The following is a 72089-nucleotide window of genomic DNA, read 5'->3' on the forward strand; positions in this document are numbered from 1 at the left end:
CTGGACAAAACACCCTGGACAAAACGCACCGGACCAAACACCCTGGACAAAACACGGCGGACAAAATTTCCTGGACAAAACGCCCGGACAAAACACCCTGGACCAAATACTCTGAAAAACCCTAACCCTAACCCTAACCCTAACCCTAACCCTAACCCTAGCCCTAGCCCTAGCCCTAACCCTAACCCTAACCCTAACCCTAACCCTAACCCTAACCCTAACCCTAACCCTAACCCTAACCCTAACCCTAACCCTAACCCTAACCCTAACCCTAACCCTAACCCTAACCCTAACCCTAACCCTAACCCTAACCCTAACCCTAACCCTAACCCTAACCCTAACCCTAACCCTAACCCTAACCCTAACCCTAACCCTAACCCTAACCCTAACCCTAACCCTAACCCTAACCCTAACCCTAACCCTAACCCTAACCCTAACCCTAACCCTAACCCTAACCCTAACCCTAACCCTAACCCTAACCCTAACCCTAACCCTAACCCTAACCCTAACCCTAACCCTAACCCTAACCCTAACCCTAACCCTAACCCTAACCCTAACCCTAACCCTAACCCTAACCCTAACCCTAACCCTAACCCTAACCCTAACCCTAACCCTAACCCTAACCCTAACCCTAACCCTAACCCTAACCCTAACCCTAACCCTAACCCTAACCCTAACCCTAACCCTAACCCTAACCCTAACCCTAACCCTAACCCTAACCCTAACCCTAACCCTAACCCTAACCCTAACCCTAACCCTAACCCTAACCCTAACCCTAACCCTAACCCTAACCCTAACCCTAACCCTAACCCTAACCCTAACCCTAACCCTAACCCTAACCCTAACCCTAACCCTAACCCTAACCCTAACCCTAACCCTAACCCTAACCCTAACCCTAACCCTAACCCTAACCCTAACCCTAACCCTAACCCTAACCCTAACCCTAACCCTAACCCTAACCCTAACCCTAACCCTAACCCTAACCCTAACCCTAACCCTAACCCTAACCCTAACCCTAACCCTAACCCAACCCTAACCCTAACCCTAACCCTCTGCTCCACACTAGCATCAGAAGTTATCGCGCCGAAAAAGTTGCCGGACATGACAAGAGCTTGCTGCAGCTCCGATCATAGCCTTTTGTCAAGGCCCTCTACAAGCCGGCGTAGGACCTGTGCAGTCAGACCGCAGCACGTATGCTAATGAGCCGATCCGGTAAGATTTAGTATTCAGCACTCTCGTTGACGATGTTTGCGTTCGAAAGGTGTCTCGTCGTGCGAGATTTTGCGAGAGTTTGACAGGGCTATGGTTTTTACAGTGTAGTGACTTATACATACATTCGTCATTGTTACAAGTCACGGTAAATTGTTCTGCAGACTTTGATCTTTATTTTGATACTAGATTTGCGTATAATATCGGATCTTATCATGACGATATAATCAGTTGAATTTACGTAAATTTTACCTGCTTTTCAGGGAAGATTGTCGTCTCAAGTTCGTTTTTGGTTCCTGACCGGTTTAAGAAACTGTTGTGTCTGAATTTGGCTTTTTCGTAGAGAGGAAACTTAGATACTCATCATATATTGGAGTCAAGGTGATGCAAACATGATTTTTACGAGTTTTTCTGTTTTGAATTGTCTGTAAAATTCACTCCTAAGCCGGAAGTATGCTCCACACAAAGTGTACAGTGACGCGAAAGAGCTCTCTCATTGGACAGTGCTTGCATCCAGCACTTGAACTTGGCTTGAACTACACGCGTGCCAAGAAACCGCAAATGACATCAAACCGTTATGTAGCAGCGTAATGACGTAATGCAAGCGCTGAATGCAAGCGCTGTCCAATGAGAGAGCTTACTCTTGAGATTGCACGGTTTCAAGCTGATCAGCACTGACATCGATTTATATTTTACTGGTTCCTGACCGGTTTAAGCAACAAATTGTCAAGATATTTACATGGATAGAACGATTAAGAGATATACTACCAAATAATGCATTCTCATTGAGATGCAAAGTGAATTTGGTATTCTTTTGACGTCTTGAACGTGTACTGCACGAATTACTTTTTTCATCATTTTTCAAGCTCAAATTACGCTATGATATTTTTATTTACAATAATTTGAGTAACATATTTTCCTTGAATTTGATACCAAATTTGTGAATATAAGGTGTATTTTTGTTGCCGAAAGACAAAGGACAAAATCCCCTTACTCAGCTCATTAGTATGCAAGCCTCGAGCGGGCTTGCATACGAGGTGAATAAATACGAGCGAATTATCGGGTGCTGCGGTCTCACTGTGTGACAGCTCCGTTAGTTTGCAGGCACAACCCCTTTTTTGGTCGAAAAAGGTCTGCGTCAAGACTACCACACGCGCCACTCAGCACCGTGCGTCCCATAGAGCTTCCCTGAACTTGAACTTGAACTTTATTCTTACGACCCCTTTCGGAGTATGAGAACATACATTCTATATCCTACATGTCTATTATACATACATACAAGCATAACTACATAAAGAAAGAATATGAGTAAAATGTAATATAGCAAGCTAACATTTATAACAAGATGGCAAAAAGTATCGGAAAGGTAAAACTATATTAAATACTGTAACTATCAATTTGCTTTTTCATCACACTTGCAAATCAGAACAGATATAACTTGAATAATATCAAGTATGTTAAACGACTTAGAAAAAAGATATAAAATATACATAAGAACTTATCTACATGAACATTTCGTCCACGAAATGATAATTTCGTTAACGAAACGGTCATTTTGTCGACTAAATTAATGACCAATTTCATAACGAAATATTCCGTGCGACAATTGGCGTTCCATGGTTTTTGTCAATGGTTTAAACCAAAGAATAATTATAGAAGCTACGCTAAGAGGGCATACTCCCACGATTTCGCGTAGTACGCTCATGGGCAATATAGGGCTCACACCCGTAAATACAATGGAATATCCCAGACCCCTTCACAAATTCGTACCAAAGATACCAAAATAAATGAAGAAAAAAATTAATTAAAAATCAATGATGTAGTTTGGCAAAAAACTGAATAGCTGTAGATATTGTTTATAAATTCCTCTACAAACTGCATTTTGATTGGAAGATGAAAGCTTTTCTGATGGAATTTGAGGGGACTATATTTCATTGGGTACGTGTACGGAAAATAGGTGATTTTTTGAGTGACAAGAACTCGTAGTCTGGCTTTGCGGACCCCTGGACAGAATTTGGGCTGAAGAATCCACCCTGAAAATTTGATGGGTGAAAGGGTATATCTCAACTATCCAGGTTAGTGAAGCTGAAACACCTCATTTCTCCCAGATATTTTACAGAATTTTTTGAAATTTGATTTTTAACACACATCCCTATGGGGAAATATTTATGGGTGTGAGCCCTATACGGACGTCATTAGCTAACAGACCGATAGAGGGCGTATATTAAGTGATCTTAACAGTGCCGATATAGCAGTTATTTCTGTCTCCCTTTCATTTTCCCCCTTTTTAGGGGGCATACAGGGGAAGAGATGTAATTAGGACTTCGTTTTGTCATACAGAAGTATCATTCCTGTCTAACCATGAAATGCAATTGAAGAAATGTCATTTGTTTTCCAATATGCAGTCCCACAAAGTTTGAGCTAAAGTAGCCCAAGAGAAAGAGATGGACGGCGTTTGTCAGCTCAAATACTATCTTTGACAGACTACAGATTGAAAAGTAAGGAAATTTAATTTGTTTTGTTTCGCAAAAAGGAAGCGAATGATAATTAGTCATCCATACCTTACTTATCATAAGTGGGACATGGCAATTATTTTTATTCGTCATCTTCTTCTCTTTATTATTATTTATTTTTAGATTTTTATTATTATTATTATTATTATTATTATTACTACTACTACTACTATAATCATCATCACCATCATCATCATCATCATCACCATCATTATCATAGATTTCATTCGGTCATTGTAATTTCTAGTTATATTATTGATATACTGAATTCGCGTCCGACTTTGAACCAAATTTTTCTTTAGGGTGTCACTGTGTGGCTCTGATGTCTGACAAGTATACGCTTTGCTCAGTTATTGCAGAAAAGACGTTGTTGTTACAATGCATTTCCTTTTTTTTAAATAAATTTTCCAAAGAGATATTACTACGCAAAAATTTGTCCCGAGTGTGACGCGTTTTGATTGTTGTTTAAACTCTATAACCTGTCAATACAGGGCTCAACAATAGCGGTGGCCTTTCGCCCTGGGCTACCAAAATTGATGTCGGGCCACCAAATTAAAAAAAAGGTCATCTTTTGGTGAACCGATCGGACACTTTAGATGGATTGTTGTTTCCGTTTCGTCAGGCCACTACATTTCTTTGTCGGGCCACCGTAATGTGAAAATTAGAGGTTTGTTTGAAATTTACAGGGTTCTTGTTTCCGTTTTTTTTTTCCAGGTCACTACATTTTATTCATTTTTTTTTTTTGTCGGGCCACTGTAATTTTGAAATTTAGAGGTTTTAGTGACCCGACCACCAGAGGGGGGAAAAATCTGTCAAACCCTGGATTGCTTTATTCTTTCATCAAAATTTCGCCAATTTTATTTCTTTGAAGGACATATGTCCAATTTCGAGAAATTCGATATCGTACAAAGTTCACTTCGCTGAATTCCATCAAATCACAGTCAATTCTTTTTGCATATAGAAAAGGTTTTCTAAAAACTATTAATTCTCTCTATCCATAACGAATCCATCCTATCTATAAATCTACTTATCTATATGTGTGTATAATACACACACACATACACACACACACACACACACACACACACACACACACACACACACACACACACACATATATATAAGTAAGTATACGATATGTTAAGCATGCACATGAATAGACAAATGTGAATCCATTGAGTAAAATTTACGAAGGTTTTATTGCAGAAAATTGCGTCGGCATATGGAGTGAATAATATTGCACATAAAATAGGAATACATAATATATTCATTGAACAACATTGCACAAAACCACGTAAAAGAATAAGATATAAAAGCATTCGATATGCTATGTTCATACCGACAACATACTGTCTGATTACTGATTACAGTTTTGTCCTATATACCATGGACAGAAAGTCGATCGGAACTTCGCGTAAAAATAATGACATCTTGACACTAAGACAAGATGACGAAGAGATAATTGTTTATTTCAAGATTCCGAGATCTACTCACCTCAATGATTACGCTAAAAAGAAACTTGGCTGAACATGTCGTTCTTTTTTTCCCTCACAGAATTAATTCATTAGCTACCACGTGCGTTGAATGTGCTTATCACTTGCAGACAGGGGTGCAGCGAAACGAAAATTATACAAAAACAGGAAGAAGCAATTTTTTTTTTCTCTCTCTCTTTTGGCTAAGGTTAATGTGAGCGTATGTGCTATAAGAGTATCTATATAACAATAGCTCAGTGCAGACAAGAACACCATAGCACATACAATAATTGTATAAAAGTCTATTCATTACAATATTTTGATTGGTCGAATTGCTACCATATGACATTTATTGACTTTGTTGACGTAGTTGACTTAGTTTACGATAGTGAAAGATTTTTTTTTTCAATTCCTGCGCGAGGAATCCCGAATTTAACAAAAATGTAGTGCTGCCAGCCAATGTTCTTTAACGCACTTTAATTACTATGACAAATGATACATGCTCTTATCTTCCACGCACTATTCTGGGCAATATACTCTCCAAATGCATAATTAGCCCTCGTGCAATTCTATTTCACCTCAAACATCGGCCTCGGTAAACAAAAAATGAAAAATGAAACCGCACCAGCCCTGTGGGCCATACGTTATGCACAATATTGGTCGTGTACTATACATCATCATAGAGCACTTAAGATCATAACAGCATGACTTATAAAGATTGTGTGTATACACTAAGGGCTTCACTGTACGTATGGAAAACCACTCTGATGCATCATACAAATGCCTGTTATGCAGATTAGTACAAGAAACATAAATTTACTGAATGAAATTTTACTACATCAGTAGAAATACCTAGGTAGGAAGCAAATGCATGTTCTAAATTCACTCTACTTTGGAATTTCATTGATAAAATGACAAAATAATATTTAGGAATGTGCTTTGAATTCTCCGTGCTTTGAATTCTTAAAAAGTATTAACAGATTAAACATACAAGTGATCACTCATGAGCTTTGATACATACTGTTGATTATGGGGTTTGATGTGTGCGTGTTGTTATTTTTGTGTTGCTTGTCTATTTGTGTTGTGTTGTGTTGTTTGTTTGTTTATAATAATAATAATAATAATAATAACACAGTGCTTATAGCGCATATCACTACCGTAGTGTCTCTGCGCTTTAAGGGAGAGGGATGAAAATAGAAAGAGGAAATGTACTGTACAATGTATGTAACATAGATGTTTGTTTGTTTGTTTTTTGCAGAAAGTAGTTTAATATGATTTTCGACAAAGGCCATACAATGCAAAGTCTCCTAAAACTGAATTTTATATCTTAATCCTGGAAAGTATATTAGTGCTTGTCATATAGGCTTTAGACTGATCAGTGTCTGCATACAGTTCATAGAAAAAATATGTACAAAAGGACTTTTTATTGTCATTATTGATTTAGATTCAAGATGATTACGATTTGTGCCTGCATGGTGGTATGGATAGCTTATACAATTTATACACGAGCAATACAGGATCGGATATGTGCATGCTGTAAAGATGGCCAGGTGATCGAACATGCAAAAGTTATTCTGCCTCACATCCGCCAAACAACTCTGAATGATAGAGTGAAATTTCATTTGTTTTTTTTAATATCATAACGCATCATAGGTTCAACGTTGATCAACGATAACATGCACGAACGTCACGTTGAGTATAAATGCACAAAGTTCGATAAACAAGGCCAGCAGTGTATTATGACATATCATGACGTAACGTAACCATTATACAGGTCTTACATATCCATGGTAACAGGGCTGTGTCATCGTAGCAGAGGCTTTAAGTTCTCTTCATGCCTACAAACTGCACGTTAGAGACTTGGACCGCAGAAAGGAATCATGGTGATAATTGACGCGCCATTTTGTCCTCTGAAAAATGTTTTTAAGGTCGATTATGACGTAAGAGGTTGTAATAATAGAATCAGGCTTTTCCCGCCTTGATTATAGGCCTATTTCATTATCGAAGGCATCTATGATACAAAACATGAATATTGCACAGTGCTAAGTGTATAAAACATGAAAAGAGAATTTGACTAAAAGCTTGACTTTATAATAGCAGTCCACGTCCCCTACACCCGTAACACCTCTCTCCAAAAATTGACACGTTTGGACAAAACGTATGAAGAAAATCATATTAACACAGCATTACTTAGCTCCTCACATTCCTATTACGATAGCACTAAAAAAAGAAGAGGGCCCGTCGAAACTACAGCAGCTGTCGTGCAATTTTTGTGGTCCGGTGATGAATTGTGTGGAATTAATTTTGATATGCTCTCGACCCCGGGTGACAACAGGAAGCGCTGCCACTAGCTAGGGCAGAGAGAGGTTCTTGCTATTCCGGGTCAGCCGTGGGTGGCGCTCTCGTGGCTGTTGCCTTGCTCCGTCAAGCGTGAAGTTCTCCTCCTCCTCCAGGCGCCACCCGCTCGTGTGCTTCAGGATGTCCGCCGTTACCAGCTTGGGATCTCCGCCCTCCACCGAACTGGCGTAGGAATGGGGTCGTCTGCTACGAGAGTCTATAGTAAAATAAAAGATAAAGTTGATCATAAACGTGATTCAGTTTGAAAATTTTACCTCTATTCTCAATATTATAGGAATGAACTTGAGGTTCTTAGCAATCTACATATTGATAAGACATGATATCGTATGCTTCAACATTAGAAATGGGAAGGATGATAAGATTTTCTACCGGAGACCCGAATAGAAATAAAAAAGATTGGTAAACTATTGTTTCTTTAAAAATGCACTGATGTACAGGGGAGGGTGTCGTTTGGTATTATCTGGTTTTGTTTTACTGTCGATGCCAATGCTAAAAAAAAATAGCCGAAATGGTTTCTTTACTTAAGTTACAGTTACCAAAGTGTGAACCTATAAAAAATATGGAAAATGTGAAAGATGCAACCAAACATAAGTCAGAAAATCAGAAAATCAAACATTAGTCGGACATAAGCCAAACATAATTGAGTATTGAGAGACTTATGTCTGAACTCAACGTTCATGCAACACAGATTGTTTTCTGATTTTTTTTTGTTCGTTGCTATAGGGTCTTTGTTTTTGTTTTTGTTTTTGTTGTTCACTCTTAAGTGAGGACACTTTATGCATTTTTTTCTTTTCGTTACTCTATATAATCCAGAACTCTGGTCGAACAGCAACATTAACTTCATTATGTCGACAATAAAACAACAACAACAACAACAACAACAACAACAACAACAACAACAACAACAACAACAAGAAAGAGAATATCAACGCAGCATGATCCATGTCCGGGAATCCTGACCCACATGCACAAGAACCCACTTGGAATACACACATATTTGAGATTCTGAGCTATAAAGGGGGCAAGCCTAACGCATATTATCAAAGTCACACACAAATTGTGTTCATATGCCAAATTTCCGCTGTCAACTAACGTGAGCCGCGGTGACTCACACCCTCGGCCCAGGGAGCATCTCCCACCCCCATCCCCTATACCACCCGTCCCCACTCCTTGTATCAAGCGGGATCAGCGAACTACGAAACAAGAGGAAATTGAGCGCGAAGGGAAAATTCGTTCGTGAGTGAGAGGCTATACAGGAAAGGGATTAAAGGGGTAGTATAGTTTTGGTTGAGATGGGGATTCAGGATTAGAAACCACTTATATTGAATATCAAAGAACATATAATTCTGTGAGGAATTCAAAGTCCACTACTTCATGGTGAAATCTGGTTTTGAAATGACTGAGATATTCAAAAACAAAGTAAAACAAAGTGGTCTTTAAGGTGGGACCTACCTTTTGTTAGGACCTCTTTGTTTTGGGATATCTCAACCATTTCAAAACCAATTTTCATCAAATAAACTTTGTCTTATACGCGGTTTCTAGTTATCTTGCAAGCCCCACTCACAAGCTCTGCTTCTTGGGGACTTATATCCATTTGCTTCATGTTCATTCATTACTGTGACTATGTCTGGTTTTCAATAAATTGAAATGAATTGAATTGAATTGAAATGAATTGAATTGAATTGAATTGAATTGAATTGAATTGAATTGAATTGAATTGAATTGAATTGAATTGAATTGGAATGAATTGAAATGAACCAGAACTATACCATCTCTTCAAGGAGATCGGGTTCATTGTATGGTGGGTGCGTACCGGTTGTATACCCTGGACATCGACTGGGTAAGCTGTAATCTCTCTTTCCCAACTTAGTTCTCTTTAAAGCAGAATGTATATAGCCAAGATATGATCGTAAAATCATTCATGATAGGGTCAGGGAAACACTATTAACAGGCGATAAAACATGCATAAGTCTAGTTAACGGGAAAAAAAAACTAAAGAGAGAAAAAAAATGATCACGTGGATTCAAAGAGAGCAGGCCTTTTTCCTGGTCACGTGACAGTGACGTCACTCTCCAAATACACCACATTTTCTTCTTGCGTGTTGTGCCATAAGTTTCACACTTTACAAGAAAAAAAAATAATGTTTTTAACAACTGTTACATTTTTGTCCGAAATATGAGAAATAGTCCGCTTGAAGACATTCTTGAATATCATTTCAACTTACGCCATGAAATCAAGTTTTGTAATTCTAGAGTAAAATTGATATTGAAAAATAAAATCGATTTGAACGCATACAGTCATGTACGCCAAGATTAACCAGATCAGGCATTTTAGAAACAATGGTTATTTTTGTAGTATTTTATAGAACGCAATGCCGGATAACCTCATGTTGACACTGAGACTCCCAGTTTTTATTCACAATCGGTATAAACGTGCTACACGTTTCGTTTTGCAGATTTCCCCAAAACCCAGACTCAAACAGGATATCTGGATTTTAGGAGTACTCAGTACATTAACTTCAAAATCATTCTTACAATTATCATCTAAATAATACTTGCTAGATTTGACACTAGATGTTGTTCACGATTCCTCTCTCCATATGGGCTATCCAGCCATCTTCTCAGATGGAAATGAACAAACAACAAACAAACAACGTTTACACCGGTTTTTGTAGCGAGTGACGACATTTGTGAGTCACGCATACTCTAACCACAAAATATCATCTGGATATCACGTTTTCTGTCTTACAAGAAGTGCACGCAAGCATCATGGATGGTGAGGATGCTGCCGCGGCTACTCCAGTACTACTACTACTACTACTGCTACTTCTACTACTGCTACTTCTACTACTGCTACTACTACTACTACTATACTACTATGATATACTTACTACTATTACTACTACTACTACTACTACTGCCGTTGCTGCTACTACTAATACACATGTACTAAGACTAATATGATTATTACACTTTGTACTACATTGTACTAACACCACTATATATACTATACTACATAATTACATTTTACTGCTGCCACAACTATTACTTCTACTACTTCTGATAATAATAATGATAATAACAATGATAATAATAATCATCATCATTATCATCATCACCATCATCATCATCATCATCATAACATCAATAACACTAATTATATTATTATATAATAACAATAATAATATTACTTTAACTTCTATTACTACTACTCTTACTACTACTTGATGATGATGATGATGATGATGATGATGATGATGACAATGATGATGATGATGATGATGTACTGTCGATGGTGGTGATGACTATGAAAATTAAGTATTGTAAATGGACTTGCGAATATTGCGGAATTGGCATCCTGAGGTGTAATATATCGCTGTTGCACACGAGGTGAAAAGGTATAATAACTATACGCATTCGACACATGTTACTCTCGTCAATTGAAACAATGTGATGCATGTGCATGTATGCAGGGTGTATGGATGTGTGGGTGTGAGGGTTGGGTGCCGATCAAAGTCACACATAGCAGTAAGGGGAAAGTCATTGAAGTTAGTTACTTGTTTCCTTTTCTTTCTCTTTTTGTTTTCCTTTTCGACTCGGAGCATTGCCCAAGAAGATCTTGACAAAGATAAAGGTCTCGAGAGCCTCTAAGGTGCCTTGGAAGATTTAAAGTTCAACCTCGCTCCAGTGCATGGAGAATATAAGCAAATGCAATGCTTTCAGAGCTTCCTTGGAATCGGACGTAGAATAACAAATTCATGATAGTTTTACATTTCTTATATTTGCGTTAAAAAATGATATTGGTCGCAACCTCATGTGCATTTATTCAGATCTTCTATCTATAAATAATACTTAGTTTTCATTTATTTATTTACTTATTTATTTATTTATTTATTTATTTATTTATTCATTCATTTATTTATTCATTCATTCATACATTCATTCATTCATTCATTCATTAATATATCTATCTATCTATCTATCTATCTATCTATCTATCTATCTATCTATTTTTATTCAGTATTCTTTACCCAGGGTAGCCCCATCAGTGGTTTACATAACAACGGTTATGAAAGGGGGGGGGATGCAACAATTTGAACTTTATTTGAAATTGCAATTTTAATCATAATTTTCTGAATTATTTTTCAAGACAAGAGAGAAGTATTACACAAAAGACAATATCATAATCATGATAATGTCAACATGAGAACTTTTTGAACAACCAAATACGACTACTCGAATTCAGCATATCGACAGTGAAATAATCGTAACCATGATCCAATTCAAGAACTTCAACCAATAAAGTCAGATTCTGCGCTGATTTGCTTACGTTTCTTGCAGGGATCAATTATATGCTGATTTTACAGTAAGTTGTTGTGTGATATCATGGAAATATAACATGCACTGTCTGCGATCCAAGCCACACCTCACTTAATTAGAATTATAATGCACGTACATATTATGATGGAAAGTATTTTATGACTATAATGAGAGAAATAAAGCAGCTCATGTGTACGTTTCTTCAGTTTCTTGTCCTCTCACACCCCTTCCTCCACCTCCTTCTCATTCAGCTCCTTCTTTTCCTATAGGTTCTGTCTCTTGGTTGTTGTTGTTTTTTGTTCAGTCTTTCTTTTCTCCACTTTCTTCTTGCCATTGTTTATAGCTCATTCTGTATATTCAACTTCCTTACGCCATATCGGAGAGTCATGTTGGAGTCATTAATATTCTTATCACAAATATTATTCTCGGCTCATTCAAATTCCTTACCCGATTTGTGCTAATTTGTATATATACACTACTTCATCTTGCTAAAGAAAAGTAACTTGACAAGATGTTGTAGGTGTCCTTTAAGCCTTTAAGGGTTAGGGATGGTATAGTATAAGTGGAGATGAGGATTGGGCTTTTGACTTTTTGTGTAATACCAAGAAACCACTAGGAGGAATTCAACTTTTATTAGATGAAAATCGGTTTCGGAATGGCTGAAACATCAAAAAACCAAAGTGAAACAAAGCGATCGTAATAAAATGTGCATGGTCCCACCTTTTATTAGGATCGATCTGTTTCGGATATATCAGCCATTTCAAAACCAATTTTCATCAAATAAACGTTGAAATCCTCATGGAATTACATGCTCTTTCATATTTCATAAGAGGCTTCTCATTATCTCACCCAAACATGTCAGAAACCTTTGAAAGTTAGGTCTCAACCAAAACTATACGATCCCTTTAAGGGTTGATGCCGACTGCGACTTGTGACGGAATCGTGATCATCGGACCAGCCCCGCCGGGCCAGCCCCGCCGGTGACTCAAGTGATAGCTAACAAACCACAGACAAAAATAAGCTCCGGGTGCTTGAATCCAAGAAAGGATACTGTACCTCGCTCTAACGTACATAGCTCCTTTTTGACCGAGTCCTTGTCAAAAGTTATCAGTCACACACAGAGTTTCGCTCCGCTCAGCGAACGTGACAAGTTTCGAGGCAAGTTTTTTTTTCCCTTGTCCCCCCCCCCCCCTCCTTCTTTTCGTTAATGTTTCATGAGTGTTCGACGCTGTCATATTTTTTTTTTAATGAGGTAGTATTTATCGGTCAAAATAAACGGAATTCAGAGCAAAGAATACAAATCAAGTGAATTGCAGAATCACAGAATAAAGGAAAAAAGTGCACTATTGCAAAATGAATACATAAAATATTACATATCAAATGTGACAGGATTATACCGTGTAAGTTAATTGTACAGTTTCTATTTATATTTCAAACATCCATTTTTGAAAATGAGTGGCAATTTTACCTTTCTTTTGGAAACTAAGCCTTAAAAAGATTCCAAAATAGGGGTCTCATTTTGGAATTTACAGACACATATAAAATACTTTAGGGATAGAAAAATACATGAAATATAGGAATATACATGTACACTATACGTTTTCTCAACTAGAGAAGAGGTCATTTTTTTCATATTTTGGTTTGTGTAATGTAGTAGTGTTCAAGGGAGGAATATGTATAACGGATGCTGATCATGATCGTTATCAGGAGGGGAAACAAGGCGGCATATCGACAGGCAAGAAGGAGAGGGTGGGATCAACATGTAAGAAGTGATGGTTTGACTTCGAGGATGTAATGATTACAGGCTCCTTTCTTGTCGTGTCGGTAGCGGCCAACGAACTGTTTACAGGATTTGGTCAACCTCGTTGCAAGTCTGACAAAACAGGGACATGACACAAACAGACAGAATAATAGACAAACAGACGTACGACAGACAGACGACAGACACACACACACACAACAGCGACATTTATCAGAACTACGTAGATGTGAGGTAAATGATGTAATCATCTCACACTTCTACAATTTTTACCTGCAAACCATTCAATTCCACGATTTTTTTTTTTACCTTCAAACAACTCTTAACTAAAGTTTTCTTTTTTGAATTAAAGAAAAAAAAAGAATATCCTGCATCTTTTGTAGCATGTTGTCACGATGCTATGACTAGTACTTACTTCAGGGGGAAAGGGACTATATGGTTGAATTATTGTTGAATTATCTACCAATTTGCTTATATTATCATTATCATTATTACATAACGTTAACATACACTGTAGATAAGTTACGTCATGATCTAATCCCCTACCGTAATTTGAATCGATTCCAATATCCTTGTTTGGTGAAAACATGCATGTATTACGTTTATATATGTTTATGTTATGTAAAATTCCCGCATTGAATTTCCCGTAACTTTTTTTTTGAACGAGTAAACATGAATTGAATTGAATTGATTTGAATTGAAAGAAAAATCGAAACTGTGAAACTCCACAATGAATTAGTCGAACCTTAAGCAAACGTGTTCCATTTTGATTTTTTGAATAAATGTTATCTATATGCCTGTATATATCAATGTACAGTAAGTATGGTTATGTGCTTTCAGACCACAATGCCGACTTAAACTGTATGTTTTATTTTGTTCTGCTATTTTTCTTCTTTTTTTTTCTGTTGCCAAGCCCATATGGGTGACTAACTTGCAGCCTGTACCAGTCACACACGTACGGGTGTCGTGTGATGTAATTAGGGAATGCACGTATATTCCCACCCGTCCATAACCCCCCATCCCTCTCCCATCCCCCCTCCCCCGTCATCCCCGTATACAAACCCATAATCATTGATTTCAGGGATGAAGTGGGTCTGTGTGTGTGTGTGTGTGTGTGTGTGTGTGTGTGTGCGTGCGTGTGCGCGCATTTGATTCAGATGATGCTGTCATCGCCTCACATTAGTGTGCCAAATCTCCAAATAATAATCTTTAAAAATATAGCTTTACAAAGGATTAACCTTATAGTAGTAATATAAATGAATGATTACAAGGTATATCTTTATCTATCTGTCTGTCTAACTATCTACCTACCTATCTACCTATCTATCTATCTACCTATCTATCTATTTATCTATGTCTCTATCTATCTATTTACCTATCTATCTATTTATCTGTCTATCCTCTATCTATCTATATCTACAATGATCTATCTATCTATCTATCTATCTATCTATCTATCTATCTATCTATCTGTCTATCTATCTGTCTGTCTATCTTTCTAATCTATCTGTCTATCTATCTATCTGTCTATCTATCTATCTATCTATCTGTCTGTCTGTCTGTCTGTCTGTCTATCTATCTACCTATCTGTCTATCTATCTTTCTAATCTATCTATCTGTCTATCTATCTATCATCTATCTAAGGGGTATCACACCTCCTTGGACTGTCACATAAGATATGCATATCATACGTACTGGACGTGGCTGATCCCGAGACGATGCTGAGTGGGCGTGGTCTTCTGGAGGCGTCCCCGCATATCGTGTGTCGGTTTTCGCTCTGTGTGCCTACAGATATCTTTGAGCTGCAAGTAAAAGGAGTAAGAGGACAAAATCATCATCTGGAATGAGGTAAAGAGAGTATAACGTCAAACCTGTCTTAGTACTCACCTGTCTATAGCAGCCACCTGCCGTATACCACCACTAAAAACAACACTTTCCGAGAGAAAAAGCATGTTAAAGAACATGTCTATAGCGGTCACCTGTATATAACGGCCACTTTTTATCGTCTCCATTGGTTGACCACTATAGACAGGTTGAACTGTAGTAATAACTTATATTTTATAGGCTTACTGTAATAATCATCACATAATTATAAGGTGTTATTTACCCAGGGTAGCCTCTCCAATGTTCCAATTACCCCCATGTATTATCAGGTGGCCATTTATACACCTGGGTCAAGATGGACATAGTGGGTTAAGTATTCTTTGGTGGCCCCCAGCACAAATATTAAATAAGATATTGCGTCGCTCTATTTCGATCAGCCACTTCGCAGTTCCACTTTGCGCATGAGCAGAAAAACAGTCATTCCTATCCCAACAGGCATGAAAGATAAGCATCTGTGATGTAATGATTATTCACGTAATCCTTACAAATACTGCTTGCCAGCACATCCACCTGACAGTGGTATTTGGAAATATCAATAGAAAGAGTTTGATGAGACATTCAAATGTAAATTGACGGATCATTCTGGTCATCTGGTCAACGCAAGTTCATTCTTTGTTTGGACAGGATTGATGAATCCATAAATTGCTAGGTAAAGATTATGCATTTTTATGCCGCTCTGAAAGCGAGTGAAGTGCCCCTAAACCGACTGAGAAAAAAAAAAAGAAAGGTCATTTGTACCAATGTGCCCATTAACATCAGCTAACTCCGAACTGGCTTAATGCATCCACTGATTAAATCAGATGAGCGGTAAATATGATTACAATAGTGACTGTGACAACCTTGACAGTGATTTATTTTGATGTGCTTAAACAATATTCACAATCAGACTGTTTTCAGTAGGTCTCTATACGATTCCTTGATTTAAAGAATGTTCAGAGATTGTTCAGAGAAGAAGACAATACAATAAGGATGACAACGTGTTGGCATATACAGTCTGTAATCGGAATCATTCTATCGCAAGTATATAGGAAATTATTCCTTCCTGCCAAATTCCATGATGTTGTTTTACATTGTGCGGTAGAATCGTTTCCAGACAATCCGGAAGCAAACGGTGTGTGCTGGTGATTCACATCAATGAAAGACAGCACGATTGTTCGGCTTTCTCTCTTGATCTGACTGATGACTTTCTATATTTCCCCACACCTGCAGGAAGTCAATCGAAATCAAGGGAAACCTCTGAATGTCTTTGTGAGGACATCGTTCAAACTCTGCACAGACGTCTTTGCAGGAAAACTATTATTTCATCACTCAAAAAATGCACATGTTTGCTGAATTTAAATCAAATCAAAGCGTGTGTCTATAGATGGGAAGCAATTTGTGGAAGTATCTACACCGCACTAGCATCTGCAGATTGGTCCTTATCAAACTGAAATTGTTTTTCTTCTTCCAGGAATTTTCTCTTGATTTATTTCAGAATCTTGGAACGTTAGAGTGATGAGGTGTTGGATATAATCCATCCTGTATACAGAAGGAAGACAGGTAGAAGCGCGCGAGGGAATGGCGTCAGCCCTTACAGCATTTAAGTCTCGTTAAAACCCTCGTCAAAGTGTGCGGTGAAAATCTCAACCAGTAAGAGGCCTTGTCAAAAGGCTACGAACAGGTGTGCGTAGGTGGTCACATCTCAACAGTCTGTTAGTCATGACTCGCCTTTCTTGCGATCCAAATCAACCTCTAAGGACCACATTCTCCAATTCCTATTGACATAATCATGAAAACAGATCACCGGTGATGAATGTCACTTCAGATGTCTGCTGAAATTTGTCTCTGCAAAACTATTAAGTGACCCCTACAAAAAAACAACCACTAATAGCTCAAAACGACGACACCCATTGAGACAGATACCACATCAACCATGTCAACATCTTAACTTTATCTACATAGTCACAAGTTCATCTGATGAATAAACCATCTACAGACCCCCCGGAAGACCCTTGAACGAACCAAAAGAAGTACAAAGAAATTCTAGGAATACTTGAAATTCTATTTTATTTAGTCATTGGAATTCTAAATCAAGTGACTTTACAAAGGGCACTTCAACGACGTCTTGAATTGTGTTGACTACTTAATCGCAGAATACTGACTAATATAGTCACCGATATAGATAAGAAGACAATGCGTCGTTGCGTAACAATGACAAGACGAGTCTAAAAATATCGTCACCTGCGACGGCTATATAATATACTTAAAGGAAATTCAAGAGCTAAAACTCTACGCGCTCATCTCCGATTAGCAAACCAGGAGAAAATGTTATCTAAAGTTGCAAAAATGGTATCCTGTTGACTACGTGGTAGCTGTGACTGACATGAAAGATATCAGAATTAAGGGCCTAAAGGAAGAAGGTCTCTCAACTTTGGTTGAAAGAAAGGGGGAAATTTCTTCCGTTTATAGAACTGAGCATTATTGACTTTAAAAAATTAATGAAACGATGAAAAATTATAAGCTGCTTTGATTTATTGTGATTTGTTTTTAAGTGGATGAAACGTCACAAGGGGTATCACTGCATTTTTGTATGTCAACAAACTACAGTCTGATGTAAAATTGAAAAGAAATACACCACACTTTTGCCTTTACTATATAGCTCATTGATAGGGTTATCATAGAATGATATCGAGGGTCTTTTTTTATTTTAAAAAAATATTAGATTTTAAAACATGAAAAGTTATATCGAGAAAATGCTGATAATGCTTATGACGAAAAGGCGTTAGTTACACTAAAATCACTACATTACAAACATAAAACTATAGATGAACTTTTTTTTTCATTCAGCATCGTTTGGTCAGGGTTCACTACTTTGAAACATTTTTTCCAACATTTTTGGGTGGCGTTTTTTGAGGGCACTGTAACTTCTTTTCAAACTTTATTAAACGACTAGACAAGACAAGATATGTGTAATGCATGCTCCTTTTTAATTTTGTCTGAATTTCATTATCGTTGCTGTTTGTTTTTGAAGTCAATCCAGACGGTCTTAACATGGATTACAATGGATTCTATTTGAGGATGCGTAGCTTCTCCTCAAGAAAGTTTTTAAAAAAAGTGTGTAGACGTTTCTTTGAAATAGATATTCTCGCCTAATTCAGTCATGTATCGTTTGACATCGATCGTGATTAGTGCTGATACGCTGTCAGCCTGTTGTCTGAGGAATATCTATCACGACATGAAAACATAAAATGTCTTCCACTACTACAAAAGACATAATTCTTCGAAATTAGTGTCGGCTTACTGACGGCCCCAGGGATCACTTAACGTATAATATCCTGAGTAAGGAGAAGAACGGAATTCAATCAAGAAAAAAAATTAAAGACCAAAAATAAAAACCAAACATTGGTCCACTTTAAGAGCAACCCGGAAATTAACCAAGGATTCAAGGGGATATGGGTGAGGAAGTACATTATTCTCCAGTGAGTGAAGGCAATTGATTACTACATAGGTGCAGTCAGTCAACCCTCCTCCGTGGGCAGGGGGTTAAAACCTAGACGAAGTATGATAGAAAAGAAGTTACGCTTAAAGAAATAATAGACACGATAGAACACGCCCTTCAATAAATTGTCCAAAGTGGCATCTATAAGTCGTCTGTATATCAGGTAGAAGTGAGGTTTGGGTTTGTTGTTGGTTTTTTTTTTCTTTGGGGTGGGGGTGGGGGGTCAGATGAATCGGGTATCAAAACATCTTTCCTTGATTCTGTATATGACATTAAAAAGGAGGGAAAGGATGGTGCCGGAATTTGAGGGAATAAATTTACTTCTCCTTTACGCCTATGCTAGAATGGACTCGTCCCATCATGCGCTATTATACAGACGAACCGGAGGGAGAGACACAAGGGAAGCATTTCATTGGCCTAAAATACCTGATATTTGTCTAGAAAAATATATCGAAGGACATGTTTAATGATTATTTGACATGCCAAATCCACTGTGAGATAGATGATAATGTTATTATGCTTACTACCTTCATCAAAGTTTAAACTTACATTTCTTTATATTTTCATCAGAATGTTTCATTACTATAAGTCTTGCTCAATGTTCTTTCAAACTGAGTTTCTTGTTGAAATAACTGCTTCTACCACCACTAATACTACTGCTACCACTTTTTGTGCTATCATTTGTCCTGAATATCCACGACTAAAATTATTCTATTTTCATTGCCAATGTGATCACAACTATGATATTGTTTTGTCTCCATGTCTGTAGTCAATAAGGCAAATATGATAACGATCATTATTAATGTTATTATGATCATGACATTGTAATCATGATCAAAATAATCATATGGATCGAGTACCTTGAGGACGCCTTGATCATGAGGACCACCTTATCTGACTGGGCCTTGATGATTGAGGCGACCTTCTCTGCGTGGTGCCCGTGGACGTCTCGCCCGTTGACCTCGACAATTTCGTCACCTGGAAATAAGAGGAGAAAATTGAAATCGATTATCCAATCCCAGGTATAATGAAAACATCTGAGTGTATAACAAAGGCCTAGGGAAATATACGGAGTCATCCCTCGAGCTTAACACTCACGAGTCATACAGCCCACGAGGTCGACATTGACAAAAAAGGTCCATAAGTCATACAGCCCAGAGTCAAACAGCCCTCCAAGGCAACTGTATATAGGCAAATAAGGTCCATGAACTCGACACCAGGCAAATAAGGTCCACAAGCTCGACACTAAGCACACAAGACCGAAACTGTGTATTTAGGTCTCGTGGGCCTTTTTTTTTTTTACCGCGAGTCGAGCTCGTGGGTCTTTTCTGCCTAGTGTCGAACTCAGGGGCCTTATTTGCCTGGTGTCGAGCTGGTGGACCTTATAGCTCGTGGCCTATTCTATTTGGTGTCGAGTTCATGGGCATTGTTCCCTTAAAGACCTAATAAAATGCTTGCAAAATGTTTTAATATGCAAAAGAAATGTAAAATATATGTCATGATTATCAATGTAAATATGTTGTCAGTGTCGTTCCGGTTTTTATCGCTTCTAGAAACTCCCCCAAATATCACATTTTTGGAGGACCCCGTTGCAGCTTTTGCGAAAAAGATAGTCACGTGACCAACATCCCTGAACCGATTGATGACGTATAAGCACGGAGTTGTGCTCAGTTAGCAGACGCCGCTCAGCACAAGCACTCAGATTACTAGCTTGGTACACGCGCGTACACGATAGCTAGCCCTGCCAGGCCCGGGCCCCGCGGGATGTGCGCTCCCAGTCGACCCACTGACTGTCGACATGTACGCATTACCACGTACATTATCACTAAGTTAGCTTGCACAGATACCTGGTACCTCGAGCATAATGTCTTCCCCTATATGGGTAAACTTCGACATTGATGATGATGATGAAGACTGCAGCTCTGACGATAGCGGAGAAGAAGAGGAGGCACATGAAGTTGAAGGGGAAGATGGGGAGGGAGAGGCAGCCGATGAACCAGAACGTTATCGTGGGGCTGCACCTAGTACCTTACCGATATGAACCAGCTGCATCTCCCCCGCTGCCAGTGCAAGAGCGTATGAACATGGCACCAAGCCCGAGAATAGACCTCACGGAAACGATCGCCTGGGAAATACAGAGTGGTATGTCTGATATGCCCCCATATAGTTTAACGTTAGAAAGGATATACTGTATTCTACATGATTGACATTGTAAGTTGTAACTGTTTGTCTAGTAAGTAGATTAGAAGAACACGCCCAGCTCGCTCACAAAGTGAGCGGCTACTCCGGCCACAGCAAGCAAGCGGGAGCGTCCCGGCCGTGGCCTGGCCCGTCGGTCGGCGCTTACAAGTTAAACTACCAGTTAGTAGTCTAGTAGTAGATCTAGTAGCAGTCTACTAGTAGTTATAGTAGTCTAGTAGTAGAAGTAGTACTGACGAGTAGTCTACTAGTACTACTACTAGTAGTAGTACTATTACCACTACGGCACTAGGTCTAGTAGACTAGTAAGTAGTAATAGCAGAATCTTTGGTAGTAGTACAGAGGCTACACGTACACTCTAACGCCTAACGGTTAGGGGGATTATGTTGTTACAGGGTGGGTCGTGGCTCTAAAAAAAAAAAAAAAAAAAAAAAAAAAAGGCCTAACCAGTTTCCCATAGTCAGTTTCTGCAACATTTGTTATCAGTAATTTAGATGCGCCATTTTCTAAGAAAAACGATACCAAGAATTATCGTCAATTTTGGTCGAGTAGTTTTTGTTTTATGCTAAAAATCATACTGTGGAAGGAAGCCCAAACGCCGTGCTTATCTACCGATGAATGCCACGGTGGGGCTGGATTCACGAGTAGGTCTAGGCCTATAAAGCAGGCGAGTCGCCGTAGTATTAGTACACGCAGTGGTGGTGGGGCTATCGTGAAATAGGCCCCACCGCAGTGCGCGTGCACCGTACCCGTGCGTTTAAATAGCAAGCAAGGGTATAGGTCCTCCTAGGGTTTAGGGTTAGGTAGGGTTGTATCTATGGTTAAATTGGCCGTTAAATTAGTCGAGGGCCATATTATGAAGTCATTTTCGCCGCATTCACGAGTATTCACTGTGGAAGGCAGCCCCACCGCCGTGCTTACCTACCGAGATGAACGCCACACGGTGGGGCTGAAACAGGCGAGTCGCCGTAGTATTACTATTAGTACAGACACGCAGTGGTGGGGCCTATTTCACGAGTTTGCCGAAAATAATGGATATCCAAGCGTACCACAGTTGTAATCTGTATTATTGGCAGTATTAAATCCGATACAGTTCATTAAATATTCTTTTGTCTAAAGGCTTAGCCAATGACAATAGTGCAGCGCAGCACCTGCTATGCGCTCGCTAGCTCGCTCCCCCGCCAGCGCTAGCCAGTGCAGCCGCCGGCCGGCTGTCGCTGCGCTGCGCTAGCATAGCCTTGCCAGCTCGCTGGCTACGGCTCTAGACTGGTCGTGAACGACTCCGTTCTTAGACGTCATCACAATTTAGAAGTGATAGTGCGCCGCATGCGGCGAAAGTATAGCAAGTTTTCCAAAACCGAGGAAATTGCATCCATTATGTTAACAAATATAGAACAAAATTCAGAACAGTAAAAAAACCCGCACAACCATAGAATTACTTAGAATTTAACATTTAATATTATTACATCATTGAGAAAAAAATGCCTAAACCATTTTATTAGGTCTTTAATGTCTAGCTCGTGGGCCCTATGACCAGCTGGCTGTGTAACCCGTGGGATGTATGACTCTTGGGTTGCATAACTCGTGAGCTGTATGACCCGTGGGTGTTGAGATCGCTATGTGCACCGAAATATACAAGCATATGATTCAAACTTCATATCATCACAAACAGTGCATTTTGATTCCAATGCTCTGTTTTTGCTATTGATTGTTTGTTTTAATACGGTTCGTTAATGCGAATATGAAAAATAGTGTGTACTAAGCAACCTTCGGAATTACAAACCTTCTCGATTTCGGATCAACAAACCTTCGGAATATTAATTTAAAAAAAAACTTTTTATAATTACTATTTTCGGATCAAAATCCCCAGGATAACGAATCATACTTTATTTTCGAATTAACGAACATTCGGAATAACTACCTTTCGGAACAACAAACCTTATTTCGTATTAGGATTTGCGAACTTTCGGAATAACGAACCTTTTGAATAATGAACTGTCACGCAGAGAACGAGCATGCTGTACAGATTACTCTATAAGGGTTACTCACCAACTTTGAGTGTGCCTTTCTTCGCCGCAGGCCCGTCCGAGAATATCCGAGCCACCAAGATACATTCGCCTTCATTTTTGATCGTTATTCCGATGCCTGTAGAAAATGTAGAATTGAGTAGAGTAGAACCATAATTATTCTTCTGCCTTTGACGACTTGAAGAAACCTTCAAACCATGCCATTTGGAGAATTCGAAAAATACGGAAAAGTAACACACGCTTGCTTCTTGAAGGTATATGGTTTAAGCATTTATGAGTCTGATACTCTCGTCTCGCATGACTTTATCATCATCTCACAAAAGGAAAAATGCAATGCGTTAACTATATGCTTTGTAAAACCATGGGGCTACATCACATGGTAAATCTGGTAATGATATTATCAGACTATTCTTAGCTTTTCATGTTGATGGTTTTATTATTGTTTCTTTGTATTTCAATCATGAAAACTATCAGCTCGCAACTATTTCATGTCATGGCACCACGACAAAACTAACCAGTGCACCTACACAGTATGTCCCCCCCCCCCAAAAAAAAAAAAAAAAAAAAATTACAACAGATTTTCGCATTGATAACACCCGATATGATTAGACCGTCTTAATGCTACTTCAGGGTATTGAAATATAACATCTTAGCTCTGTTTTGCAGAAAACCCCATACAATTTGGATAAGCGGTCACAGAGAAATGTTGATTATTGTAAAGCATGTCATATAGAGTCTGATCCTTCCAAGTTAAGCACTTGGATGCTCTCGGAACTGCATATTAATGTGTGAACATACATGACATAATAGACAGAACTTGGAGGGAAGAGATTTCTGACATGCTCTACAAAATTCCTCATTTCTCTTTGACCACTGAAGCAAATCGAATGGGGTTTTCCGTAAGATGTGGGCAAAGAGATATCAGTTTCACGCCCTAAAATTGTATTTGGATTGATTCACTATTTTTAAGTTATCGTAGCGGAGGGTACCGTTGTAATTTTTTTTTTTTTTTTTTTTTTGGGGGGGGGGGACATACGGTATAATCATAGATGGGACACTGGTCAGCTGCATTCATTTTGCATTTTAGAAGATTATCTTCTTGCTCCTCTTTCTGATTGTACTCAAAATCATGTTGTGTTTGTAGCAATATGATTGCATATAATTTTGATGAACATGAAAAATAATCAAATTTAATTAACTGAAATTGAAAGTTTTTGTAACTCCCTCCCTGTTCTTATACAGATATGATGAATATAACAAGTTCCATGTAACCTTTCTTCACTGTAAGATATGCAGTAAAAATTAATGATGAAAAGATGATGATGATGTTTACAGCAACTCTGTGAGTTATCAACAACATTCCACAGTTTAGAGCCATGTGTGCAAAAGGTGTATAAATATTGAATGATTTCACTCAGTAGCTTCTAGCCTTCATAATAATGCTATTAACTATGGCCTTCCATCTGGTGTTTTCTCGCGCGAATTACCAAAAATTCTGCATTCCGATTGCATGACAGAAGAAACCACTGACTGTCCTCAAAATATCTTTGGCTTCCAAAAAGTTTTGTTTTGAACCATCATAATAAGAAAAAAACATATTTGCCCTTGTTCTTTATAAGAAAGAAAATAACAGGTCGGAAAATGAAGAAAAAAAATGATAGTGTGAAAAAATGCATAATGAAAACAGAAAACGAAATCGTTACCATGAGGATTTGAGAGAAGATTTTTAAAAAAGTAGAAATAGTCTATAGTAATTGGTAAATGATACACATCATTATTCAGGCAACGTTGTATCTTACATGACTATCATTAGCTAGCTGACTGAATTACAGCACTGTATAGCGTTGCCTGCAAAGCATTTCTAATTTGTTCTCTCCTTGATACTCCACTGGTTTTCTTCTTCTTCTTCTTCTTCTTCTTCTTCTTCTTCTTCCTTTCAACAGTCAAATCTGTTTCCTTTATTTGTCATTCTCTTTTCATGAACACGATACATTGTATCATTCTGTATGGTGAAAATTGATCCTTTAGCTATGAACGTCACATTTTTACACTTTTTCATATTTCACCTTTTTTTTTTTTCAGTGGAAATCAAATCAATTATATCAAGACCAGAATGACAACACCGAAACATGGCTAAGACCGCTATTTCTGTGGTTCCTATATTGATATGGGAAACGTCGATTCCGCAGACAATTTTCATGTGTATGACTTTCATATTGTCTGACTATAAAGAAACGCTTCCGGAGGCTGAATAAGCTAATACGATCAATCAACGTCTCTGTTTCAAGATTGCTTACAGCGGTGTATAATTCGATCGTTTCCTATTCAATTTTGTCAGTTTCAACGGGACAAAATGCAGTAATTAGGGTTCTTCATTTGCAAATTTCAAGTTTCAACGGGACAAAATGCAGTAATTAGGGTTCTTCATTTGCAAATTTCTTCTGGAAGGTTTGAAAGTTTAACACCGTAAGTTATCAGCCGGGGAAAAGGCGAACATATACAAACAAACTAAAGAACTAACCGGAAAGCAATCAAGCAAATAAAAAACAAACAAACCGATAATCAGTAAGTTTTCTATTTTCCCATATTTAAGAAAAATGAGCGTTATATGAAAATGAAGCTGTATAAGAGATAATCACATACACCACACCACAGTGTCTGGCATGCTAAAATGTTTGTCTCCAGAGCGTGTTTCCATCAGGGATATCAGTAACACACTGATATAATGTGTGTTGCCCCCAAACAAAGTCAACGTCCTGAAACATTAACCCACGCACCCACATTGATATTCTTAGGAACATGTCCCCTCCTCTCTGGCCGTCCCCCTCCTTTTCATGTCCCCCTCCCCCCATCTTCCTTTTCTCCCCCCCCCCCCCCCCATCCCTCGGTGTTTCTCACGTTTCCCCTCTCTCGACAAGTTTACACTTTAGTTTGTTTTATCAGCATAACATTCATGTTCATCCAGTCCTCAGCTGGTCTTTTTTACCGCGTGTGGTATCTCCGATTAGCCTGCACGCCTATGGCAAGACACTTACGTTCTTGTTGCTCTGTTGTTGTTACCTCTCAAAAGTTTTCATTCCTCAAATCGGTTCACACTGCTCACTGTTTTTTTTTTAATCGTTTTCTTTTTCCCCTCACCTCTTGTCCAAGTTTTAAGTGAAGCAAGTCATCTTTAGCAGAAGAGTACTGACTTTCGGTAGCTATAATGATTAATATTTTGATCTCACAAGCATAACAAGGGCAGAGTATAGGGTCCAATATTTACACGCAATTCAAGATATGTACGGATTAGCTATATATACATTGTTATATTTCCACAAACAAGGAACAATATGAATATTATTAATTCTACATTGTAAACGTCGTAAATAATGCTGATCATGGAAGGGAAATAGACTAATTCTTGTTTTTCATTTCAAACTATTAATTTTGGGGTGTCATATACACAAGATATTTCATGTACCATTGCATGCTAGAAAAAGTAAGTGAGATTGCACATTATACCATTATTATCTGAAATTATGATTAAGTTATCCCAGGTATATTTTTAACGCTTGAGCAATTATTCAAAGTGATGGATGCTATAAATGCCGAAAGAATTTGTAGGCTATATGCACGGCTGATATGAGAAATGCATTCAAGAAGTTCGAGAAAAACGTAAAGTGCTTTTTTTGACCATCAAACAGCCAAAGAGAGAGAGAGAAAAAAAAAATGAAGCCGGAGATAAATCGAGAAGTTGTATTCCAGCGTCTGATATAGGACAGCAACAACAACAAAGCAACGAGAAAAGATCAGGAGGATTTAGGAACGGAGCGAAAAAAAAAGATACACCCACATCACTACACAGCAAGAGCCAAAGAACATGACCCACATCTAATATAATGATTATGCGCCCGACTACTTCATCATTACCACAAAGCTATGAGACATTCTCCGCAAGGACAGTAAGATTCGTGCTAATCCATCTAACCCTGAGGAAAGATCTCCAGTCCTGATTTTCCCCCCAAACCTTTCTACCCTCTCTCTCAGAAAATTTTGGGGAATGAAATCCAAGGAAGCTGCCCCCGATTTTCGGTAGATGAATAGAGACACGCAAAATCAATCAAAGCCTGTTATCGTAGTAATGATGATAAATGGAACATTGCAAGCAATGAACATTAATCAACGAAAGACGACTTCATTTTAGCTTTTCGACAAAAAAAGAGAAAAAGATGGAAGATGCATAATGTGTGATAACGGAACCTCCTGCCCTTGAGAGGAGTAAAGTTACATGTTGTAAGATGCATGTCGTGTGTATAACAGCACCTATATATTAGCAAGATTCTAGCATCAATAGGTGTGTAGCGTGATATAGTAATGATAATAAGAATAATGATAATGATAGCAATAATAATGATGATTGTTATTATTATGTTATTATTGTTGCCATCATTGTTATTATCTAGCCATTTTCATTATTATCATTATTTTATTATTATTTATTATTATTATTATTTATTATTATCATTATTATTATCATCATTATAAATATTATTATCATCGTCATCATCATCATCAGTATCATCATCATTATTACAATTATCAAAATTATCATTGTCACCATCATCATCTTTATTCTAAACAGTATTACCCAAATACTTATCATTACTTTTATCATCACCATCACCTGCTCATTCTCTTCCTCGTCCTTTCCCGAATTTTCCCCCTTGAAAGAAATGACGTATAAAACGTTCTTAAGCTCCTTACCTTAACAGTACAGACCGGCGTCGAATGCGCCGAGACTTTGGGCTAAGGGCCCCTGATCATTGCGCGATAAAACGACAGTTTGTCCTTGAGATAAGAATTGTGTTAAGGGTATAATATCTAGGGAATGTCTAGACAAGAGATGTGTTTCTTCCGAAACGAAATGCAGTAAACGGCAGAGAACGGGGAGGGGATAGGGGAAAAGAACGACAGGATATCATTGGAATGAATATAGGTTTATTCAAGTTATAAGGTCACGATGAGTTGTTACTTTTGATTGATGTTTTCAGGATGCGAAAGAGAAACGTAGTATTTATGAATTGTACATAATTGGCTTGAAAAAGAAAGTTGAAGAAGAGAGGGCGAATAGTTCAGCTTTTTATACATTCTTTTCTTGATGATGACAATGATCATGACATTAGCGAGCTTTAGATCTGCAACGCGAACGCTAAGACGAAGCGTCGCGACGCCTCCTCCCGGGTTGGGCAGTGGAAACACTTGTCTATTGCATGATTGAACAGAACACTTTTTTCCCCTTTTTTTTGCATAGTGGCGTCGTCTTTAGCGTTCGCGTCGCGAACCTAATGTCGACCGACAACGAGACGATCTTATAGTGCTAATAATGATGATGATAATGATAGTATAATGATCATTATAGGATTTATGGTGCGGAAAACCCCCATGGAGTGAAGTCTTCGGAATTGAAGAAAGTGCTTCGACTCACGGACTCTAAAAAAAGCGATATCAGACTCTTGGAAGATTCAAAGTTAGGCCTTTTTCGACTCACACCACATTTTCATATTTTTTCCACGCCGTAAATACATGTATGATTATATCAATGGTGAGTATCAGCAGGTGTTTGGACATGTTTCTGTTTGTATGCTGCCGTCAATTTGATATGAACTTTGTGAGTATATCTTAAACATTTCCCATCGAGTCATATACTGACTGGACGTTACATGGAAATGCGCCGCCGCATTAATGTACTGCATAACAAGAGCCAACGCATAATCATGCGTTAATCTGTTTGGATGTGAGTGTGTACGTCGTATGTGTCATCATCGCGGATCATTCAATTACAGTACTGTTTTGCTAGCCAGTTTTAAAGGACCATACTGGTATGCAATGGAAATACAAACTATATAATGCTGATTATGATACTCTAATCAAGCGTATACACTGTTTTTTGTTAATCTTATTAGTAATTTTGCATTGATTGACAGATGACGTCATCGGTAGAGTTTTGTAGGCGGATCTAAGTAGGCCTACTCTGAGGAATATTGTAGAAATTTATTATAAAATACATGACACGTATTTAGAATCTATTCATTTGTTCGCATAGTAATAACCAGGGTACTATAAATCAACACGAGTTAACATGCATTCGCTTTGCAGTCCCAGATGTCATTTAAGTTTAGACAGCGTACCTGTTCACAACTCAGGACTCATAATCCACGTACATCCTCAGTCATCTAAACTTTGTTGCTGGCTATTCTCATGATAAAATCGGAGAATTACACCTGCAGATACACAAGCAATATACCGAATACATCCCACTGGTAAATACGCTTCTGTTTTACGGCTTTACACTGACATCATTCATTTTACATGAACACAGAAGAACGCTCAAACTCCACTGGCTTCCAGACGGGTTTGATCAGTCACATCTGGGCAAAAGAGACATGTACACGTGCGGACAAAAATGAGACCCCATCTTATCAAAGGATGTAGCAATCGATGTGTAGTGTGACGCAAGTTTGCATCATGAAATATACCGGAAGACGCAGCCACTTTGACTTATGCGACTGATTTCCCATGTATTTCAAACGAAATTGACTGGATATATCCTTCGAATCGTCCGATGTTCAACTCTGCAACTTCCATCCAGTCGACATTCTCTTGTTGTTGTTGTTGTTGTTGTTGTTGTTGTATATGAAGGCATGAGGAAAACTGAGACTTAGTATTGCCGAGTGTGACGATTTTTGGCTTCTGAACCGGGACTTTTTATCGCCGATTAAGACGATTTTAGGCTCATTAGACTCATGCGGAGTGTAGCGTATATTCTATTGACGACGACACTTGGACCAATACCATTTACAGTAACAATCATAGAGTAGGTGGGTCACCATTAGCTTGTTTACTATTCTAATGCTTATATTGTTTACGATGTCAGTTATAACAACAGGAAGACAGCAAAACATCGACCCTGAAGATGAGATGAAGAAGTGACTAATCATCAAGTTACGTTACAATACATTGTCAAGCGTGCATAATGGATGTGTTAAGACGCTTTGATTTCATTCATGTAGGACTACTGTAGACTTGTCAGTGTGTCGACACTGCTTTTCCAGGGAGCGAACCTGATAATCGAATTCTTTTTCTCTTTTACACTGTGATTAAAGGAATTGTATAGTTTCGGTTGAGATGGGGCTTCAGGTTTTCAACGTTTTTTATGATAATTTTTTTGAGATAGAGCGAGAAATCTGTTTTGAGATATGTAAGAGCATATAATTCTTAAAGGAATTCAAAGTTAATTTGATAAATATTGGTTTTGAAATGGCAGAGATATCCAAAACAAAGCTATCCTAATAAAGGGTTATTGGACCCATTTTTTATTAGGATCGCTTTGTTTCACTTTCTTTTTGGCTATCTCAGCCATTTCAAAACCAATTTTCATCAAATAAACTTTGTATTCCTCTAGAATTGTTTGCCCCTTGATATTTCATGGAGTGGTTTCTAATCATCTCGCAAGAAGTTAAAGCCTGAATCCCCGATCTTAACCAAAACTATATCATCCCTTCAATAGGGGCATTCTGAGCAAGAACATCTCGTCGTAGACTGGACGCACCATGAAGAATATTGGTAAATGCGTTTCACATGCACTATGGAAATACTGGAATATTTCAAAACAAGTGACCACGTGACCGATTGCTTTTTAAAATCCCTTCAGAGGTATCGATCGAGGCAATGAGGATAGGGTATCTGAGGACCCGGGACAATGTATCGGTGCTACCAGGGAACTCGTCGATCAGGGACCTCGAGCCAGGGACCTCACGGCCACTGACGACTGAGAGTTCGTCGTCTGCCCGATGACTTTACAACGAACTCCTGATCTTCCATTTTCATTTAGAGTCAAGAGTCTTATCCGTCGTAACTCAGTTATTTTCCCGCGTCAGTTAGCTTACTCATGATGAGACTTGCAGCAAGACAGCCTCAACAGAGCAGCAGTTGTTACGTGCAAAGGTTGTGAATCAACCTTGATTAATTGAGGCTGATTCACAACCTTTGCACCCACAACGACCTCAGCGCGCGTGGCCTGTAATAACGAGGTAGACTCTGCGTGGTTCTCCGTTGCCTTCTACTTACACGGGAGCACGTCGTCCCATCGAACAGGCGCGCCTCAACTTTCTCACACGTGCTTGGGGACGTACCAGACCTGGGGGAAGTTGTGATTAGGGACTTGTCCGACATCATTTCCATGTGACTGTTAGTTGACGAGCCGTTAGGTCTCCGAGATAATGAAGTCTATCAGTTAATGACAGGTCCATTGTCCGCGTAACTGCGCCCTAAATTTTGGCCGCACTTGTCACCGCGTGACAACATCTTTCCTCACCGTCCCTCCCCGGCGGGAAGTGGCCTAAGAAGGTTTCTCATCGGACGTGTTAACATTTTTCAAAAGTCAATGTCAAAATAACTATTTTGACAATGATACTGGAGTATACAACATATAGGGCCTACTACTGCTCCTTCTGCTACTGCTGCTGCTGCTCGCTGCTAATATTCTTATTCAATTGCAGTATTAGCAGCTATACACTGCTCTCCGATCTATTTCACTATCAAACTGCTATTTTCAGCTGATTAGCATCACTAATTACGAGCTTGATATTGATAATAATCAATCAGTTGCAAGTGCCAGGATGTCAAAATGAAAGTCTCAATGTATATATCACTGATAAGTAAGACCACGAATCAGTCAATCGATATTAATAAAATCATACATAAGTGATAAATAGACGGAATGACAAAGGAATGGATGTATTCAGTCTATCAATTGATTAATTTATTGTGACGAATGCAGTTCGAGAGGGACAACGAATATACCACATCAGACTGTGGTAGCGAAGATGAATCATGAAGGTAAGGTCAATATTATTTTTGTCACATATCCGTCAGCGCTAGACGATTTAAATCTCTTTATGTGACGGCCACCACGCCCTCCTTATTGATTATTCACGGGTCAAGGAATCCCCAATCTGCCAAAGTAATCCGGTAGAAAAGAAGTGGGTTAGGCGAGAGGTATGAGCTGGTCGGGTTGAACCGTTGGTGGCGCGTTGGCAACATGGCGATGACAAATGGATTCTCGATCTCATGTCGTATACAGTCGACACATGCACCTGCTAGCGTGCATCTTTGTCACATTGCACTCTTGCGCGCCAATTCCAGTCGGAGGAGAGAAACAAAGGCTATCCACCACCCCAATTAATTTCATATATCAGGTATTTTTTGATAGGCTATAATAACTCTGACAGGCACCACAACACTCGAGCACCCCGAGACGAGACATCGGGTTGACGAAACCGATCACAGAAACAAACAAATCCTAATCTGTGTGTACTCAGGTTCGCTCACCGACTATGATTCAAACTGTTCTGAATTTGGTTACGTGCTTTTTACGTTCCAGCTCTCAGTATATTGGCCATTTTCCTACCAAGTCTTGTGCAATTATCCCATGATACTGCTAAACCGGAAAACAGATGGCATGATACCATCCACACGTCCTGTCGTCTGCTCGGCTTCGTGCCCAATATGCTGTAAACTCTAGACAAAGGTACATCCAACGACAGAAACTAAAGGGGAGGGGGTCCAGGTTATGAAGTCAACTAATGGCGCGCTTTCTTGGCCTAGCAAACTTTGAGAACCTGCAATAATTTCTGGCGTGTATGAACCACGTTTGTAGATCATCATCCAAGGGGCGATTACGCAACCAGCTTCCTCCATCTCCCACGGCAAAGCCGATAAAACTCTTGTTTAATAGTTTACTCTTGGTTAGTAGTTTAACCGACTAATAACTCTGACATAAATGTTAGATGTTCGGCAAAACTTCGTATCTGTGAAGCCTTCCAGTAAAAAGAAAAATATTCAGCAACATAGACGGATATTGTGTTGCTCTTAACCAGCAAAGACTTATTGAATGAGTGCATTCTTATTGAACGAGTGCATTCTTAGTTCTTAAGGAAACTTTGAAAACTTAAAATGTTTGCATCGTCATATTGACCCTGTATGACAACAAGCTCAAAGAACCATTGCGTAACAGACTCTAAAGCCAACATTCATGCCATAAACACAGAAACTTTAAACCGTAATCTAGATGATAGAAGATTTCTGCTCAAAAGAACTTGCCAAAGATGGGATTCCCCTGACGTAATGAACCTAATATCAGACCTACCCTTTGGAAAGTTTCATTTTGGAAAGTCATCACATGAAGGCATAGCAAGAAAACAACCATGCGCTGAAAACAAAATCTTACCGTCTCCGTACTCCGGATCTTTGTTAAATGAGCGCCTCCTCATCGTTTTCCGTCTGAACTTGTTTGCCACGACAGACGATCGCGACTTCAGCTCCTTCACGAAATCCCGCCGATTCTTTCGCGCCAAGACGGCCATCTGAATCTGCGTCAGCCACTCGCGGTGGTTCAGTCCCACGCGTAGGTCCAGAGTGCCGTCTTTCGTAACCATGGTAAAGTGGATGTGTCTCTTGCCCTTGGCGATGTTTGCTATGGCGGTGACATCGTCCAAGGGCATGCGATACAGGATGTTCCTCACTTTCTCTTGAGACGCTTTCTTCTTGGAGTGCCAACGGAAGATGGTGAGGTTTTCTGGCGTGAGGACGCAGAACTTGGGTCTCCAGGGATAGAAGAGACTAGATGACTCCTTGTCTATGGTACCTTCCTTCAGCACAGTGTCCTTCTCGGCACTTTCCAGGTTAACGCCCGGGAATAAAGCGGCGGTGACGCTGCTACTGCTGGTCCGAGAAACCGGCCTTTTCTTGCTCATTTTGTCTGTAAAGTGTTTTACTCCTCAAATAGTATTCAACACGACCAGAAATATGAAGGCTTACTTCTGTTAGATTAACCCAGCTCCTGTAGAACTCATATTTTGGGTTAGCTTGCTTGTAATTACATCGTAAATAAAGATTTAAGTTAATCAGCTTCTTCCTGATAAAAATTAAATCACGTGTAGGACGTTAGCGCTGTGCAGGTAAACAAGAAGAGCACACGGTGTAATATCCAATATCATTCCAATGCAGCTAGATATACACGGCTGAGACAGGACCGATGTGAGATCCCGAAGTGTGGGTCTGCTTCTCTCTCTATTGCAGTACGTTTCCGTAATGGCGCTCGCATTTTCTTTCCTTGCGTCTATTATTAACCCGTGATTCGCAGAAAGTTTTTGCGCGGGTTCCGCGCGTCCCGTATTCGTTTGTGTACAGAAAGTGACACAGAGAAGAAACGTAACCCCCTCCTACCTTAATTCCTCTCCCGCGGCCTCTGATTTCCCCCCTACTTTACTGAGTACAAGACGTCACTTCCTCAAAAAGAGTGCGGTTAAGAGCTTGGCGCGGCTTCTGCACAATTTTACAGGGGAAGGCCCTTAACTCGAGAAGGCGAAGGCGGGAAGAGGGTATTTCTGTGTGATTGAAGTAAGCCAAAACTAGCGTGTGTGGCAAAGAGGTCGAAGCGCAAGTATCAGCCGTGTCCTCAAAGATTATGAGAAAAGGGTTAGAATTTAGAGTAGAGGACGCTGAACGTAGCAATGACCTTGTTTTGTGTGATGTTGTACATCTTTGTCCTGCCAATGATAAAAGGGCCTAAGATTAGAAAATGTGAGAAGGATCTTAAAATGTATAGTTACCGTACCTCGAAATGCTGGGTAAACCACCCATAACAGACATTACCATTTCCATTTTTTCATTTATTCATTTCTTTTTATTTCTTCAACTCTTTCATGACACAAAAATTCGATTAAAAAAATTACAACAGCCATGGTGTAGAGAACAATATGCATCGCGTATTAGCAATGCATAATAAAGAAGCGAAATATTCCGTAATAAACTAGAAGACATACATAAAAATCTATATAGATATGTCAATTTTTTTTCAAGCGAATTACATCAAACAACAAATTTATCAATCATGACATAGTTTGAAGAATTACTGTTTTCTCTTGTAATTATAAATTGATAACTAGAACTGTTCACAGTAAAAAACAAAACAAATCAAAAACAAAACAAAGTGTCCTGACGAGATGATTTCGTTGGCCTACCTCCTGAAAATGCAGACAATATGAAAAGTTTAATCATAGGATTTAAAAAAAAAATCGTATCATATCGTTTCAAAGCTCATGCATCCGCACAGATGCAAAGTCAATAACCAAACCTGTACCAATGCAATATCAATAGGGCAAGTGCCAAATATACATAGAGCACCTGTTTTAAATTCAGGCGTTTGCGTTTGACACTGGAAAACGATTTCAAAGGACCACTGATTTCTGTTTGACGAGATTTTGAAAGAAAGGACATAATAATTGATGAGGCTACCTAACTTCGTGATAACTGGGTATAGGGAGGCCATAGAGATATTTACTAATTTAGTACATCGTATCTACATTTATCTCCACATTATAGGCCTTGTTGTTCCGAAATTAAGACAGTGTAGTAAAAAACCCTAATGCGTTCTAAAAGACAACAGCATATACGCGCATGCACGCACACACACACACACACACACACACACACAGGCACACACACACACACATACAAAGAAGCCACTCTACCTAAAATAAAACAAAACCAAAACGTTTTCAAAAAAAAAAAAGGAAACCTCAAGTTAGATTCGTCCTTCCGCAGCAGTCACGGCCAGAGGGTTGAGAGACAACCAACAAAGAAGTGGTCTGGCGTAACTTTGTACCTCGATCAATTATGTCTACCGCGCCATATTGAATTCCCCCTTTCCCCCCCCCCCCCCCCCCCCCCCCCTCCGCCCTATTGCACAATATCAGAGTGCAAAAATAATGACTAAACGCTACGAAGAGTATATTCATCTATCTCTCTCTCTCTTTATTATGGACATATTATATGTGCGAGAAATGTCTACCCTCCATCCCTCTCTTTCTAAATGATATATATATATATATATATATATATATATATATATATATATATATAATTATATATATATATATGATTATATATACATATATACGTAAATATTATATACATAATTATGTATAATGAAACTATACATATATGTAATGATACATATATATATGCTATATAAATGCTTTTCAAGTATACCTTGTTATTTTTTCATTACTTCACACTGTTTCGAATTTAAAGTATTTCATCTAATTTTCGGAGTACCGAACTCTTCTTCATTATTGGATCTACGAATCTATTCATTTTCAGATAGTTGAACCTGCTGAATAAAGAATCTTCGGTATATCAATTGTAACCATTTTAGTACTGAATTGTAAAAACACGCCAGTTATGACTTCCAAAGGGAAATGCTTCTTACTAGGTAGATAATTGTCCTAAACCACGGTTTGATACAGACCAACTCGTCTACAATCTTAATCGAGTTTATCGAGTCGAAAATCGAGTTTCCTTATTTAAGCAATGACGTCATTCTTTTCCCCCTGTACAAACGGTATTTCCCCTACTGCGTACCACAGCATACAGGGTGCGTAGCGGATGCGTATAGGAGCTTGCCCCTTCAACCCTTAGAGAACCACTGTGATATCACTAAATTATTTGCACAATGAAAATTCAAACATGTTGGAAACAGGAGAGTTATCCTTTCTTTTCGACATGTTTGTTAAAAATGTAGATAAGCAGTTGCGGTCTTACATATTTCATTTGTGCCGAGGGCAGACAAATTGCAGAGAACTCTTACTCCGCATCTTCACCCCTCTGCTTTGATAATCTCTTGCTTTCATTTGATATGCCTTGTCCGCCTTGGACAATTAACATAGTAATGTCGGAATTTCGGACCTTGGGTATTCATTCCAAGTTCATCTTGGCGCTGCCGGCACCCGGGGTGAATCTGCATGGTGGTCGTGTCGCTGCCCGGAAAGTAGTAGATTACAGGTTCTATTCCCCTTTGTTCCTTTTTTGCGACATGTTTATTAAAGCGTAGATCAGCAGTTATGCAGTCTTACAAATTTCATTTTGAATAGGTGGAGACAAATTGAAGACAACTCATAACCCATACTTTGATATTGTAGCTGAACTTCATCGAGGATGGGGTAATTTTGTTAATCGTAATTTCTACAATCAAAGTTGTAGAACATCTTCACGACGACTCGAGCTGTGGGATTAACCCGTTGAGGACGGTTTGATTTTGCTACAATACGCATTTTCCATAGACGTTTGCCCGAGTATACTCGGTACTCGTCCTCAACGTCGTCAAGATATAATTACATTTACACATTACAGCAATTAACGCGTTACTTATCACTTTATCCAGATTTTCGTGTGAAGAGCGTGGGCTTTGAAACTTTTTCTTTTTTAGATCTATCGTATTTATGTACACGAAATAACCTTCTCCTTTTTTTTGGGGGGGGGGTCCTCTTCACTGCGATGTCTCGTAAGAGGAATTCTGTCGGTTCGAGTGCTGGTAACTTGGGGATACAAGTTGGATACGAGTTGGAAACATTCAAACAAATCGATACAATAAACAAATAACACAAGCAAACAAATCAAGAAATATCAGTGTAATCTATTTTTTTTTTCAATCACGCAGCTGGAGAGGAAACTCTTCTCTTTCGGTCAAATTCAAATTTCGTCTGAATTCAGCGCCGGGATTTACCGCCTGAACAAATGACGCTTATCGGTATATATAGGGTGACAATTCACTTAAAAAACTATCCAATATCTTGAGATCAAGCATGAAACAATTAAAAAAGGTGGTTCCTGAAGTGAATGAAGGGGCGGATCCAGGAATTCAGTAAAGGGGAGGCGCCTTTACAAGATTAAAGGGGGCGCACGCACCCTCCCCCACTTTTTCCTTTTATTTCTTTTGTTTTAAATAAAGATAAAGATAGGGCGCGCGCCCGGTGCCCCCCCCCCCCCCCGATCCGCCCAGGAATGGGTCTCCGTGCATGTATAGTGCCATGAAATCACTGCAAAGTCATGTCGCCACGAGAAGTTGTGAACAGCGCCTCCTAATTCCATCAATCAAAGCAGAGGGAGAGACATCTGGCTTTGTTGTGTAGTGTGGTATACAAAAGGAGAGGAATAATCAGCAGTCATTCCTGGTGGCACCTACAAGTTTCAAATACAATCGTCCGGTACCACACATAATTACGAGGGTGTAATAATGTCTTTTTTGTTGTTGTTCTTTACAACAACTTGGCCTTTTTAACAATATTAACTCCCGATTGCCTGCAACAGTGTAGAGCATCCAGCTAAAGCATTATCTATTCCTATTGATACAGTGGGAGATATGTTATTTAGTGGGAGATATATCTATTTAGGTGATATAATACTCTTACCCATCTCCACAAGGGATTTTGGCCATGTCCTGGAGCACACATCGGTTCGCACTTTTACATGGTGCAAAAGACGCACAATTTGTATTCGACTAACCGTCGTTTGAACACAGGATTTAAGATGGCCTGCTTCTTGTGCCACGCCCGGTGATCAGTCTCTGGCAACAGTCCCTTTCCCATAATAAAACTTTGCCTGCAAACCTAGATGAAGAAACTGTACATTTACATTATAGGTGGGTTTATAAAGACGGCTGTTGAGGAGAATACACGGTATCCTGAAGGCAAAGACATATAGAAAAGAAAAACACACATATAACACTCTTTAGTTGGGAAAGAACTTCTCGAAAAATATTCTTTCTAATGCTATATATACAAGCACCATACTCTTCTCTCTTATCTATCTATCTATCTATCTATCTATCTATCTATCTATCTATCTTTCATTTCATTTCATTTATTTCATTTCCAATAATATTTTCATACACAAAATAACACAACATCAATACAATGTAGTAACAAAGAAAAATACGTGACGTTAACAATACTACGCATTACAAAAGCAAATGAAAATTGAATTAAAACTAAAGTTGCAGGAAATGGAGGAGACATGCTAAAAAGCTAAGCTTGTATTTTGCAGTCTCCTCGTGGACAAAAAGACTAAAAAATAAAAATATTCAGCTAGACATAATTATAAAAAGTGCACAACAAATACCGACCTATACAAACAAACAAACAAACAGACGGACAAACAAACACAAGCAACCTCTCTTGTAAAGAGAAAGATAGAGAAAGAAAAACAAAACAGTGAAGGAAAAAGAGGAAAAGAGGAAATTATTTTGAAAGAAGAAACAGAAAGAGACAAGAGGACAGGAAAAAGGCGAGAAAGGAGAAGAGACGAAGGGTCTATACCAGCACACGCGAGGCACATGGTGCGATGGATCACCGAGATGTATGTACATAATGTAGGAAAGGAATAGATAAAAGAAAATAATGAGCATAACGAATAAAAAAGAAAGCCCAAAATTAAGGCTAATCAAAATATAACTCATTCAACTATATAAGAATTTATGAACAACTTCTTCAGTTTAAATGTGAATGTGTTTAAACTTAAAACTTGTTTCATACTATTATCGAGAGAGTTCCAAAATTTGGGGCCAGTAAAAGAAAATATAGATTTAGCAAACATAGTCCTAGTTAATGGCAAATGAAATGAGTGGGATTGCCGGGTAGGATAAAGATGAACATATCTATTTTTAGTGAACATGGACTCAAACACAAATGGGAGAGAATTGTTATTAAGTTTGTACATAAATTGTCCTAGGTGTAAAAAATACAAATCCTTTACCTTTAAAATTTTGTTTTCATGAAATAACACATCAGTATGACTTCTCCACGATCCATTGCAAATAATACGATAATTCATACTTTCCCTTTATCTCCCTGGCTTTAATGTACTCGCGGTTTGACATTGATGGGTGTAAGTTGCCATAATATTTTTTATTCATAAACTGAACTGACACGCATGTTCCGCTGCAAACATTATCCTCTTGTGTTAATGAAGCATAACATAACAGACCTGTCAGACTTCTGGAATCATTGAAAGCATGGTAGTGTAGGATAACTATAAATGTAAACCGTTTTATAATACCATGGACAAAACAGAGAAAGACGGATACGATATCAGGTACAACTCGAGAGGAAAGGGAGTCAATAGATGGCGCCCTATCCATAGTGAAGAGATTTATCTGCCTTTGATCGCCGGCATTCGTCCTGGAATATTGCGGTATTCTATCATATTACACGACCCATATTACAACGTTGAGATACCATGTTGGTAACACCATTAATAGAACTGGTATACTTTGTGCATAAATTCAACCGTATAAAACCTCCTAAATATAATATAATTCATTGCCTTATAATGCTCATAAACAAGGAACATATTATTTTCTGGAAATGGTAAAAAGAAAAAGCTGAATTATACACAAATTCATGAATTTCTTCCGTCGAGATGTTTTCATTGCAACTGATTGACAAATTGCCCTACATCGACGTAAATGAGCACTGAATTGATCAGTGTTTTCAGTAGTAGCCATGATAAAAGAAATCATGGGCGTACACACTCGAGCAAGATTCTGATCTCCGGACAGGCGTCATCTTTACTAGACCACCGAGCTTCCGCCCGATAGCAAGTGTTGGCTCTATCCTTCATTATAGCATGCAGCGGGTACTGGGTAATTATTCAAATTCATGAAATTCTTCCGTCGTGATGTTTTAATTGCAACTGACTGACAAAGTGTCCTACATCGACGTAAATAACGTCGATGTAGGGCAATTTGTCAATCAGTTGCAACTGAATTATAAAGTTGACAAACACAATTAATGTAGTAACAAGCATCTGAAAGAAACAAGCATCTGAAAGAAATTCAGAAACAGAATCAAATTAAATCAAATCTGTATTCAGATTGAAGATGTGTGAACCGAAATTGAACTTAGATCACGAAAAAGTGATTAAAGAGAAATTTATATATATCTTCAGTATGTACGTACTTGTTTTTCGCGTATGAGCATGGAGCTAATGAATAGACTATTAGCTCTATGTTGTGGGTTTGTGTGTGTGTGTGTGTGTGTGTGTGTGTGTGTGTGTGTGTGTGTGTGTGTGTGTGTGTGTGTGTGTGTGTGTGTGTGTGTGTGTGTTTCTGAAATGATTGACAGACAATATGATTTTTTTTCTATGTTCTCAGGCTCTATTCGAACACACACTAAACGCCTAATCCATAGCGTCAAACTAATTAACAGTCGGTTCTCTTCACTGACCGAAGGTGACTGGGATATGGAAAATCGAAAGCTTTGCGCTGAATAGACCCCGGAAGCTCAATCCCTCGATGTCCTCGCGTTTGTCAAGACTGACGTCGTCTTATCATAGAGCTACTATAAGTAGTTCCATGGTCCATTGGTATAGTGGTGACATTCATTTTGAGCTCTCTCGTGGAGACATTGTATTGTATATCTAATAATAATGTTTTATTTGTTTAAGATCTATTATGGTCTGATTTTAAGTCAGTATTGTCTGGGGCAAATTATTTTTTTAAGGGTCTCATTTTTTTCTCTCTTTTTTCTGTTATTTTTAAAAACAACAAAAACAACAACAACTAATGCTATAGTAAATCTTATTGATTCAAAACGCACACACACACACACACACACACACAAATCTGTTTCCAGTTTAACTAACACACCTCTAAGCTCGTCAATATGTCCGGTGCTGCAGATAATATGATGTTAATTTAGGACCACCTTGGTGTTATCTTCGCATTTCGCGGATAGGTCACGTGGTACAGGCGAGGAAGCGTGGTCTCAAATGCACTATAACACTTTGCTCCCGCGATCGCTTGTTATGTTTAACCATAGCTTTAGCCGCATGTGTGGGATGGATCAAAATTTAGCGGATAAAGCTCTTCGCTAGCGCCTTTACTGAACTCTCTCCCGCCAGAAAAAAGTGTTTTAACATTCACTATAGTTTCTTTAGAAATGATTGAAGCTGACGCTAGTCGATAGATCGACATTTCTTTTGACGAGGATAAATCGAATGACTTGGTTTCATACAGCACATCCGAGAATTGGGCATCTTTGATGTTGTAAGTATTGTAACCATAGTGACCTTTCATCGCATTAGCTAAAAGTGTTTGGTGTAATACATTGATGCATTAACATTGATTTGCAATTATATTGCTCTGGGTACTTGAAGAAATCACGTGTCCCATAGCATGGTATTTTTGTTTAAGCTGGAGTAGCCTCTTCCATGTGGCCAGACGCCCTACCAGCACCTTATTATCATTTTCGTTATAATCATCATTGGTATTGCTTTAATTCGATATCAATAACATCAATAATGATTTTTTTATATTTACTGTTCTCCATGACGGCTCAGTCATTATTTTTCTCATTATTGTTACACCATGAGTTACCAGGTACCTATAACAATGTATAATGCACGTGGGGAAAGTCGTTTGGAATCACGGATCTCTACTTTTGACGTTTAAGATTTTATTCACGTCACCACACCACTGTCGTCACTTTGGCCCGAATTCACGAAGGTGGTACAAATGAAACGTGCATGGTTTAAACCATGGACAAAAACCATGGAGCGCCAAGTGTCGCATGGAATATTTCGTTACAAAATTGGTCATTTCGTCGACAAAATGACCGTTTCGTTGTCACGAAATGTTCATTTAGTTGCAAAATGTTGTCATTTCGTTACAAAATAATCATTTCATCGACGAAATGACTGATTTGTAACGAAATATTCCGTGCGACACTTGGCGCTCCATGGTTTTTGTCCATGGTTTAAACCATGGTCTCATTTGTACCACCTTCGTGAATTCGGGCCTTTTTGTTTTACTTTCATTTAGAGACGACCATCGCAGAATGAGAAAGAATATGAACAACCATCACGTGGAAAGTAGAAACATATAGCAATCGGCAAACAAGGATTCATTTCGGGTTTTGAAGAGTGAGCGATTGGTCCGGGGTGTTATTGCTGCTAAATAATTATCTAAAGTAGATTTCATTTCATTTCATTTATTTGCTTTCATATCCAAATGATACAAAATAACTGCAAAGTAGTACAATCGATTTGTACAACAAGGTGAAATGCAAACAAAATGCAAACAATTAAAATGATTAACAGGAAAAGCCACAGGGGCTTGTGTAGCATAAAACAACAGTACATTATGCAATATACACGATAAAGGACATTGCAAGTCATGCTCTTAGAATAGTTTCCTAAAGGTATATACTAATTACATCATGATAATGAAATTGTAATACTGGTAAGTTAATATTCTATGATGATCATGACCTGTGCATCATTGCACGTGGTACCTGGATATCTTCGATCTGGGGTTGCCTTATAATGTGCTCCTTTTGTGATAAAATGGCGTATTATGAAAATAGCTCATACAATATTGCATTTTTTTTCTTTGTGATTACATGGATACTGTTGCTTTATCGTCATACTTAACTTTAAGGGACTGATACAAAACTCACCACTTCATTGAGTGATGTTCCACAGTGCTCGGAAAACTACTACCAACGTACTCGTGTGAAATTGTTTCAGAACATTTATAACGATATACGCTTGCATACTGACAAATGTGTAGATTTTCCTTTATTAGGGATAACATACGTACTACACCCTTTGGAACGTTCCCATGCATGATTTACTTGTATAATTAGGATACGGAACTTATTTACGTCCTTCAATATCGTGAGAATTCCTCCTCTTAAGTCCAACTGAACGCTTTTCTCATGGAGCTGGGAAACACTGAGAAGATAAAACATACGATATCAGTAACTGGCATTGACCTCAAGCCTGAATGCACATTATTCGCTGCTCCCGCGAAAGTGCATATAATGTGTGGCACTTGTGTGCCCACTGTATGCCGCATGTTTATGGGATGAACATCTAGTGGCGAAATTCGCAGGAGATCGAATCTTTCCAAGATACCCGCTGGCGTCAAGCATATCCTGTCTAAGTCAATCAGCCATAACACATGTTTAAAGGTTGAAGATGTATGTATTTGGCAGCGTTAAATGACACAGAAATTAAGTGTTTTGTTGGTTTGATTGCTGTTGTTGTTGTTTTTTTTTATTTTTTGCATCACGCTAAACCATCCATCAGTTGGGACTCATTTTCGCTTGAGAAGGCATAAAGCATCTGTACGGACGGTGAACAGGTCAAACTGTTGATGAAGATATTTGGCATGTCAAACGTTATCTGAAGTTTGGTGATACTTTCGGGAGCTTTTCGAGGTCGGTTGCTGGTAATTTCGAGAGTCTCGATATGATAATAAAATTGTTACATATACATGTAGTTTTACAAACAGGCTCATCAACGTCATAACAGGCTTGGCACGGTAGAACTTGTAACACTGTACCCCTATAATAGACTGTCGAGATCGAAGGAATATTTGAAAGAGTGGGCAAAGAGGATTTCATAGGTTTCACAGTTTTTTTCTTGATTCAAGAGTCCACAGGTGAAATAAAACTACGTTAATACACACTTTTTTTAAACTGTAGAGTCAAAAATATAGAGTAAATGACAAAACAATACGTGTCACCTTTCAAATTTAGGCTTCGGATTGTCGGGAATCAATACGGTTGACATACTGAAGGTAAAGATTATTCGAAGAATAAATTCACGTCTGCGTTTTCAATAAAATTGCTTCTAGTGGAAGGGTAGTTGAGTAGGTAGTGGAAGTAGTTGAGATATCATCAAGCAAGAACAATGATTCTTATATCCATTTTTTGGTTTAAGATGAAAACGAAACATAACTGATAAGCAATAACACCATCCCCCACCTAGTTTGCATGATATTATTTTAGACAGACATCCCTGATTCGTGACTGCAAAATTACCTGCTTCTTTCATCATTTTAATATCAAAGTGTATAAATGGCACTGCATCATTTTGTTAGTATCATGCCATCATTCGTCCTTATATCATTCTCTGAAAATCAGCTTGAACGTGCTGGAATAGCATTATATTTCATAATGAATACAGTGACGGAATGATATATTCATCAACCGTTTAAAACCTTTACATCCAGCTATCCGTGACGTATGACGTGGACAGGTATCATGGGAAATCACGGAAGTATCTTTTACATTTTCCTCATCGCGGCGTCTGCATTTCTCAAGCCTCGATTATGTACATCAGGTACGTTCGGTCAGGGTTTACATTACTGTTCTCATCATATTTTTTTTTTTTTTTGGAATATGCAACAGATGCATATATATATATATATATACATCTACATGTATATCAAAATACGAATGTACGTATATATATATGCATAAAATATATTGTATAAGTGTATATATATGTATATTCGTGTGTATGTGTGTTTGCCTTAGTGTTTATGTGTTGTTGTTTTAATGTAATACAATAAATAGGAAAACTTTCTCCAAAGGTAAACATGCCATAATACGTGTATGTCATGTATTACCTATATATATATATATATATATATATATATATATATATAAATATAGGTAATATATGAAGGACATGAAGGACAAAATATGCAAACTTGGAGAATTGATAGAGGTTTTTCAAGATTATCAACAAGTAGTATAGACAAGTGTCAATAACTTAGGACATTTCAAAAGCGTATAATGTTCATTTCATCTTCATATTTCAAGTAGAATACCTAGAGTAGCGGTGTAGACTTCTGTTTCACATTTAGTTTTCAGACATAAGAATTATATTGTTACGGCTTAATTTTGTTATTGTTCTCTCAGTATCAACACTTGAGAAAGGGTGGCGAGACGCTCGAAAATTTGTGTGAAGAAATAAACTGTTGGTGAATACAGCATGAACTTTGTTGCAGCTTTGTTACTTAAATATATATTACATATATATATATATATATATATATATATATTACATATATATGGACGAGACCAGAAATAAGACGTATATGAGTTGGTGAGGCCCTGAGTGAATAAAGATGAAGGAAGACTGGAACCAATCCTTGTCTCTGTAATATACACTTCCCTGAAAGCTATATTTCACACAATGTTCATTTTCCGTACTACTCCTCAGGTGAGCCCGCCTCACAGACGGTTTTGATGGCAAATCAGAGTGTGCAAGTCTGTACTGACAGCCTCTGCAGAACCTCTGGGTGCCAAAAGGTCGAAGGCAACCCTACCCCTTGTCACTGCGACTACGCCTGCTACTTCTTCAATGACTGCTGCGCGGACTACTTTGAGGAATGCACTTCTGCGGATAGCTCCGCATTCAGCGGGGAACCTGAGGAGGACATTCGCTTTCGCCAGTCGGTGGAAGGACTATCACGTGATCAGCTGTCGTGCGTTCATCTCAGAGAAACCAGAAGAGCGTATTTGATGGTTGTGTCGTGTCCCTCGGGATGGACCGACGAAAATGTCAGGTCTAAGTGTGACGTCGCAAAGTCTCAGGTGATCCCTGACGTTGGCGCCATTCCAGTTATGTCTTTTCAGTCGATCACGTACAGAAATGTATATTGCGCAATATGTAATGGTGTCGAATTGGGCGAAGGTCTACGACCGTGGACTCTAGAATTATCCTGTCCTCCGACGTACGCAACAGCACTTGAGCAGGATGATAGGCTTGTTAGAAAGTTGTTGGTATCTGGGGTGTGCAAACTGGAAATCGCTCCACCCGCAAATGCGTCATCTTCGGTCGTCCGCGCGTGCACGGATGTCAACTACATCGACACGTGTCCCCGAGATGCGCAGAAGGTCCTTGTGGAAAAATGTAACCTTTTCAGTGCAGTCTTTAAACATAACTCGAAGGTGTACTACAGGAACCCGTATTGCAAGCTGTGCAACGCAGACGTCCGAAACCAAGTCTGGACGCAGGTCGAGCAAGACAACACTGTTGATAGAATCTGTTCACTGCCGGAGGAGTCAACTACCGGAGGAGGAGAGGGAGAAGAAGGAGGAGGAGGAGGAGGAGGACTTACTCCCATATCTGTGCTTGTTGATTTTACTGGCAATAGTGGTGTATCAATTTTCTACTCACGGAGCAGAGTGGTTGAAACAGCTATTTCTTGCCAACTCGGAGAAGTGTACAACTTTTTGCTGGATACTTGTGTGGCCGTTACGTGCGCGCCTGGTTACACCCTGCAAGACGAGCACTGCACCAGAGATGCCCTACCAAGAAATCTTACTTGTGGATACAACAATAGTGACCTTGAGGTGATGTTGGAGACAAAAGTGGCAACAAGTCTTGCTCCATCTTGTGTGGATGGTGAAACATTTGCAGACATGGCATCATGTGTTTTGTCAACGCTGTCTCTTTCCCATGAATATTTCAGTCCTATCGCAACACTTCCCACTTACCATGGCAATTATTCACATACAAATACAACAGATTGCAACGTCGAAGCTGAACAGGATTTTGTGGTTATGAAATTTCGCGTTTACTCTGACCTATTTAGCTATGCTCAACTGGAAGATACTGTGGATAACGCGATCAGAACTAAAGGTATACATGCCCAGTGCCCGATTAAGGAAATAGTGATGTATCAGAAGTGTGATGCCGTTCAAGGCTTGCAGCTCTGTCCTACCGTCATGGCGAGGATTTCCAACGTAACCTTTCAGGAAATCAATGGCACATCATTTGCTAAGGCTGAATCGACGGACATATTGTATCACCCTTATGAAACGTTGTTAACAGCAGAATACAGGTGGATGGGCACGCGTAGGGGATACTCCAAGGAGCTTTCTGTAAGGGTTTGCGACAAAGGATCATTCCTCTTGTGCCCCACGATCTCTCGAAATGCAAGTTCCTTCAAGCTTCTTAATGGGACATCAGAGTTTCTCCTAGACACGATAAATGATGTAGTTCTAGGTCCACACGAGTACATGGTGACTGCGCTTGGGAGCGTGCAGATTTGCGTTCCAGATGAATTCGAGCAAAACGTAACAATCAATCGGACCGTTGTCGAAACGGTGTACCGGTACGACCACGCCCAAGTGATTCTTAGCTACGCAGGCGTCTGTATCTCGCTTGTGGCGCTTTCTTTTACTTTTCTGACCTATAGCGCCTTCCCTGCCCTTCGCCAGTGTGTCAGCAACAAGTTGATAATGGCGTTCTGCCTGGTGCTCTTCGCGGCTCAACTCTTGCAATTGCTCAATGGCTTCGGGACAGTCAACCGAGACGTCTGTATGGGCTTCGCCATTTTGGGACACTTTCTATGGCTTCTCGTATTTTCGCTAACGAGTGCTCTTGCGATTGAATTAAACAAGACATTTGGGGATCGAGACACGTTTGCACTGTCGGCTGAGAGCTCTAAAGTCTTTCTTTGGTACTTAGCTTTTGCAGTAGCTTTTCCTTGTGCTGTTGTTGTCACCTGTATCTCGATGCATTTTACCATTGGGAAAGAATTGAACTTTTCCTATGGGAGCGATAGGCTGTGTTGGGTCGTCGATAATAAGGCAAATCTGATAGCCTTTGGATGCCCTTTAGGTGGGTGCCTTCTCTTAAATGCGTTGTTGTTCTTGCACACTGTGCGGGGAATAAGATACGCCGCTCGAATGAGGAGCAGACTGTTACAACAGACCAGCAGCCTCCAGGAGAAGGGAAACGAGCTAAGGATATACTTAAAGGTATCTTTAAAAAGGATGGTATAGTATCATGTTGAGATGAGAATTCAGCTTTGAACTCTCTGCGAGATACTTAGAAACCGCTTGATGAAAATATGTTAAAAAGCATACAAGGGGAATTCAAAGTTTGTGTGATGAAAATCGGTTTTGATATGGCTGAAGGTGTCAAAAAAACAAAAACACCCAAAAGTAGAAAACAAAAGCGATCCGAATAAAAAGGCGGGTCCAACCTTTTAATTGGATTGCTTTGTTTTGTGTTGGCATCTCAGTCATTTCAAAACCAATTTCATCAAATAAACTTTGAATTCTCCTTAGAAGTAGCTTTATGCTTCATATTTCATAACTGGTTTGTCATTATAAAAAAAAAAATCATTGTCAGCATCATCAAAAAACCTTGGAAACCTCAAATCCCATCTCAACCGAAGCTGTACCATCCCTTTGATTTGAAATGTATTGAAATCAGTTAGACAAATGATATTACATGATGAAATTGCTTCTCTGTAGTGATAACCGAAACTATTATGAATGATGCAATGCATCTTAAGTTTTCGGTTTGTTGTCTTGCTAGAATATATTGATTAACACTAGATAACGGCAACATTAGCACACACACACACACACACACACACACAAATAATCTCACAGAATAATTTCTGTAATGTACGTATTTATTGTAATTTATGTAAAGTTGTTTTTCTTGTAATTTCCCGTCATTGCCCGTTTTCCCCCAATTTTCTATTTTCCAGATCTCGACGTTGCTAGGGTTCACGTGGCTCTTTGGCTTTGTTGCAGCGTATGCTCGCGTTGGCGCCCTGTGGTATGTGTTCATCGTCTTAAACTCTCTTCAGGGACTCTACATATTCCTTGCTTTCACTGCCAACAGGACAGTCCTCGACTTGTGGGTAGCCAAGATGCAAGGCAAGAAAGTTGGCAGAACGTCGCTTCGAGGACGTACCTATTCGGACAGGAAGTCGACGACGATGACGATGATGAGCGGAACGACGTCCAATCCGTCCGAACAGCGAATATCGTATATTCACTCAACTGAACACGATTCCAGGACGTCGACTTTCATTGAGCCGTGCGCAATTGAAGGAAACGGAATCTGAAACGCTATGTGAAAATTTGTACTACCAAGGGCGGATCCAGGAATTCCGCAAAAGGGGCGCAAAGCAGTTTATTTAACACTTACGCGTTTAATCAGCTGACAAGCAAAACACACACACACACACACACACACACACACACAAGACTCAAGCGCAATACGATCGGCTGCAAGAATGGTATCTTAATAAAAAGAACAAAAAATAAAGGGGGAGCAGCCCCCCCCCCCCCACCGCCACCCCCGGATCCGCCACTGACTACGATATATCAGTAGATATGAGCGTGATTATTTTCTCCCCAACTGCATGTCAAGGGATCTACCACTTTCCAGTCGTTGAAATATGTTTGTCATAGAAGTTATTCAATTCTGTGAAGAACAAGAAAAGCATGGCTTATTAGCCTATACTTTGATTATGACAATCTTCGTATTAACAATAGTTGTCTAAGATGTGTGATCTTTACTTGACCTTTTCTTAATATTTTGTTTATCGGACTAAACGCCTTCGCACATCAATCACGGTAACGGCAACTGCCCGTTTTTTTTTTTTTTATATGACTATAAACCATTTTCACCATGACACGATTAAATGAGGACAGTTACACATTTACTCTCAAGTAGTAGCAACGAACTGAAGAATTCTGTGAATGTACAGTGTATTTGTGTTAAAACTTTGGTGTTGGATGCGTACGTGTTTAAAGATATTAGCCATGTCTGACTTGAACAATAAATATAACTGAGAGAAAACAGAAGAATTGTGAGAAATCTAAATCACTTCCATCCCTTAATCATAACTTCTTCTTTTTTTCATTGAAGGGGAAGATATTTAGTCATCTTTCAAGGAGACAAGATATTGACACATGCGTGTTTGTGTGCTTATGGTCTGACAGATATCATGCATAGGTAATCATGATTTTTTGTATAAATTAAGATTTATGTAAAATTATATGTTTAAACACTTACCAGTGATTGGTCACAATGTAATCACGTGACTAGAACGGTGAGGATCGAAATCGTTATATTGCGAGCAATGACGAAACGTGCAGGTAACTAAATGGCTGCCGACAGGACTAGAATGAAATGATTTGTAATAGATCATATAATACGATTAATATTGCCTTTTCTATCGTTGTGATAAAACTATCAAATTGAGAATCCCTTGGACGATAATTATATTTTCCCTGGAGACAATATTTTTCCTCAGCGCTGCGTGTTTGGGGAAAAATAACTTAAGCGGGGTTAAGTGTATACCTCACCTCTAATAAGGCAATATATTATATAATATCACTTCGCTTTCATCTGATCCGGTTTTGCTATTGTGCAAATTGCTTTTCCCCCATACGTATGTTGGTACAATGTGTTTTCTAAGTAGGCCTAAACAGAAATTACTTGTTAAACCCCAAACAACACATTTGTACTATTACACTCTATGGAGTAGTGCCGTGATTTTCACTGTTCAACTGAAGTCATTTTGCAGTCGTGCAACAGGCTCATATGCTGTCCTCAGCCTACGTTTTAATGTCAAATATAGATGAGCTCATATCACTCACAGGATGTTATTTCTTCCGTTCGACTTGATATCACTTGTTTAAACATAAACACACATACACACACCCACACACCATCACACACACACACACACACACACACACACACAATACACACGCAAACACATCCACAAATATACGCATAAACGATAAGACGAAATACGTACACACGTTCAAACTCACACATACAGTGCCATATACCCACAAGAAGTTCCTTCCGGGAGGTTTTTTTTGTGTCTCCACATCCCCACCTTGTTGAAACAGTAAATTCTTGTGAACGTCCTTCAGAAATTAATCAGTTATCACAGTTATTCTCTTTTTAAGTACACTCAAACCAGGCCATTCGTAAATCATCCCCCCCCCCCCACTTGCACCTTTTCCCCTTCTTTTGTGTGTAAATCCTAGAGAACATTTTTTGACTGTTTGGTCATAAGAAATGGCCTATCATCTCATCAAGCATTACATGTGTTCGTGGTGACGGCCCTTACAGCACTTAACATTTGTAAAATTGAAATTTTCTTAGAAAACTTAATTTTAACAAAAATTCCTATATTACTGTATTTTCGTTTGTGTATTGTATTCCTGAAAAAAAATGAAAATAAAAAAGAGAAAAATACATTGAAATTGAAATTGAAATTCAAAATGAAACGGATCGATATCCTCCAACGCAAACAACATACAAACATAATGAATTGCGTTTCAAACTTTGAAGTCATGGAATAATTTTACCAAATAAATCATCTTGTTTCTTACTAATATGGCAAATCAATTTTGCTGCAACTTGTTGAATTCATTTAAAGGGATGGTACAGTTCGGTTGAGATACGACCTAAGGTTTCCAACGTTTTTCCAATGACATTTTTTAAATAATGAGAGAAGCTCTTATATGAAATATGAGAAAGCATATAATTCTTAGAGTGATTCAAAGTTTATTTGATGAAAATTGGTTTTGAAATGGCTGAGATATCCAAAAAACAAAAACAAAGAGGTCCTGATAAAAGGTACTTTGTTCTACTTTGCTTTGAGATAACTCATCCATATTAGAACCGATGCTCATCAGAAAAAAATCTTTTAACTCCTCTTGTAGACGTGTACACTCTTTAATATTTCGTAAATGGTTTCTAATCATCTCGTAGAAAAAGAGAGGTTAAAATCTGAATCCCCTATAGCTCAACCAAAACTATGCAATCCTTTTATCGTTGGTCTCTTAAAATGTAGGCCCTATTGCCAACTTCAGGATCAATTATAGATTTTGCGATTTAGAGTCTTTAGGTTATTCTGCAACCTATGAACACGAGTGTTTTCCCAGAATAATTCTGAAATGGAAAATACTTATCTTTTTCAATTTCGCATCATAAGGTTCCAAGAATGAAAAGCACGAATCATGATGAAAGAAAAAGATACAGCGCCCACCACAGGCATGTGGTTTCTTGGTCATAGAGTTTGATGGATAAGCGCACAGGATTACGAAATGAGTTATTACTTGTTCTGGATAATCCATCTTGTCTGAAACGAAAACAATGTTTCGTGGACTATTTATCCAAATATCTTAAACTAAAACAACAAAAAAAGGAATAAATTCTTTTCCATAGGTAATAGTAGGCCTACAATCAAGAGTGTACCGTCCATGTACTATAAGATGGACAATTTGACACTTTAGAATCTTCTACCTTCAACAGCTGCAAAAAGCATGCCGATTAAAGTCAGGAACTTACCATGGTTTATCAGTTTCCGATTGCAAATAATAGAGTAATCTAGCTTCCTGTCCTTTTCGATTCAACACGTGTTCAAGGGCATGTTTTGTTTTGGTTTGCCATCCATGTCATCCTGTCGTTCTACAGTGATTGTTGTCAGATTTAAGTTTTCTTTCCCCGAATCAATAATGTAAAAAAATGAGAAAAAAAAAAACCCCGAAAGAGTGTGCCAAAAGGTACGCTCGATGTCTCTGCATAATCACTGCTCAATATAGCCACATCCTGTTACGATATTTGGCTGCCCTTCCAAGACAGGCCGTATGTCATCCCTTCTTCAGTGTCTAATTAGATGTTTACGTGTAATGCGATGTTCAAAACATTTGTAATTTGTAACAGCCAAGGCCCAGCCACATAAAATTCTGAGTCTTTAAAGGCAAGCAGAGACCTGGAAATTTTAATAAATGCTGAGTTCTTAATCTATAGTGTGATTGAAAACGCCGTTGCTTGTTTTTACATTCGAATTAATTTCATATTTCCGACCGGCTTATGCTGTCATTTACATTTTTCAAAGGAATACCTGTGAGGGAATTGACAAAAACTGGTTGCATCTGATCATTAATAATTATGAAGAATATGAAATCTGCAAGTTTTTCCACACTTAAGACCGCTTTGCTCATATTTGTTTTATTATGTACCATCTAGATCAAGCGGTATCAAACTGTCCGATGGAAGGCCTACACAGTCCATCTAGAAAAAGTAGGCCATGTTCATGTTTAGATCCTAATGAAAAAAAACACAAGATAGCAAAAGCTTTAAAAAATAAATGTTGAAACTAAGTAAGCGGGTCTTATCGATGTTTAACTTAGCTCTGAGTCATGAATCAAAGATATCTAGGCTTTTTGTTTGGTCTCGACCAATTAAATTCAAGCCGTCGACACAAACAAGTCATGCCCGCAAGTTTCGGAGCAGTATCCACACTTATATTTCCTTGTCCATGCATCGGGCGTATTCCATTGCAAATTTGATCTTCGCACTTGTGTAGACATCGGAACCAGTCTGATGGCCGGAAATGAACACTCAGTTCTTCTTCTTCTTCTTCTTAAATGCCGTCTTCAGTCCGAAGGTTGGCGAACATGGACTTCAATTCTGTTCTGTTCATGGCCGCCTTACTACATGCGGCCACACTCTTTCCTGTCCACTCCTTTATGTTGTTACACCACAAACTGCGCTGGCGTTCCTCTGCATCTCCTGCCTTCTATAATCCCTTCCAGTACACTTTTGTTGGATGTTCTGATGTCTTTTAACATGGCCAAAATATTTGAGTTTTCTTGATTTAATGTCTTTCATCAAGGTTTTTGTGACATTCAGATGATCTAGAACATACTGATTTGTTTTCCTGTCTGACCATGATATGCGGCCCAGGTGTCTGAATATCCACATCTCAAATGCAGCCAGCCTTTTCATATCATCCCCGTACAATGTCCATGTTTCACAACAGTACAAGAGAGTTGAATGCACGTAACATTTTACTAGTCTGAGCTTGGTTGCAGTAGATATCTTCCTTGCTGTTAACACTTTACTCATTTGGGTAAACTTAGTTTTAGCCATTCAAATTCTTCTCCGAATTTCTCCACCATTCTTCCCATCTTCATAAACATTTTATCCTAAATATGTGAATTCACTGACTTGTGCCAGGAGATAGTTGCTGATAGAGAACACTCAGTTACTTAGTACTCATATCATAATCAAACTCGGAGATTTAACACAGAGCAGTGATGTCATCATTGCCCAGTCTTGTTTTCGTCGTATCGTGACATGTATATAGGCTATCTCAGTGGAGCTCATGGGTTTGTCAAATAGAGAAAGACAGACTTCCCCGTTTAGATATTTGCTATCTCTATCTCTTGTCCTTATTCAAAAGGGTAAAGAGGTTACAGCGCAATTTCGAATGCACTGAAAACATGCACACACACGCCCATCGTATTATTATATACATGTACAAGTATGTATATAGGCAACAAATCTTGCATCGGGGATGTATCTGTACGTGTTGCCGTAGCTGTATGTCTTAGAGGAATTCAAAATTATTGATGAAAATCAACTTTGGAATAGCTGAGACATCCAAAACACAGCAAAACAAAGTGATCGTGATATAATGTTGGTCCACCTTTTACTAGGATCGTTCTGTTTTGGATATCTCAGCCATTTCAAAATCAATTGTCATCGAATAAATGTTTAATTTCTCTTGGAATTACATGTTCTTCCATATTTCATAAAAGAAAACCTCAAGTTAGGTCTCAACCAAAATTTAAAACCACCAAAATGTCACCGGGCGTGGATTTTCAGGTAAGGGCGATTTCTGAAAGAGCAGACGCTAGAATTTAAAATGACATATACTTTAATGCAAAGGGACTTTCGAAGCCCATGTAATTAATGGAAAATAAGTACACGCTCTGGGAAAAAAAAAGGCTTTGAAGTTTAGGGTCTAGTCAAGTGCCTGTCATCCTGCGGTGCCTTATGCAATGAGTGAAACAAAGAACAGGATAAAGCTCCATGGCAACCACTATGAAGGGATTATCAAACTAAACTGAAGGTTTGCACATCATTACGTAGGCCTATATTATTTTATGCATGACCGATACTACCTTACGAAGTAATGGCGTCATCCTTTCAAAAGATATAAGGGTTGAAAGTGATAAGTGTTTGAAGGGTTTCTGGTCGTCCGAATCCGTAAATCTGAGAAAGCCTATATACGTCGGACCGAATCAAAGAGTTTTGATTTGATTTGATTTGATTTATTGGCTTCTACACTGTAAAAACATCGGTGTTAGATTTAACACCACGGGTGTTAAATCTAACACCGATCAAACTTCAATAAAGGACCACACCCACAGGTGTTAAAAATGCACTGTGATGGTGTTGAAAAGTGTTCACCTGACACTTCGTGGTGTTAATTTGACACTGTTCCTGGTGTTATTTTGACACTGTACTGGTGTTAAGTCAAAAATGACACCACATGGTGTTGATTTGATATTTGCTGGTGTTAATATCAATGGTTTAACACCCGTCCAGCTTCAATAAGGGACCACACCAGCTGGTGTTACTTTGGTGTAAATTTATTTTCACATTTTTTCAAAAATCTAGTATTTTAATATAAAATTCTTGATCGTCTTGTTTAAATTAAAAATCAACAAGAAGTACAGTTACTAAGAAACTCTTCAAAAAACAGTTTAAAATTTGGAAATGACACTCGTAGGTGTTAATTTAACACCATAAATGAGCACCGAAAATTTAACACCAGCTCGGTGTTCACTATTTAACACCGGACTTTTTGCAGTGTATATCATCATTGTACATATACACATTCATGTACAAACATAAATATAATCATATATATAAGTATTTTCTTGTTCATTGCCTGTGTACAATGTACAGCAAAAGTACAACAAAACATGCAACAATGAATAATACAGAGGGGCTACAGCATAAGCGTAGCTTGATTTGCGTACAGCCCCGTAGCATAACATAATATTATAATATACATCGGAAGGAGAATAGGAGGGAGGGATGACTTGCATAGAGATATGATAGTTGAAAGGAGAAAGGGAAAGGAGAGGTTTGTCTGCTTTCACTAAAGGTTTATACAAAGTAAAGTCACCTGTATCACTGATTAGCAAGACATGACAAAATATTTCCTCACCGAGGTACAGGTGGACAGTTATTGATACAGGTCATGGTCGGTTACATAATCATTATTAAATAATAGATTAATTGCGTCGATATTTCTACGAAAGAATTTCGTGTATAAAACATTAACAATGACAATGGAATTACTGATATTCAGATAACAACATTGTTTTACAGCCTTCCTAAAACAATACATGGACGTTAAACTTCGAATTTCAGAAGGAAGAGAATTCCAAACATCGGGTCCGGTGTGTCTGACAGATTTCAGAGCCATCACTGTTTTGGGATTATACAAGTGAAACTTATCAGATTGTCTTGTTGGATAAGAATGTATTTCCTTGTTTAATTGAAATAGTGAGTAGAAAGAAGATGGCAACTGACCATTATGTAAGCGAAACATAAAAAGTGAGTTTTGCAAAAAATTAATGTCATTTACCTTAAGCGTTCTTAATTCTGCGAGTAAAGGATCTGAACGGTCTCGATAACCTGAGTTGGTGCATATACGTAAAGCTTTCTTTTGCAAAAGTAATATACTATCAATGTGGCTTTTTGAAGTTGCCCATACAATACAGAGTTCTAGAAAAAAAATGCAACAAGGTATTTTTCATTAGTTTTACGATCCCAAATTGTAGAATCATATTGAAGAAAAAATCCTCTTTCAGAATTATCAAAAACTAAAAATTGAGAAGGCTTTCCCCTTTTATCTGTTTACAGTCCACAATATACACACATTATATGCTGATACTCTTACATGATTTATATATACAGCGGTGTGTATGTATATATACATGTATAATTGTATATATATATATATATATATATATATATATAATATATAAATACATATATATATATATATATATATATATATATATATAGAGAGAGAGAGAGAGAGAGAGAGAGAGAGAGAGAGAGCGATGCGTGTGTGTGTGGTATGTAGTCCTATGTAAACCTGTCTGCTTGTGTTTATTCATAAGTACTGTAAGTATATACACATTATCAAAAATCCAACGCATATATAGGCAATACTTAATCGTCGAGTTCCCCAACCGTATTTCTCCATAAAGTAAGAAAATGGCGTGAAATATTTTAATTTGACGCTCACACTACAGAAAACGAATTTGCACTGCAAGCAGGGCAATATTTGATCACATTATAAAGCTGAGGGGACAACTGTTCCAGCGACACAGTAAAAATCATAAACGATTCACAATGATTCTCTGTAGTCATCTAACTTCCAACAAACTTTGAAATCAGAACTAACAGCAAAAGATGGGGAAATTTGCAGAAAAACCAAACAGATATATTGTGTATGCTGGTAATTTACTGCTTCCGCTACATTCTATTTCGCGCATATTTTATGACAACTTGCTCATCGCCTTCCCAGTTACAGTGACTTCATAAAGCTCCACGAAGGCCGTCGATTATTAACATACATGGAGTGTGTCAGTTCATCCTAATCTGTGTATCAGCGAATACGGTCCCTGAGCCGTTCTCTGACAAACCGTAACAAACAATACATTTGTGAACAAAATAAACGCTGTTAAAAGAACAGATAAATATGATGTTGCAATCTCTTCATTTTTACATCTGTTTCCAAGCAGATCCTCCTACTTACACACATGAGAGAAGTAAAAACTAAAACAAAGACGAAGCGATCCCACGCAAACAGAAAGACAATTAAGTTCCCTCTCAATGAACTGTATATACACACACACATGCGTGTATAATATCATAATGTGTGTATGCGATTATACCATGAAAATGCACATTCCAGTCCACTATTCTGTTTTGCCACAACGAAGACAATGCTTGTCACAAAAATGAGCCGATTATAATACAAAGCCGAAAAGATAGCTATCTGCTCTACCTCATGGTTCTGCCAAAATATTGAAATTACCCAAGTGTGTGTGTGTGTGAGTGTGTATGAATCCATGTGGATGTTTGCAATGAATATATAATATAGAGATATTCGTTTGGTCAATCTTTTATCAATCCTGATCTCCAGGTGTTGATGATAGGAGCTTATATTTTCTTGAACATGCAAGACCTATAAACTTCAGCTTTTCGTAGGTTTCCTTCATGTTCTTCTCTGTTCTTTTGATACATCTACAATATCTACATAATATGACCATTTTACGACACTTGTATTGAGTATTACTTTTGACAGTTTGAGAGATTCGACAATTTCGTCTTTTATTAAAGTCATCATCTTTGAGAGATATGAAAATAAATCAAACTCAAACGAAAGCTGACCCTTAAATCCTACGTCTTATGAACCCGACTGGCTCCGGAATCTGCCTGAACCGACAGCGGAGGAGGCAGGCCATAACGTCCCTGAACACGGGCATGGTTCGTGCGTAGATGAGGGGATTAACGCAGCTGTTGACTGTCATTAGGAGCCCGGTCCAAGGGATGCCGGGATCACTCGGAGGGATACAGACACTGATGCCGAAGGGTAGGAGACAGACGAAGAACGCCAGAACCACGACAGATAATCTCTTGGTTACTGTCACGTGATACCTATTTAGTTGTCTAGGAGACTTTCTCCCCGACTTTTGTTGCTTGGTGTTGGTTTTACCTCCTTTTGATTCAGGAATTCTCTGAGATGTTGTTCTTCCTGTACCACTTATATTATTGACTGATGTCTTTGACTCATTTGAAGCGCCCTCAGTCATTGAGCACGTTGTAACTTGATGGTGTTGGATATCTGTGTCAGCCTCCGCTTGATCGGAGTGTGGCTTGCATTCTGTACTCGAGTCACCTGTCGATGTACCTTCTGTGAGTGGAGTTCCGCTTGACGAGCTCGTCTCGATTGTCACATGGACAGGTCTGCTAGAGCATGCCGGTGTTGCCGTCATCACTGCGGACATCTTCTTGCTCTGCTGAGTAACGAATCTGAATATGCGAATGTAGATGATGACGATCGCTGTGAACACGGGTATGATAGCAAACGCCCCCGCAAAGAGGCTGTAGAGTTCGGAGGTGGGAAGAGAAGTATCTTGAGTGCACATCTTGTACTCCTTGGAGTAGCCAAGCTTTCCCAGACCAGCAAAGTGTGGCACGACTACCAGGATGAAGGGATACAGCCAGGCCATGATAATCATAAGGATGATATTCCTCTTGGTATAGACTCTCTGGAAGTCGCTTTTAAGCTTTGTGAGAAGATACCACCTGTTGTACGCTATAAGTGCCAGGGTCATGACGCTCGCGCCCAAGCAGATGAGGCCCATCGCAGCAGCAACCGCGCATATCCATCCGGGGAGTGGCCATCCACCCTTGCTGAGAAGGGCCACGATGCCGAACGGGAGAAAGAGGCACGTGATGAGATCAGCGAAGGCCAGGTTGAGCACGAAACAGTTCGTCGCCGACTGGAGTTTCCTTGAGAATGCGACGGCGAGGATGACGAGGCTGTTGCCCACGGTGCCGGTAACGGCGACGGCAAGCATGCAGACAGCCATGACGATTCGTTGGTTGTAGTCATCAAAGACGAAGAGCCCGTTGCTGCCTTCGGTTTCATTTGCCGCCATCTTTCTTTCTGACCGTTCTATATTTGCGAAGCTGGGAAAATTAACACAAATCAGAGTTAGGACGGAAAATGATTATCAAAATTAAATGAAATATTTTTGTTGTTGTCAGATACACGTGTTTGTTTGTTTGTTTGTTTGTTTGTTTGTTGTTTGTTTTTATTTCCATCTTCATATAAAAAATACACACATTACAAGTTGCATATGCATTGCATATACGTACAGAAGAAACGGGGGATTGCCTGTTCAGTCATATTTTCAAAATATGTCTGTTCTTCCACAGGGTCCCGAATTTACAATACAATACAAGAATAATACACTGTATATACAAAACATAAGAAAAAAATAATGAGAATCATATATCGAACTGGTACAGTGAGAGTCAACAATAATCAGAGATAGGCAGAGAAAAGCAGAGCAAGAAAAAGAAAATAAGAGGAGGAGAACAAACTTAGAAAAGAAAAGGCAAGACTCATATACCCCCTCCCCCCCCCCCCCCCCCCCAAAAAAAAAAAAAGAAGAAAGAAATGGCTGTTACATTTGGTACTCCATTGAGTCCTTTTAATGCTCTATCTAGATAATCAGATAATGACATTTGAAAAGATCTTAAAGTTAATGCGTTACGAATTTCATTGGGCAACCCAGTTGGCAACAATTTGTTATCATTTTCATGTATGATATCCGTAGAAAAATGCAGAAATAAAATCAAACTAAATTGAACTGAATTGAAATATTTCCAAAGGGCGTAGCACTATAAATTATCAAAGCAACAAATTGTTGCCAGCTGGGTTGAGAACTATGCATTGCTGTAAGATATAGGCCTACCGCTGCCTACTGATTGGAATAATTGTTACGATTTGCACAAGTAATCTCCTGCAATTACCCATTGCGCGATATAAGATTTGATCAATATTGACTAATATGATTGGGTCCAGCAATAGTATTCAAAAATGATTTCAACCTACGACCCCTCCACTCCATGAAACAATAAAAGTGAAACTTTTGCAGCGCCAGCATTCATTCAAAACAGAAAGGGTAATTGGTCTACTGTTAGAATTCCGTGTTTGCCGTGTTCTTCCATATGCCTTTAATGTATTTAGCAACTCTGTGTCGTTAGCACAATCCGCCATGACAATTGTGTCGGAAAATGCCTATGTAAAGCACACATGAGACATGTTGCGTGCCACTATGTGGTGATTATTCAGACCCAAACGAAACTGGTAGATAAAGACGTAGCAGGATATGGCAAAAGTTACTTTTCAAATCTGCCAGCGTGTGCAAACACAACGTCCCTTTAGCTCTAACGGCATGACAGAATATTCCTCGCTACAGCAGTGCTGTATTACCTTCTCACATATCCAGTAAAATCCAATATATCCTGAATGAGAACGTGTCACCCTCGACTTTAATACTTGCAGCAACTCCTTACCCGGAAGAGCTCTTCCTGCGCAATAGTTCAACTCTCCTAAATCTTGACCGGAAAGTATGCAACACATTTTAGCTTATCTCGTGGGAGAGACGATCAAACTAGTATGACGATCAAACAAACGTGTATGTAATTTACGAACATGGTGCATAGAGATGTTCTGCATGTCATTTTCTGAATTGCAACAATATCTCGCTCAAAGCTTAAACGATGGATGTATCATTATCATGATATAAAACACTAAATGACATAATTATGCAGAACATGGTCCCGTCCTAAGGATCATTTACGATTCTGAAGATTTTGACGGACTTCACAGTACGGAAGGAAATAAAAAGAACATAGTCAGTTGACGTGTTCATTATCCAACGGATTGAAATAAGCTGTAAGTTAACCCAAAGTCTACGATAATGATAGGTGGAAGAGTCTACCCCTGACATGACAACTTAGAGAGAGATATTATATGAGCCCGGAAAGTGTACAGGTTTACTTCACTGGTCACTCGTCATGCTCATCCACGTCGTACGAAGACAGAAATGAACTCGCTATGAGGTAACATTATAAATCCTAACCTACCTTATAGATCACCAAATGTCGGGCCAACTGCTAGTTGTCAGTATAGGGTCCATCGAATTTTCAAATGTTATCCCTCGAGTTGGAAATATTCTTTTATGAGCTTTCTCATCAGACAGACAAGGAAGTTTGAAAAAAAAAATCCCCTGGCTATTCCCTGCTGTTTACGTCACAACGAACTCGACGGAAAAGTGCAGGAATTAAGAGAGCGTCATTACGGTCCATGCACAGAGATCCTATCCGGAAGCCACGCTGTGCCACAGCGTCGTTTTCCTTGCGAAATTCTCTCCAAACTTTTTCTCATTAACGACGGTCAAGCAGCTTTCATTCTATTCGAGTCATAGAGGTTCTGGATAACATGCAAACAAACAGACCAAACAAGGCCAAACATGGACATAGGTGATTCACGTAAGCAAGTCAGGTGACATTCACTTATAATTTGATATTCTTTAATACACTTTGCATAACTCATACACGAAAGAAAAAGTGCCTTCTTATCGGTAATTCTAAGGGAGTCATTCTACGAGACGTCACGAGACCGACACCCACGAGTCATACAGCCTATCGTGAGTCATACAACCCACGAGGTATACAGCCCACGAGTCCTACAGCCCATGAGTTCCACACTAAGCAAACAAGGTCCACGAGACCGACACATTAAGTCCCGTGTTGTACATATGGAAAGGTTGTCTCTTTTAATACACACAGAACACGCGCGCGCGCACCCTGTGTTATAACCTATGGAGACGCACAAGCAAAACCCGACTTACTGTCATTAATGGAAAAATATCATAAAGTAAGTAATGTCCGTGGACTTGTGGCTAGCGGTTTTCTAGTCTTAGGACATTTTTCTGTAGAATACTAAAATTAGAAGATAAATGGACTTCTAATAACGTCGGACTGGCTGCTCAAAAACAGCTTTGTGAGTTCACTTCAGAATAACTGCCCCATAGGATTGTACACACTTCCTGAAGTATTCGCCGTGTGATGCAGTGATACCTCCCTATTTGAAAGGCTGTATCTCCGCAACCGAATGGCACATGAAGCTGTGGCTTCTACCATATTACGCGCCAAAAAATTCTCTATCATATATGTCAAACTCATTGTGATTGGATTGTAGGTCTTGTCGGAATTGGCAAAAAACTGAGAAGGTCCCGTCCTCAATCCAATCACAATCAGCGACTCAGAGAAGCTCATTATCATATGAAACATGACGTCACCGTTTATTCGTGGCTGCATTTGGACGAGTTATGATTTCATATACCGTGAGTTATAACGTAAATTGGATATGTATTTCTCATTTCTAAGTTTCTTGAAGTCAGCGGTGAACCCTTGTATTAACTGACCACCTACTGTACCAGTTATGACTCTATATGTTGCTGAGAAGATATAGAAAACGGGAATTTTCTTCTTCGATGATGTTCGATGATCATATCTTTCTCGGCAAGCACATATACGCAGAGTGCACCATTGTGTAATGGGGGTGAACGTGCCCAGGTAACCGCGAGTGGAGCATGAAGCACAGTGCAGTGCAGTGCCGGTGGAACTTGCAGTGGTCAACATTCCAACATGATTGTGAATCTACACTACATCAGCTTTCAGTTTCTATTTGTGCATCTTTTAGAGTGTACTTTGGTTTTGCTATTAATTTACTGAAGTTGCTGCACATGACCAGAAAGCGACTGTCAGCAATATAAGATTGATACCTCAGTGAGTGTGTGCGTATATGTGTGTGTGTGTGAGTGTGTGGTCAGTTAAAAAGCAGATAATGTAAACAATTTCATGAAAAGCATGTAATTCATGTTGTCAATGTAGATTTAACCCATATAATGCTATGTTTATCACTGCCCCTATGTTGTTTCCTGCAGCATTTTACCCATATTCGACAATGGACCAGTCCGTATCACTGCTGTGTGCACGACGTGTGTGGCAGACCGTGTAGGCTCATGAATAATTCAAAGCGTGCACCTTGGCGTTCTGTGTGTGCGGGCAGCGTGCGCTCTCAGCTGTAGAATTATTTTAGTAGACTTTTGGCCAAAAACCTTTCCATATGTGTCGAACTCGTGAGATGCTTTTACCTACTGTCGAACTCACGGGCCTTATTTGCTTAGTGACGAACTCATGGGCTGTATGACTCGTGGGTGTCGGTCTCGTGACGTGCAACCGTGGACTTGCTAGCCAACTATCTCTAAATAGATATTTTGCTATGAGAAAGGTTATCATGAGTTTTCTACCTTGTTTGTGATGATGACAAAGTCTACGTAGTTTCATTCGTGCATATTAATGAGGGCGTGCTTGTGCGCATTTAATTATAGTCCCTACTTTTTGAAAATCAGTACCGTGTATGAAGATAATCAATACGGCACTGCGTTTGATGTACATTATGTGCTAAGGATATAATTTATCACAACATGAACCATTTACTTTTCCTATAGCAGTTGAATTAAAAGGGAATGAAAAACATCCAGTCCAGACACCAAGAGATATATAGCATTGTTCTGTTCCAGAACTTGATCATATAAAGCCTTCATAAAGGTCTCATGCAATTTTTGTATTTACAATTGAGTGACATTTCTTTCAGGTTGACGCGTTCTAACGACGTAAATGCATTGATCTCACTTCAAAGATAGAGGTTTTATTGGTATAACGTGTACTACAGCCTGTGATATATATGGAATATACACGATGTATGATGATAAAATGTTTACCATGTTCCAGATTCTCTGATCTTATTATACATGTGTACATGTAAATACCACGTGTACATAACACCAAACAAACTGCATTCACCAAAGATGTATTGTAAAGTAATATTTCTTTGTTTCTGTTGATATAACCTTGATCTAATACTCTGCATAAAATCAGTTATCTTCTGAATCGATGTGAGTGTGACAAGTATTATGTAAACGTAGGCATTTCTAGATTTATCAATGTCGCACGAGAAGACTCGAAAAATATGTAAGAAATATCAGACGTCGTCTTGCCCTCTTTCGTGAACAGTGAACGTTTCTAGCACTAAAGTTCGATGCTAATGCCGTCTTATGCAGCTTACAGGTTGAGGAATACTCCCACAGGAGCAGCGAACGATGCACCCCATCACTTTTCGAAAATCGGGCATGGTCCTTGCGTATATCATGGGATTGATGCAGCTGTTAAACGAAACAAGCAGACCTGTCCAGGGAATTCCTGGGTCGCTCGGCGGAACAGCGACGCTAACCCCGAAAGGTAATAGGCAGATGAAGAAGGCAACTACAACGACTGCAAGTCTCTTGGTTACACGGACATGGTGACGATCTAGTTTAGAGGATGCTGGTTTCCTTGACGCCTTCGGATTTCCTACTGACGATCGCTTATCCTGTTTGGGTGGCGGCGTCTGATCGGCTGCTGCGGAGTTTGAAGGGTTAGAATTCCCTTCAGTACTTCTCCTTGAGCTTTGATCAGGACCGTTGGTATCATCTGGCCTCGGTTCCACAGCTGCCTCGTTCAGAGTTTCATCTGGTGGTGGAGGAAGGCTGAGTTGAGAAGAGTCGAGATCGCTATTCAGTGTGGCGAGACTTTTACTTGAGGGTGCTTTGGTTGTCGTCGTCGTACTTGCATCGTCTGAAGTAACTTCTGAGGAATTCATTTCCACAGCAACAGCCGACCGCGTCCCCGAACTCGCGGGACCAGTCTCCCTCAACGTAGCCATGTGTTTCATCTGCTTCGTGACGAAGCGGTAGATTCTTACGTAGATGATCACCACGGCGAGGAATACGGGTATGATGGCCATAACACCGGCTAGCAGGCTGTAGAACTCTGATGTAGGCAAGGATGTATCCTGCGTGCATGTTTTGTACTCATTAGAGTAACCAAGCTTTCCGAGCCCAGCAAAATGCGGAACTATCACGAGAAGAAAGGGGTACATCCATGCAGCGATCACCATCACAATTATCTTGCCCTTTGTGTACAGTTTCTGGAACTTTGCCGCTGGTTGCGTGAGAAGATACCATCGATTGTAGGCAATTAACGCCAGGGTCATAACGCTAGCGCCGAGGCACGTAAGAGTCACGGCCGAAGCTGCGGCGCATATCCAGTCGGGAAGTGGCCATCCGTCGCGGCTCAGCAAGGCCACTATGTTGAAAGGCAAGCAGAGGCATGTGAACAGGTCTGCGCAAGCGAGGTTGACGACGAACCAGTTGGTCGACGATTGCAACTTTCTGGAGAGCAGGACGGCGAGGATGACGAGACCGTTGCCCGAGGTGCCGAGAAGGAATACCACACCAACAACGACCGCGATGATGATTCGCTGGGTGTAGTCGTTGAACTCGAACAACTGGGGGCCTGTTGGCATCGACAACGTGCTTGTTGCAACTGAAGTTCCCTCTGACCCCATCGGGAGATGATGTTCCCAGGCGCCGGCTTTATCTGCAAAGATGATACAATAACACTCAACACATCGTGGGAAAGGACATCATTATAAATTATACCATATCAAATACGAGTGTCTAGTATGCTGTATTTCCTTGACATATGCTGTATGTCCTTGTTTTCGTCCTTGTCCTTGTTATAATCTTTTTTCTCTTTCCTTTCTCTGACGTCATGATGTTAAGATTTTCATACATGGAGTCCTTGGCTGATCTTGAGATGCCCTTATCTTCAACTAGTAATTCACAAAATTTACAAGCTTTGATTTTCTTGTGGGTTTCTCTTTTCCATATACAGTTACACAAATGTACAATATAATTTTAATCGCTTACTTAGTTCATTTATCGAAATATAAAGACAAATTACCATGATTGCATTATATACTATTGAAATTTATGTGATTTGAAATTCCTTACTCATGAAAGCGTTATGTATATTACCTTGCATTACTTTGTATGGAAATAGAATAATTTGAATTGCATTGAAATTTAATAGATATTGGCATTACACATATGACTTTTATATTATCCACCTGCATTGACACTGCCATCGACTGTGTGATGAAACTTGAGTGAAAACGAACTGGTGTAATGCATGATGGACAATTCGTCATGGATAGATTTGCTTTAGATATTTGATGAATGACAGCACATATATATTCCTAATAACTGAACGTATCGCACCGTGATACCCTATCATATATTCGACATTTCGTAATCATGAATAACTATCATTAACAAATCGCTTGTAAATAGTGGGAGAAAGATCCGGGTTGGTTTTATGGCCTGCCAGAGTCAAAAGGTGAGTGTATTGAGGGAGGGCGTAATGGGTCAATATTCACAAAGCAAGTAACAAATACAGGCTGAGCAAGAATAAGAAAAATGCTCGCACAAAAGTAGTACTGGCTACCCATATTTGCACGCGCCTATTTGCAAATAATGTAAAAGAGGTACATGGTCATCTGAACTTCCTCAAAGGAATCCCTAGTCTTCAATGAATCCAAAATATCATGATGTATCATACATTTCGATTTCTTTAATACCAAATGAAGGGTGGGAAATAAAGCGCTTTACCAGTTTCTGGCACGACAGGCACAACCTTACACAGTTACAAATCTAGTCACTAATAAGTACGAGAAAATTTACACCAAAAGAGAATCAAACTACCTTAACCAGATCATTCTATTCCTTGAGTAGACATGAGATCCCCAAATGCATTCGATGACTTTCAAAACTCCAAATGAATATCTGCATGTCAATTTTGATCCTATGTGCCTGTATATCTTTATTAGTCAAATAAGTGGTAACCTTGTATAAAATATGCAACACTGTCCTCATAACCTGGTATAAATAGGCAGAAGTTTTCATAGTCACGAATCCGGTCATTATGAATACGAGAAAATGCATACGTCACAAGAATGAAATATCAAGTGTTGTCATATTTATTTTACAAGCCATTGTTGTTATTGTTGTTGTTTCATGGGGGTTATGAGGAAAACCAGACGAAGCGTTCAATGCATTTTGATAAGATTTTTTTTTTCTCTGAAGGCCTCTTATCTGTTATGGATCTGCTTCGACTAGATGTATTTCAGTGCTTGTAGTCCAGTCAGTAGGCCTAAGCATTAGTTTTGCCTCATTATAGGCACTCCTACGCAGTCTACACAAATATGTTCTGTTAGTGCATTGTATATAATTTTTCCTGTTTATTTAATGGAAATGAAAATAAAGTTGAATTGAGTTGAATTAAATTGAGTCTCTCTGGTTTCCACGAGCAACGAGATCAACAACTGAAATTTTACAATTTGTAGTACAATTTACAACAATGCCAGATCAACTGAATCGGTGCACTGTTATGATTACAAGATTCCAAGATCTGCAAATAGCGGAAAAGTACGTGGAAAAGGAGCTGGAATCTTTGGTGCGCTTTGTTAATTGTCAAATTCGGCATTGTTCGTTATAGGAATGCTAAATATTGCATTCAGTTTTGAGGTAGGATGTGTGCAAGAAAATGTTCGACTTCTAACGATTTCCAGTAGCTTCAGTATTGCAGTAAGGGAGACTGTGCTTATGTTACATATATTTTCAGACCTTGCTGCGTAAGGGAAACTATTTTTGACCAATTGGGTTCAATCCTACGGCGACATTATGATAACTCCGCACCATTTATTTTGAACGTAAAGTTCAAGTTTCAATAACTTTTCTCCATTTCTACATAATCAGTAAAGCATACTAGCTGGCATATGCAAAATATTAATGAAAGGAAAGAGATGTCAACATAAGTAATCAGGGTGCATTATACTTAATTAAAGAAGGATTAAAGAAGTGAAGCATTTTAGCGGCCTATTTCTGTGCAGGACACGCATTCAAAGACTTTTTTCCGTCTTGCTTGTTTTAAATAGGCTTCAATCGATCAAATATTATAAGCTCTTGTTTCTCAGGTTTGATTGATTCCAGGTTTGTCTGCCGCTCCTTGTATATAGCTGACAGATGGGGCGAGGTAACAGCTGGTATTTTAATTCTCACTGCACTGTAACTGGTTGTTGAATGTCTTTTTTTTTCTGGATTTACAGGTGCATGTGTTCCCTTCTTAATACACGCAATGCATAAATTTCTAATACTTTCTAAACAGTATCGTTGTTATCATATATTGAGTCATATTGTTATTATTGCCAGAACGACAATGGTTCATCCGCCTATCCTCCAGTATGTGGCTTTTCCGACCCCAAACCTGCATTAGAGAAGAATTTGCTATATAACTGTATAATTGTACTTTTTTATTTTGTTTTCTGTATGTTTCGGTCATTGTTGTAATCGTGCTCCCCATCTCAATCTTGAACTCGATTTTGATTGGGACTTACGCTCAACAAGCTCGCTTTTAAATATGTTCCTTCATATTTCTTTAGCATTCATTCACAGATTCCAAACTTCATAGATCGACCACTATTATGTTTCATATATTTGCAATATTCTATGTATGTCTCCAGCTGGATATCATGTATTTCATTTAATTTTGTTATGGGATGTACTTTTTTCATCGAGAAATATGAAAATAAATTGAAATTGAAATATAGCTGTAATGATATGCCCCTGTTTAACCCTTTCCGTGCCAATAAGTCAAATTTCACACACTATACCTACAGGAAATTGATGTGACAATGAAGGGGTTAAAGGGATGGTACAGTATTGGTGGAGATGAGAATTGGACTTTTAACTTTTTGCGAGATACCAAGAAAACACAATAGTACAGAGCATACCATTTTAAGAGGAATTCAAAGTTTGTTTGATGAAAATTGTGTTTGGAATGACTGAAACATCCAAAAACAAGAAAAACAAAGCGATCGTAATAAAGTGTGGGTCTCACACTTTATCAGAATTGTTCTTTTTTGGATATCTCAGCCATTTCAAAACCAATTTTCATCAAAATTTAATAAACGTTGAAATCCTCATAGATTATTTTATGTTTTTTCATATTTCATACTCTCTAAAACAAATCGAGTGAATATTTTCCCTCTAAAAAGAGTGAATACAAAAAAGAGTGAATTTCGAGTGAAATTGGAGTGAATTGTGAGTGAAAATGCTCATTTTCACTCATTTTGGAGTGACGTCAGGGATCACTCCAAAATCTTCGAGTGATCCCTGACGTCACTCCAAAATGAGTGAAAATGAGCATTTTCACTCAAAATTCACTCCAATTTCACTCGAAATTCACTCTTTTTTGTATTCACTCTTTTTAGAGTGAAAATTTTCACTCGATTTTTTTAGAGAGTAAGAAGTTTCTCATTACCTCACCAAAAAATGTTAGAGACCTGAAATTAGGTCTCAACCAAAACTAAACGATCCCTTTAATGGTTGGAATGATCTTCAAATTCTGATAATTGGAAAGAGACGATTACGATGTTTTGCGAATGACGCCACCTTAAAAAGATAACAGTGATAAAGATGGAGGCTGCATTATAACAGCACATCGTTCTTATTTCTGTTCGATCTCAACCATCTTGAGCGCGCAAGCATTTTATAAAGAATCGTGTGGTGGAAAAGCAGGTGAAAACTTTTATGGCTCACAAACATATTACCAGTATGTAGACTTGGGCCTGATTTCGTTTTATAAACTCGATAGTTGTATTTGTAGATAATAATGATGTAACAATTATATCACTATGTTCAATTCATTCTTTGTCTCCGGAGTATACAGTGATTTCGCAAATTTGTAACCATTGGTATGTCAGTCTAAACTATACTTCTGAAATCAAGAAAAAGCATATTCTTGTAAAACACAATATCCAAATAGATTACCTGCCTATACAAGTATTCTATAGATTAACTGAACATGGTCATCCAAATCATATCGGTAAGATAGATTAGAAATTCGGCGACTTACCTCGAAGTACACGCGTCCGCGACAATTTCGTAGTGGCAAAATATCGTCCCCCAGTCGTTCGCCACTCCCCGGTGTACAAATGTCTCTGTGTTCCATACCTGGTATAATTTTTCAAACTTCACTTCCTCATTTCGAGTGGGAAAAAAATGCGATCGGGTGCACCCATCCCCCCCCCCCCCCGAAAAAAGAAACAAAGAAGGAATGCAGTTCACCGTTCCGGTCCTTACAAACATCAATAAGGTTTGTGAATCAATATTTACTCCTACGCTGTAATCGTGTTTTGAAAGGTAGCAAAGAGACCCAATCCATTGTTGAACATACCTTGCGAACATAGCAATCACGGAGAGATAAATCGAAGTCGAAATATCTCGTTTTTCAGATATTGTTTGACTGTTCTTGTTATTGTTTTCGCTTTCTATGTGACCTTTGAGCAGTCAATGATCACTGGTGATTATACACCACAGACTCTTGAGGTCCAGTGGCGTAAGACCACGGACTACCAATCAAGAAGGTCTGTGGTTCGAGTTCCCTGGCTGCATGCAGTCGTGCCCCAATATTTAGGTAAGTCATTTTATCCTCCCAAATCAAACTCCACTGAAATGTCTTGCCTCCCTTTCCGTCCTCCCTTTCCTTTGAGAGAGAGAGAGAGAGAGAGAGAGAGAGAGGGGGGGGGGGGAAGGAGGGAGAAAAGAAAATATTTCTCTATAGAAGTGCCTGAAGTGTGTTCCATTGAAATACACATAGCGCACCTGTTTCATCACAAACCCAAAAATAAATGCTATAGTACATGAATGAATGAATAGATAAATAAAGAATGAGAAAAAAATCCAAGAAATAAAGAATAACTAATCCATGCCAACTTACCCCCCCCCCCCACGCACACGCACACACACAATGCATAAAAGCATTTCCACTCGGCTGACGCTGGTAGTTTGTTTCGCACCTGTAAACAAAATGGACCATCCCCAATTCCTTTAATATGTCCTAACAAAATAACAGTACTAAAAAAAACAACAACAACATGAAAAACTAGCAATAGCGGCTTGGTAAATCTAAGCTGTGGTTGATTAAAGTGAATTCCTCTGACAAA

The 72089-nt window shown here is 38.9% G+C and overlaps 4 protein-coding genes across 4 annotated transcripts; 1 reads left to right on the forward strand and 3 right to left on the reverse strand.

Moving 5' to 3' along the window:
- Positions 1-7545: 7545 nt before the first annotated feature.
- On the reverse strand, positions 7546-34014 carry LOC139710177 (uncharacterized). Its single transcript, XM_071622108.1, has 5 exons — positions 33489-34014; positions 23241-23336; positions 19853-19970; positions 15326-15432; positions 7546-7748 (listed from the first exon to the last, which is right to left on the reverse strand). The coding sequence occupies exons 1-5, from the start codon at positions 34012-34014 to the stop codon at positions 7546-7548; spliced, it is 1050 nt and encodes a 349-aa protein (XP_071478209.1).
- Positions 34015-46143: 12129 nt separating this feature from the next.
- Positions 46144-49772, forward strand: LOC139710178 (uncharacterized). Its single transcript, XM_071622110.1, has 2 exons — positions 46144-48666; positions 49410-49772. The coding sequence occupies exons 1-2, from the start codon at positions 46144-46146 to the stop codon at positions 49770-49772; spliced, it is 2886 nt and encodes a 961-aa protein (XP_071478211.1).
- A 9178-nt stretch (positions 49773-58950) lies between these two features.
- LOC139710179 (probable G-protein coupled receptor No18) lies at positions 58951-60222 on the reverse strand. Its single transcript, XM_071622111.1, has one exon. The coding sequence runs from the start codon at positions 60220-60222 to the stop codon at positions 58951-58953; it is 1272 nt and encodes a 423-aa protein (XP_071478212.1).
- Positions 60223-65246: 5024 nt separating this feature from the next.
- On the reverse strand, positions 65247-71054 carry LOC139710180 (alpha-1B adrenergic receptor-like). The gene is made up of 2 exons (XM_071622112.1): positions 71000-71054; positions 65247-66622 (listed from the first exon to the last, which is right to left on the reverse strand). Exon 2 carries the CDS (start codon positions 66588-66590, stop codon positions 65247-65249), a length of 1344 nt encoding a protein of 447 aa, XP_071478213.1. The 5' UTR covers positions 66591-66622; positions 71000-71054.
- Positions 71055-72089: the final 1035 nt, after the last annotated feature.

The sequence above is a fragment of the Diadema antillarum genome, unplaced genomic scaffold, assembly GCF_040938485.1.
Source record: "Diadema antillarum isolate AM-2024a unplaced genomic scaffold, OU_Dant_1.0 seq00001506_RagTag, whole genome shotgun sequence".
Taxonomy (NCBI): domain Eukaryota; kingdom Metazoa; phylum Echinodermata; class Echinoidea; order Diadematoida; family Diadematidae; genus Diadema; species Diadema antillarum.

Coding starts and splice junctions, on each gene's coding strand:
- LOC139710177 (XM_071622108.1), bottom strand. CDS start 34,014: ATGAGCAAGAAAAGGCCGGTTTCTCGGACCAGCAGTAGCAGCGTCACC. Junction 23,337..33,488: donor AGATCCGGAGTACGGAGACG/GTAAGATTTTGT, acceptor CATTTTCTACAG/GCATCGGAATAACGATCAAA. Junction 19,971..23,240: donor GAAAGGCACACTCAAAGTTG/GTGAGTAACCCT, acceptor TCTTATTTCCAG/GTGACGAAATTGTCGAGGTC.
- LOC139710178 (XM_071622110.1), top strand. CDS start 46,144: ATGGCAAATCAGAGTGTGCAAGTCTGTACTGACAGCCTCTGCAGAACC. Junction 48,667..49,409: donor AGCTAAGGATATACTTAAAG/GTATCTTTAAAA, acceptor TCTATTTTCCAG/ATCTCGACGTTGCTAGGGTT.
- LOC139710179 (XM_071622111.1), bottom strand. CDS start 60,222: ATGGCGGCAAATGAAACCGAAGGCAGCAACGGGCTCTTCGTCTTTGAT.
- LOC139710180 (XM_071622112.1), bottom strand. CDS start 66,590: ATGGGGTCAGAGGGAACTTCAGTTGCAACAAGCACGTTGTCGATGCCA.